Below are 55,402 nucleotides of genomic sequence, written 5' to 3' on the forward strand. Positions count from 1 at the left end.
ATAATCAATAAGCTTGAACTTCTCTTTCATCTAAAATGCACTCAAAACACAAAAAAAAGCTCAAGATTTGTTATAGGGGCTAGGGTTTCGAGTCGGAGGCTCAAGAGGGTGGAGGCTGCTGTTTGGAAGGACCCCCAAGGGGTTAGAATCCTTAAATAGGGCTCAAAAACACAAAAATAAGGATTTTACTCTGCAGCGGTACACCCAGCATACCTAAAGTTACGCCCAATGTAACGCCCTAAAAACGCGACTATCTCAGCCCAATATGCCCATCATACTGCTAGACTCCCTTAGCCTAACTTCAAACAACCATAACTTCCTCGTTTCAATTCCGTTTTTGGCGTTCGTTATATGCACGGAAAGGTGTCGACGAGCTCGATAATTCTATCATGATACTTGTGACTAAAAACATATCAAACTAAAATCGTTAATTTATTCAAGAAGTCTGAAACAAAAACCCTTCCCATTTTACCCATCATCTTCCACCGAACAATCCAATGTTTAAATCATGTATCCAACATCATACAACTCCAATAGAGTCTAAGATCCATTCAATAGAATCCCAAGGTCTCCATTTTATCCATTAATTGTTCATAATCCTAAAATAAGAACTTCTCAAGACAAGATGTTACATCTCCCCCCTCCCCCTTAAACTGGATTTTGTCCTCGAAATCACTCCTTACTACTCTCCAGACATACCCGACAACTTGGACAATTCTTCCACAACCCTGATTTGAACTAAGAAGTCGACTTATACAGGAGTCTACCTTCCCATACTACAATCAAAACCAAATCTTAGAGGAACTTACATACTCAGGCTAATAATGAATTCTTGACCCATTAGCTTTAATGATTGAAGAATAAGCATCAATACTCTCCCCGAAATCCGAAAATCCAATACCTTGTCTGACTTCCAAACAGACAAAACCAACCCATAACACATTCAATATGACTTCACTTCAGAACTCGACCCATAGATGACTATTCCGACCCCGAATTATCTTGCTGATACCACTAGAAATCAAAACCTCTAACATTTCACTGTTGTTAAACCCTCCACTCGAAAAGAAGGCGACTCCCAACATGATTCTAAGCTAAATAATCGTTGTAATGAAACACAAGAAAACGTCAACATATTCCACAAACTCCCTTTAACCACTTCGAAATCAAGGTATCTTATAAAGAAAACTCAAGAGACTAATCAGAAACCCATAACTGCCAGCAAACAACCCAATAACTTGAGAATACTCAAAACATACCGATACGAATCTCTCATAACCCCAAATCTGAAAATTGTGCCCAAAAATCTTAAATACGCACTTGACTTCTTGATAAGTAATCATCAACCCACTGCTCCTACGAGCATAATGATGGTCCATCCAAGAATGTCACATTGCATCCAAATCCCTTATCATCTCAGATGTACCTCCGCTTGATAAATCACTCGATACATTCACAACTAACTTCATGAACCGAGATTTCATAACCAATACCCAACATTGGTAACCAAACTCCTGGTAAACAGACCACAAGCAAATGAGGTTCATAATGAAAACACTTGACAAGAGACTTCTAATGCACATCTATTAATCCCAACAACCTTGAAGTTCCCACATGATCCAAACCAGCTAGTCATTGAGTCTCCAGACTCCCACAAACTTTCCTCAAGGATCATCCCGAGTCCTCTAAGACACCTACTCATAATAATATTCCCTGCTAAACAACATACCACCCACATTAAAGCACTTCCTAGGCTCTTCTAGGATCCCCGCCTCACCCTACCATCAGCTGCTGAAAGACCCCTACTAATGTCATCTAACTAATTAATGAATACAATAACATGCAACAAAGCTTAAAAAATCCTTCGACTAAAAGACTCAACCCTAAAACGGTTGGACTCAAACGAGTGTTGCGCAATAGGGCCTAACCAGTCACTCTAAGATTATTTAACGTTTGCAGCAAGTAACTTAACACATTCATTTAAAAGTAAACTCACATCAATATCAGTCCTACAAATCACAAAATAAGCAACATTCGAGCAGTGGAACTCTACAGTCAAGAAGGCATCAAAAGGCATCTTCCCTAATACACATAAAACAAGTATTGGTATCTTAGGGAATAACAAGTGTAGGTATCTTCGGGAATAACTTTCCTCGAGCTCCGGTTGATTGTACACATCACATCCTCTTCGTTCATCATTTAAAAATTAATTATGAAAAACATTTTGCATATCCATCGTTTGAGTCTGGAATCACACAAGTGTTCATCCAATTGTCTTAAATCAGGGCTTTTATATAAACTTGTAACATCCAGAAAACCATGATAAAATTTTTCATTTTTATAAAAACATTTCCACAAAAAACATAGATAAATAACCATTGTTTTCAAATCGTATCCTAGAAAATCATAGTATCAAGTTAATCTCTCAAAACATAAAACAATGAGAGGATGCATGCGATCATGATTTTGCCTTCCCCCGATCACCAGAAGTACCTGAAAACATGAAATCAACAATTATAAGCCAAAGCTTAGTGAGTACTCCCAAAATACCCCACACAACAATACATATACAAGCATGCACATTTGGCCCACAGTTATCGAATTGGATTACCCTTGGGTCCATAGTCATCAGACTGAATTACCCCTGGCCCATAATCATCAAACTCGATTTCCCTGGCCCATAGTCATCGTACTGGATTACCCCAGCTTTGTTGGCTTACATCACAAAGCAATAAAGCCTCAAACCAACCGCACTATGTTGACATATGCAACAGATAAAGAATAACCAACAATACATGTAATCATACAGATCTACCAATCTAACAGATCACTACATCATAGCAACATCCTATACATAAGGATACATATCATAATCTAGCGGGCTAACATTAGTGCCTTTAACCCACGGGAATAATGAGAAACTCACCTCGACAGCTATCAGATATCCACACAACTCACTAAAAGACAAACAATGGCACTACGAGTCACCTATTCATCAAGTAGAGACAAATCCTCAATCTAGGATCCTAATTTCTCTAAGTTGACCAAAAAGTCAACTTGGTCAAAAGTCAACGATCAAAGTCAAAGTCAACAATCAAAGGTCACTCATCCGGTCGCCACGACGTGACCAAGCTATTGCCACATCATGGGGACTAGAGGACAAAATGTCAAAATTCAGAGCATCACCACCCTGTGGGCCTTCCTTGGCCACGCCGTGCTCTTACACAGAAATACCACTTTCTTCATTAAGAAATTAATTCCTAAACACCAAGGCTCATAACATCATATGTGGTACACAATAGCTTCATAATGGATAAAGTTTCCAACTTTATCCATTAGGATGGTTCAAACAACCAAGATATACACTTTTAGTCTCAAAGGGACCAAATATGCGTCTTTCTCAACTTAATCCATTAAGTCCAAGCTTCTAACATTCGGATCTGTTTAATTATAATATATAAATGGATAAAGTTTCCAACTTTATCCATTAAGAAGCTCCAAACAAGCAAGATCTAAAACCCTAGTTCATAAGATGCCCAAACAAACATTTCTTCATGCATGAAGTAAAGAGAGCTCTTGCATGCCCTCTCTACTCCACCAAATGACCATATTTGAACCCCAAACATTAGTCAAAAGATAAAGAGTTCTACAAAATCTATGGAACAAAACTCAAATGGGACCAAAACTCAATAAAATGGACCAAAAAACTAAATACACCTAGATCCAAGGATAAAATGCAATAAATCTTAGAAATTTATGACTTACAAAGGTCCGGAAGGTAGATGAAAGTTGAGATCTTCAATTGCCAAGCTTCAAGTATCAATCTTTCATGAAATCCTCACTCCAAAACCACCAAAAACTCTCCAAAAATAAATAGGAAGAGATAGGAGAAGCTCAAAATTAGAAGAGGGAGGCTAGGGTTGCTCCCAAGGGTTGTAGCTGAGAAAATGATCAACAACATGAATCATTACTTTTAAATACGTTGAAAACCCTAAAAATCATGGGCTTGGGCTTTCCCAAATTCCACTCCATGGGAGACAGATTGCCACTCCGTGGCACTTTCCACGTTGTGGAAGGCAATTTGCCACTCAATGGCGACAAGTTTCCCCAATTCCACTCCAACTTCAAATAGTCATAACTTCTTCATTTCAACTTCGCTTTCAGCGTTCTTTATACACGCAGAAAATTATTGACGAGCCCCACAATCTTATCTAGTTACTTTTGACTAAAAATCTAACAAACTAAAATCCTTAATTCATGCAAGAAGCCCGAGATATCATCTTTCCAATTTTACCCTTTTGCTTCAAGGCATAAATTGAGGACTTTAATTACTTAATCCAACATTATCAACATCCGAAAGGGTTTAAACTCTATTAATTTGGGGCCTAAATCCTTCACTTGATCAAATTTCATCCCAATGTCCCGAAATTTGAACATTACTAAAACTAGGCGTTACATTTAAACAAAAAGGCAAAATGGTCATTTAAATAGAAAGTTTAGCACTACTTTTTAAATAGAAGGTTAAAATAGTCATTTAAACAATAATTTTAGCACTATGTTTTTATGCAGAAGAGTAAAATGGTCATGTATTCTCATTCAGACAATCCCTTTAAGTCCAAAAAAGTAGTCTTTGTTAATATATACTTACTGCAGAAAAATATTATTTATCCACTAAACACTTTATCTATACAGTACTTTCTTAAACAGAAGGGTAATCACATCAACATAATATTATTAGTAAATACTTATCATAGCTCATAAAAGTTGTTTACTTTTTGAAATTTTGATTCGTAGCCTACCAGATCTATGTTAGATGGGAGGATTTGCGAAGTGATTTATGATGGTTCATGCACGGTAATTGTCTTGTATGCTTAATTGTTTCCTTGTATATGTTCTACTCCTATAATGCTTTATAATAGTTCCTATTTTCATCATTTTATCGATTCAGCCGCTTAAATTCTTTCTTTAGTGATTGACTGTCATAGTTTTTGGAGCATTAGAAAAAAATAGATGTGAGAAGTGGTTATGTTTGATCTTATTAGGTTGTGACAAGATTATGAGAACGAAAAATTATCACCTAATCTAGTTATTAGGAATTATTCCTAAGTAAGTTCTCATAACTTATAACCCGTGATAACTCATCATGAATTCACACAGTTATTAACACATGATACCTTTTATCCTTATTTTACAATGTTTTTATGTTTTTTTATAATAGTAGATACCAACGATTCTTACTGTTGAATGACACCAATTTGTGCTATTTATTTATGCAATCGTGGTGCTCCAAATCCATCTTTGGGTGCAATCATTGATTCTATTAGAGATTGTAGTATAACTATAACAAGTTACTAAATGTATAACTTTAAATGTTCCTTTGGTATATGTATCTACTTGGTATGTATATCTAGCTTTAAGTAATTAAAAAAAAAATCTTTTGCTATGTGTATCTTCTGTTATTTATCATTCTTGATGTTTTTGTGTATGTATTGATTATATCAATGTCTCTAATTTAGAAAACAAATGCAAACTCGCGGCAACGCGCATGCTTTTTTACTACCTTTATTGTTTATAAGCAATGAGAAAAATTAATATATCTACTATAATAAATGAAGGTTTTTTTTGCCATTTGTCACACTCTCATTCATTTTGCCACATGTCATTTTGTGGTTATTTTGAAATAATTTTTATTCCATATCTAATTTTGTGGTTTTCCTATTTTATTAAATTCCATATTGTATTTAAATTTAATAATAAATGCATATCAATTTCATTAATGGACTTTCCTTATAATTTCAAAATTTTAAAATAAAATTTCATTAATTTGATTTGATTATTTTATCTAAATGATTTGTTTAGATTTAAAAGAGAAAAAAAAACACTTTAATTTTAGTAATTCAATATTTTTCTCATTTTTCTTATAAATTCAAATTGCTCAAATATCTATACATATTTAATTGTTTTAAATACACCCATGTATATGGGGTTCACACCTAGTGTGTGTGTGTATATATATATATATATATATATATATATATATATATATATATATATATATATATATATATATATATATATATATATATATATATATATATATATATATACACTACATGTTGCCCGCGCAAAGCGACGATGATAAATCGTTTTTTTTTTGGCGAATTGTTTCTTACGGGAAATAATTGTTAAATTTTATTATTAGTTATTATGTAATAAAAAAATTACCATTTTTAAATAAAATATTTATGTTAATACCTTATGTTTATATTGCATGGTGGTATTATTGATGTAAATTAATTAATATTTGTGTTTAGTTTAAAAATGTAAATTGATTTATATACATGAATTTAATATTTAAAAATTTTCATTTTGCTCCAAATTTAATTTCTTAATTACTTTCCTTAATTCAGTCTTCAAACTTTTGGAAAGTATTAATGAATTATTTATATATAATTGATTTGTACAAAAAACTTTATAACTTATACCTTTTAAAATTCAAGATATGACTAATATGTTTTATAATATAGTATAAGATACCTATTGTAAAAGATACCTATTTGTCAATGAAAACTTTTAGGAGTAAAAAAAAAGAGTTTTGAAATTGCTCTTAGGGAAAAAAAATGTTTCAAAATACCTTTTTATAATTTATGAATTAATTGTTTCACCATATATTATATAACAAATATAGCATATGATTAAGTACTATATCATATTTATAGGTCAACATAAAAATAAAACATTTTAAAAAATAAGAGTTTTGAAACTATTTATCTGTTATTTTTGTAAAATAACCAAGGTTCTAAAAAGTTTGAGATAAGTTGTATTTGCCGCAAATTTTTTACAAAATGACGCAACTCATACATGTATATAAAAATTAATAATATTAGAATATATATAGTTGTTAATTATATATAAAATTGTTGTTTTAATTCATATCTTATAAGTAGCTGACTCTCACCACGACTCAAAAAACTTGAGATTTAACATTGCCGTCAAGTCACCTTAACGTTATTTAGAACCTTAAAAATAACACTTCCAAAAAATGTTTTTTAACATCTATACACTACTTTATTCAATTATATATCAAATTTACCATGTTTTGTAGTAATTTAATAATGATAATTTTCAAAACTAACAGAAATATAGTTTTGAAACCCTGTATAAAGTTACAGAAATGCATATACAAGATTAGATAAGAAAAATTACTTGTTTTGAATCAAGTTTGTGTGAAAATTCCAAAACAGAGTTTGTATTCTCTTAATACGAATCATCTTTTTGTATTTCGAAACTTATAATGTATTTAAAACTCGCTAGTGATAAAATAGATTATGATTTTGATCGATTGGTTGGTTGAAAATACTCAAAACGTTAAGTCACATGTAGAAAAACGCTTTTTATTATAATATACAAAATATCTTATGATTTATGATTTTATCAACTATACGAGTCAATAAATAGCATGTTAATAATAACAACAAAAGATTCAAAAGTAATATAAAAAAAATAGTCAACCATGTGCTTTCTACACAGGGCTCAAGGCACTTCTTGATAAACCCCCCAAATCCTTTCACCAAAATTCTTTCCTTCCAATTTCATTCAAAAGTAGCAATTTGATTTTACTTTCAACCTATCCGTTTCGTACTTATCATTCTTTCAGAAAATAAATGAATAGTATTAAATTACAATAGTTTTTACTTTTTAAACTTATTGTAATAAATTCGCTTTAGAAATGATACAATACACGTTTTCTTTCTTACAAAACTATTTTTAAATTATTTAATTTATAATGTCTACGAAAATATATAATCAAATAAAAAGTTTGAATATGTAAACATTAAATCGTAAACAAGCACACGTTTCCGTTTTGTGCTTAAGGCATGTGCTAACCTCTTCACCATGTTTGAGGGCAAACAATTATGGCCATATATTCTCAACTTGGACTCGCATCATATATATATATATATATATATATATATATATATATATATATATATATATATATATATGACAAAACTGCACAAATGGTCCCTGTGGTTTGTCAAAAATTGCCACTTTGGTCCAAAAAGGTTTGGACTGGCACCAGAGGTCCAAACTTTTCAGTTTTTTGCGAGTTTGGTCCAATTTACTTTTAACTTTTATATAATGATGATTTTGCCCTTATTTTTTTCTTTTTCATTTTTTTTATTATTTAAAGATTTTTTCAGATTAAAAGAAAAAAGAAAATTTTCTTTTTCTATTTAATTTATATAATTTTTATAACAGAAAAAATAGAAAATAAAAATGGAATATCTCTCTCCCTCCTCTCCCTCTCCCTCTCCCTCTCCCTCTCTCTCTCTCTCTCTCTCTCTCTCTCTCTCTCTCTCTCTCTCTCTCTCGGGTGAAACCTACCATCGGAGATGGAGTCTCCGGTCATCAAAGAGGAGGCAATTTCCCTTCACTGTCGATTAGCAAACCCCAAACCCCTCTTTCGATTTATGTGATCCCTTTTGATCTCTACAACCCCGTAGATGACCAAAGCGGAGATGAAGGCCACCGAGAAAGGCACAACCATCATCCTCTTTATTTTTCCTTTCTTTCTACTCATCGATACCTGCCAAACACCCAATGATCGACTGCTAATACGAGTGGATCCTTTTGATTTGTTAGTCGTCATCGATGCGGAGTAAAACCACAAAGGAATTCATCGGAGACCGGTTGTCCCCCTCACTCTTTCTCACTATTTCTGACTCGGAAACCATCATCTCCACATGCCACCTGCTGTGTTTCCTCGAATTAGATTCACCCTCTCCATCTCTTCAACATAAACAACAAGGATGAAGATGAGTAGAAAGAAATGGGAATGGAGCAGTTTTTGTACCACCATTTCTCCAGTGAACGCCAACCTTAACGCCTCCACCACCGTTTGGAAACCCTAACCCTAGCGCCGTCAAACCCTAAACGACCGATTGGAGTAACGAATCTAGGGTTTCTGTAACTAGTAGATCGTTTTCGCCATTGAAGAAGGATAGAGACGAAGAGAGAAGAAGGCGAAGCTAGGTTTCTGAAAACGAAAAGTCTTGAGCTAGGGTTTCTTAATGCAACGGCAGCGGAGAAGTCGACAATCCTCGATTTGTGTTGAACACATATTCGTCCCAAGTCGTCGCTCTCTATCTCTTCCCATCTCTCTCTCTCTCTCTCTCTCTCTCTCTCTCTCTCTGTGATGCCTTTGTTTACATGTTACCTGAAAAAAGATGTCGGCGGTGGTGTTGAAGATGGGAAGAGAAAATGGGTTGAAGTTTTCTATTTCATTTTTATTTTAATATATTTAAATAAATAAATAAACATAAAAAAATTAAGTAAGGGCAAAATGGTCATTATAAGAAAGTTCAAAGCAAATTGGACCAAAGTGGCAACAAAATCAAACTTTTGGACCACTGGTGTTAGTCGAAACATTTTTGGACTAAAGTAGCAATTTTCGACATTCCACAGGGACCATTTGTGCAGTTTTGTCTATATATATATATATATATATATATATATATATATATATATATATATATATATATATATATATATATATATATATATATATATATATATATATATATATATATATATATATATATATATATATATAGTTTGATTTACTTTTACAGATTATGTGGAAGCTTAAAGGATATATGAGATGTCCAATGAAATACTTGAAAGAACGTAGTTTGATGGAACATCATGATTAACACCCTTGTTCAATATGCAATAACATGTTTCCAGAACATGCATGAAAGGAATCTAGTTCATCACTATGGAGTATGGTTGTAAAAATGTTTAGACGATACCATAGGCGGATTTAGAGTATCAAGAGTGGGGCACATGTCCCCAATGGATAATTTTTTTTACACATAAATACCCTTATATATTCCAAAGTTTACTTGAAGTTCCTTTATATATTTTTTAAGAAAAATTTCAATGGTTCCCCCAACAAAAAAAAATGTTAGGAATTGCCACCGGACGATACAAAATCGGTCGACTAGCGACTATGAATTAGTTGGCTTGGTCGGGGATTAGTTAACAACTAGTCGGAGACCCTAAATTATATATTCGTTAAATTTTAAAAAATTAGACTAATATCATAACAAAGTTTATAAATATCACTAATATCATTACAAAATAAGTTAATATTATTAATGCAACACTAATCATTCTTTAAATAGTTTCTATTGAATTAAAACTTTTTCAAACTGTTAAAAAATCATCGCTTCTATAGCTTCATTCATTATCTAAGCTATGAGGATTTCAATGAGAGAGAATCACAATAAGGATTTACCAGGTCGCCGATGATTTGTAGGGTAGTGCTGGATTTGGAATTTTCGACGAGAAAAGGGGAATGATATGGTCTTTCAACCATGAAATAATGACTCTTTGGGTTCGCTATTAGAGAGAGCGAGAGATGAAAGATGAGAGAGGTTTTGAGCGGGGTATTTTATTTTTATAGTTTATTCAAGTTCAAAGTTTTATACAATTATAATAGTATATTAGTCAATTCATATATAATTAACTTTTTCTTAATGGTGTTAACCATAAGGATATGTGGTGTAAGTTTTGATAAATATAAATACCATCCGTGTCACAAAATTGAAAATTCACATAAAAACTGGTAATTATATTTTTGACAATCACATGGAACTTTATTAATATAATTTTGTCTAATTTTAAAGTATTATTTTTTCTATGATCAGGTGAAGAAGTTGGTGCATGCATGAGCGAAGGCCAAAAGAAAGTTGCGGTACGAGCGAGCGGCCTATATAAAATAAGATCCCCACCCCTTGGGCCCTTAAAACTATTAATATATATACCTTTTAACTTATTTCATTTTTAGTGAATATATTTAATTCTACTATCACAAAATACATTACAAAGCAAAAATAGTTTGTGACATATCCAGGATTACTAATTGTAACTCATAACCATTAAGATATACAAAGTAAGATTTGTTACATCTAAAAATGTTGCAACATTTTAAATAACCCAAAATAAATTATCGTATGTTTTTTATTTTGTAAATAATCTTGCACTTGTTATAAACACTTGTAAAACGAATAGCTAACAAAGTTCTCGAAGTAGTTTTCAAAAAATTCAAATCTTAATTTAATTACTAGAAAAGTAATACATGTAACTTTTAATTTTTTATATGATCGAACAAATTTATATCAGTTGGAATCTGCTTCAAGTATATATTATGACCTCTTAAATTATTCTACTGAACAAAAATAAAAATATAATTTTAAACGTAAGAGTTCTACAATTATATATTTTTTATTAATTACGTTTAGAAGAAAAAAATTGTTTTGTGAGGGAACCTGGCCCAAAATAATCTGCGTTCATACCGTATTCATTTTGCAGCCTCTCGCAATTACTTAAAAAGCTAATACACTTTGTATTTGTCTAATGGTAGGTTATTTCAGACAAGCAGAAAGAAAATAACTTAATATAGTAATGCATTTTTATTTTGTATAGATATAGTCATATCTTTTTTTGTATATTTAGTCCCATTTTTTTTCAAAATAAGTTATTGTTGTATTTTTACATATTCAATACTTACACCTAATATGTAAAGTTTATTACCCTTTTAAATCATTATCCCTAATAATAATATGAACTGAAATTATTCAATTATGCAACACAAAAATTCCTGATAATATCATTGGATTTATATTAGCTGGGGTAACTTTATGTTTCACCGACATAATTTCACAAAAATAAAATAAAATAGATATTTTGTTATTTTGATCTTTGTAGGACCATGTTATAAAAATGAGGTGATTTTCCCGTTTAAAAAGTCGATTACTTCACGTAAAATACAATACCTGTGTAGCTATCATACAAATCAATGAAACATATATGTTATGTAGATAGATCAATTTTTAAATTGAAAAAACAACTCCTTCGCATAAATCTCACGTTTTTTTATTTTAATGTACCAGCTGTCACTGTTATTCTGTCATTTTGTTCCTTTAATCGAAAAAAAAAAAGATATCTGAATAATTTTTAATAATGGAGGGGCACGTAAAGAAAGTTAATGGTTTGAGGTATATGAGTGACATTAGAATTGAGGAATCTATTTTTGGATTTGTCAATAAGGCAAGGAAGGTATAACTATTTCACAGATGGAAAATTTTGGTTATGTGAAAGTTAAGTTTAGTAGATCGTTAGAAGGTAATTATAAATATCGGTTTCTTATTTTGCATATTATTTAAATCTAGTTGTCATCTTTTTTTTTCTTTTTTTTTTTTTGCTAAGAAACTATTATATTTATGTAACATCTCAAAACTCTTGAACAAAAATTTTATTTTTAATAATTAAATAAAAACCATAGTTATCAAAACATCAGTCAAAAAACATAAGTCAAAGTATCCAAAACATCACCATCAGAGTAGCCATAACAAAAATATCAGAGTAAACATACTAGCTTAAAAGCATCATGGTATGTCCAATCTAGTCAACTCGAGCTCTTCCCTTTGCTACTAGAAGTATCTGAAATCAAAACTGAAAACTGTAAGCACGAAGCTTAGTGAGTCTCCCCAAACTACCATATATCATACACATAATCACATATAAACATATCGTGGGCCCCGCCCCTTCATCAGGCCCCACCCAACATCAAACAATGTCCGGCATCGGGCCCAGCCCGGCATCGAGCAAAGCTCGATATACATATAAACATATCAACAAATACACATAAAATAATCACATAACATAAACATATAAATATTCCTCAGGCCTCGCCCAACATTGGACCGAAATCCGGAAGCATACAAGCATTCCTCGGGCATTGTCCGACATCGGACCGTAATCCGGAAAGATACAAATACAGACACATGCAAGAATCACGAAGACATCAAGCATACAAACATTCCTCGGGCATCTCCCGACATCGGACCGAAATCCAGATATATATAAACCTACATCGGGCACTGCTTGGCATCGGACCTTAGTCTGGAATACATATAGTCATACATACGAGTCGTCATTGGTGCCTTCGACCCGTTCAAACAGGAGGAAAACTCACATGAATGTTGAATCTCACAGTAAGAAATCTCTAACGGCTGCTCCGATGAGTCCTCGAGCTATCAATACCAAAATAACTCTTAGTCAAAAGCTAATAATCCTTCTTAGGGTAAAATGACAATTTTACCCTTAATCTAATTTGGTCCATGCTTAAAGTCCAAAACCAAAACATGAAAGGCCCAATAGTAGGTAGACTTCCCAAGCCCACGAATAGCCCAACTTTCTAAATTGGGCCCAACTCCTCAAATGGGCCTTCCCTTAAGCCCAACATATTTAGCGCAAAAATCTGATTTCTGATGACCCAATAAGGCCCAAAGCTAGGAAGTCCAAGAATGGCCCAAACCGAGGCCTAAAACAAAACCTAGCTCACTGCCTGAGTACGTGGGGCGTACTCGGTTGTACGCTGTGCGTACATGCTTGTACGCCCAACTTACTGCTCTATTAAGCCACTTATTCCATTAATCACTTAATATTTTATTCTAGAAGTTGAAATCACAGATCCAAGTCCTCTTCAACGTCTTAATCCATAAAGTCACTTACTTGGTGACTTTACACGACCCAAATGAACCCAAACTCAAACTATAGCAATCTACTTCCATGAAAGTGACCTCAATTCATGCATGGGTGGATTTCAACCCCAAAAAATGGCAACTTTATGATTCTAGAACTCAAATAACATTGAGAGTGGCAACTCGAAGTTCCAAAAACGACATGGACACAAGGGACTTCATCCATGGGACCAAAAGAGTCCATAAACCCAAACTAAAAGAGATCTAAGAGAATAACCACCAAATTCAGAACTTTATACCTCAAATGAGAGCCAAAAGTTGGTGAGGTTCTGGATTCAAAAGCTCTATCTTCTCCACCATGTCCTTAAGAATGAACACCTTCTTCAAAAGTACCACAATATTCTTCTAATGACCTTCAAAGCTCCAAGAACACACTAGGAATGATTAGGGTTTATAGAGTTGGGTTTTAGGGACAAAGCGGCTGATAAAAGTAGGGTTTCACTCCATAATGTTGCTTAAATAGTGGCCAAATACCCGGAAATTAGGGTTTTCACAAACCCCACGTATGCCCAGCGTACATACGTGTACGCCCAACGTATGTGTCTGTGGTCCCGATATGATTCACTCGAGTACACTAAGCGTACACCTTGGAACGCATGGCGTACTCGTTGCACACTTGTATGCCCCGCGTACAAACCCAAGGACCAAAAGTGCAAACTTTGAAATATAAGGGTACAAATGGAACGTACCTCACTTCAGGTGTTATAATTTATATCCTTTTTGGTGATTAAATAAACGATTAAACTTTGAACTCTTCAAATCTTTATTGTATTATAGAAACTTTACAAGCTTGCAACGGTTGGGCTTAAGAATTGATATTTTTTCTCGCCAAGAATAAGATTGGGTTCATAAACGGAATGATCAAGAAACCAAAAGAAGACTCGGCCACCTACATGATGTGGATGCGAGTCGATGCAATGATAAAGACATCAGAACGAGTGTTAAGTACGCAAATACAATGAAAGAAATCCAGGATGATCTTCAGGAAATATAAAAAAGTGCTCAAAGAGCATATGAGCAGAATCAAATTCTCACGATCAAGCGACAAGACAAAACTTCTGTTTCAGCATACTATACCAAGTTACAAGGACTGTGGCACATGAACCATACCATGTCTCTTGTCCCTTGCTACACATGCTTGTATTGTGTGTGACATTGGCAAAAGACTTAGGTGGTGTTTGGTTCGCAAAATGTATTTGAAGGAATTTGAATATGTTAAGGAATTGGAATTTTCCAGGAATTATAATCAAATTCAATATTATGTTTGATTGGTTGAAAATGGAACTGAAATAATATAAAATGACAAAATTGCCCTTTTTTTTGCATATTTTTACTTTGTTTTATAACTTATATGTAAAACTATATTATATAAATTATAAAAATAGTAAATGATGGTGATGGTGGCAGTGATGTTAACGGTGGCAATAGTGGTGATGATGGCGACAAAGGTGATGGTGGTTAGTAGCGGAGGTGATGAAGATATTAATTGTGACTGTGATGGTGATGTTGGTGGTCATGAGTAGTGGCGGAGATGGTGGGTGGTGTAATGGTGGAGGTGGAAATGTTGGTAGTAACAGTGGTGGTGATGAAGGTGGTGGCAAAGGTGTTGTCGGTGGTGGCGACAAAGGTGTTGGTGGTGGCAACGAAGGTAATGGCGGTGATGGTGGCAGTGATGGTATGGATACGGTGGTGAGTGGTAGTGGAGGTGGAAGGTAGTGTGGTGATATAGGTGGTGATGGTGGTGGTGGTAGGTAGTTGTGGTAGTGGTAGGTGGTGGTGGAGGTGATGTGCAGTGGGAAATGATGACAATGATGTATGGTGGTGGAGGTGGTGGTGGTTATGGTGGAGGTGGTGATAACGGTGGTGGGTAGCAGTGGCAGTGGTCGATGGTGGTGGAGGTGATGGTTCTAGTGGGTGGAGGGTGGTGGTAGCAGAGGTACCGGTGGTGGTGATGGTGGGTGGCGATGGAGGTGGTGGTGGTGGTGGTGGTGGTGTGTAGCGGTGGTGGGTGGTGGTGGTGGCGACAAAGGAGTTTTATATGTAGTGCTAGAAGTAAAATGGGTAATATGGTAACATTCAAAATTCTCAGTTGAAAGGATTTTTAATTCCTTAAGTTTTTGAATAAAATTTATTTTCCCTCATTGGAAGGAAAATTTGACTCATATAGGAATCAAATTCATTTTAAAAACTTGAACCAAACAAAGAAAAGTGATGGAATTAGATTCCAATTCCTTCTAATTCCAGTGGATTCCAGCGAACCAAATGACACGTTAAGGAATTCAAAGAAAGGGAAAAGACTCTACAAATTTTGCATGGGTCTTGACAACGAATAGTCGACCATAAAGACATAAATTCTCTCCATGAAACCCACACCCATGTTGGGAACGATGTACTATCTTGTGTTAGAAGATGAACAACAAAGGGCAGTTTCGACATTAAAGAAGTTGACAACAGCAGCAGCCGCCTTCCAAAATTATGCCCCCGGATGAAGGGAAGACTCTACTCAGCAAAAGAAAAAGTTTACACCAAAGGATTCTAAATGAGTGACATGGGAAGAAACAGTGCATTGCAATAATTATGGCAAGAATGGTCAAACATAGACATGTGTTTCAATAGGATCGAGTATCCTGATTGGCGGCCAAGCAAAACAAAATAGGAACATAACAAAACGAATGCAACTTATGTGGATTCAGGACCAGTCCAATACCAGGGCTATCCAATGAACATTATCAAAAGCAGATCGAACATTTTACAAAAAGATGGATCAAACGACAACACCACCCTGATAGTAAACATGGTTGGTAAGGTCGAAATTGATGATGCATGGGTTGTAGACTTTTGTGTCACTGAGCACATAACATATAAACTTGAAATCCTAGAAATGGAATAAGTAACCCATTGGAACCACCTGTCATGACACCTAATGGTGATATTGGTCATGTTGAAGTAAGAGGAAATTGCACATTAAAAAACACAGTGAAAAGTGAAAGTGTCTTGCATTTTCCTAAATTCAGATTCAATTTATTATCAGTTAGTTGACTTACTAGAGATTTGCAATGTGTTGTTTCTTCCTGATTTGTATTACATGCAGGACTTACGCTCGAGGAACTTGATTGGCGTAGGTGAGTGCAAATTTATCCTCTATCGAATAGACTTGGTGGCAACTGAAGGGAGAACGATAAATGTTGAGCTATGGCATAAGAGGTTGGGTCACGCTACAAAATCAAAGCTAAACCAGGTCGATTTTTAGAGAATTTTCTAGAAAATTAAAAGACACAGTCTTTTATTATTGTGTAAAGGCAAAGCATACTAGGCTTCCTTTTTCGTCTTAGTTCAATAAAATATAGTTGCTTTGATTTGTTACATGTTGATGTTTGGGGCAAGTATCATACACGGTACACCTTCAATTTCTCGTCCTAGCTATTTCCTTACTATTGTGGACAATTTTAGTAGGGTTGCCTGGGCTTATCTCCTCAAACACAAAAATGAAGCAAGAAATTATTTGGTTGATTTTCACAATATAATGAAGACTCAATTAGAAAAACAAATCAAAAGAATAACAACAGACAATGGTGGGGAGTTCATATCAGGCTCAATGAAGGAGTTTTATGTAAAAGAAGGAATTATATTAGAAACCAATTGCCCCCACACCCCACAACAAAATGGGGTTGTGGAGCGAAAATATAGACACATTCTCGAGATTCCAATGGCATTGAAATTTAAAGCTAACCTACCGATCAAGTTCCGGGGAGAAAGTGTTCTCACAAAAACTTATATCATAAACAGATTGCCCTCGAAAGTCATTAAAGAAAAAACACCATACGAAGTTCTTTTTGGGTAGAAACCTATTTATAACCATATTAAGGTATTTAGGTGGTTGGTTTATGCAAGAAATACATAAACCAAAGGAGACAAGACCTGTGACATCCTCAAATTCAAGGTCATTTAAAAAATTTATTTATGCTTATTTAAAAATCAGAGTATTTGTTTTAAAGAATATCAATGCGGAATTTGTTCCCATAAAAACATGATAATAATATTATCAAAGCATTTCCGAAGAAATGTATTTTATTTATATTAAAATATTAGGATATCATCGTCAATACAAAAACATAGGCATAGACAGACCTTACATTCATTTACACTAATGATTTAGATTTCCTTAAATCTCTCGGTGTAATGTGTCTTCGTATCAATACATGTGATACAAATAAACTGAATGGGTCAGGTTGGGAAACCTCGTCAGTACATAGGGTTTTCAACCCACATTAATATAGTTCTTATGTTTCATCATCAAACAATTAACCCAATTACCCATCCCTATTATCTTCTTTATTCTTAAGTATCTTCCCTAAGAATCTTCTATTCCTCAATATTTATTCCTAAGGATTGTCCTAAGGAATAAGCAAGAAGTCCATCGCTACCACGGTTTATATAACATGCACTAATCCCATAGCTTCTAATGTTATTTGTTAGGCACTAAGTCCATAGCTGCCAATGTTTATTTGTAAGGCACTAAGTCCATATCTGCCAAATGTTCATCTATAGGGTACTAAATCCATAGCTGCCAGGTTTTTAGAGTACATCTGGTGAACATATCGTTCACAACACCTACAGGTTGCGTGCCTGCTAGCGTTACACTGGACTGTCTAGAATTGACTGTGGTTGTCATCTATACTCTGCTACATGATTGGGCCATCGTTGGGGTCAAGGCTTCTCATCATCTTTCACCTCTCATCATCTATATCATCTTTCATCTATCATCATTCATCTCATATTTCATCTACCAATCTTTACCCATCATAATTATAAGTATAAAATACGTATACTATTTAAATCGAATAAAACGTGTATAATTTGTTCATCCATCATAGATATCAAGAACACAGATAATATGCACACATAACACGTAATTTATATTACATACTTCGTATCTATGTGTAAGATGAAAGCAACTATGCACTCACTTGTTAAAGTGATGATTCCAAACTCGAGCAGCGCTTCGCTTCTAACAATTTTATTTTCTTTCGACGAAACCTAGTACCATTACCACCAGATTTTAGTCTAATATTTATCGCGACTAATTATTAGTCTAGATTTACGAGCGATATTGTTTTATAAGTGTTAAACAATACTTTTCAACTACTATGTACTGATACGTGTGGAATGTACTAGTTTTAATCCTACTAACTTAAACACAAACACAAACACATGAAAGGCAGTGTACCTATCGATGAGCAGTTTAGTTCCAGTAAGTAGGGTATCGAACACAGGGAATGGTAAACAATTAAAATAAGTGCTAATATTATCTAAATAAAACAAGTAATAGAAAGGGGGTTTTCTCTAGTTTTTCAAGACTAGAAACTTAATAATCAAATAACACTCAAACAAAAGACAATTAACAACTAAGGGAACAAAAGACAAATAGATTCAATAAGATAAAGATAATTTTGTTCAGATTTGATTCACTTATTCCTATGGTTGATTTAGTGGCAAGTGCAATGGATTAATATATCAATGGTTACCGATTTCTAATGTGATTAGGTTCATGTTCACTATTACTAATCCTTTAGCAAACAAGTTAATTCAAATAGTGATCAAGTGATTAAACTAACAAGTTTCCTAGTGTTCAGTTCGAATCAAGTAAGACTTGTAATATTAGTTAACTAAATTTGTCAATTCAATCAACTCATATGTGGTTGTTCATCACACATGCTCAAACATCAACTTACTTATTTTCTAGTTAACCCTAGGTTCATTTTCACTAATACTAGGCATACAATCTTGTTTTCACAAAATTATATGATTCTAGCAATTAAGAAGATGTTCATACAACTCAATCAACTTGATTATTAACAGAAAATAATTATCATTAACACATAAGGGTCTTTAACAAGCTTAACAAGATAAATAACCAAATCAAATCAATCCAAGCCACTCAATCAAACCATATTCATAAGATCATCTAGTCTAAATAGAAGTATAAAGCTTCTAGTTCATAACTACAACATATAGCATCCTAAAATCAAAATCTAATGATTCAAACATGGTTCACATAAACGATTAAGAAAAAGTAATGTTTGTTTGCCTTTGATCTCTTCAGAATTGACTCTTAGGTTGAATTCTCGAAAACTAGAGCTCGAAGAACCCTTCTGGCCTCCAAAAATCGTCCAAAGCCTCCAGCATTAGTTAGGGTTTCGAATGAAAGCGTTGCTATATAAAAATTCTGAAAACAGATCCAAATCGATGAGTTTTTGGGAAAAAAATCATTGAGTTTTTCATTTAAATCGCTTGTACGACAAGTCAGCGTCAAGAATCATGAAACTTCTGACCAACTCGTTGAGTTGAAGGCTAACTCGTCAAGTTCGATTGGAATCAACATTTTCTCAAAACACGAAAGTCGTCCAAAATTGTGTCTAGTTTTCAGAAGATTTTGAATCTAGCAAATTGGAGTTATGGTTGATGAGATATGGCTAAAACACTGATGAGGGGTCAAGCTGTCCAACAACATCCTTTTTTCTTCAAAATCCAAGATCCAAGCTTCCAATTGCTAAACCCGCTTCCTTTTCCATCCGAGCATATCATTGTTGCTGAAAAATGAAATTCTAAACTAATTAAGCACATTTTTTCATTAAAAGAGATAAAATTAACATAAAGTATTAAGATTATATATAAATTATATGACTACATATGCCCATATCATGTATAGACAGGTGCCAGCCATGAAACACTGGAGGGCAGGATCATTTTGACATTTAAGCTGTTCTGAAAACCAACAACTTTTCTGCGGCCTTGCAAACCAGATTCCCCGTACCGCAAGCAGTTAAAAGTTATTATAATAACACTTTGTATATTTTGTAATATTCATATATATTGTTTATAGGTTCATAATAACGATAATGAACTTAAACATAAACTATACTTATAATAGGGTAAGCATAACTCACTTACAGTGAAGTTTAGCGAAGAATCAGATTCTGTGTGTGCAGAACTTCTGAGCTGAAAGCTCTTCTTCTTGGGGCCTTTTAGCACTCTGGGACTCGCTACTAACTCCTAAGAAGGATAGAGAAAAGCCTTGAGGCTTTGGGAGTGTTTGGGAGAAGAGAAGTGGAAAGGTGTAAAGAAATAGGATGATTTGCGACTCTATTTATGGGCTGGAAATGGCTCAACAAGGCGTGTTTATGAGCCCTACATGACGTGTTGGTGTGCCAAGTGTCACCATCTGGTGGCAAGGCGTGGGGAAGAAGTAGTTGCTCAGATCACGCCACGTGTCACTCGCTGATCACTCCAAAAACTAACTATCTTCTAAAATCCATAACTTTCGCACATGAGCTCTATTTTTTACGTTCTTTATATCCATTCATAGGTATTGATGGGATCTACAACTTTCGTTTAGAATCCATCGGCTAATTTTGACTTTATTTTTAAAGTTATATTTTAACAGGCTTAGACAAATAAAGCTCGTTGAAAATTCATAATTTTGTCATCCGATGTCCGTTTTCTTATGTATTTATATCATTGAGATCCTATTAATGAGATATTCAATTATCATTTAGGTTGTGTCGGCTAAAAATCGATTGATCTAAAATTCGATTTCCGAGTTGTGTACTTCTATGTTAAATCTTAGAAAAATCATAACTTCCTCATAGGAAGTCATATTTGGACGTTCTTTATATGTATAATTTCGGTTTAATTTCTACACCAAATTTTGTTTATATTGCTAAGGCTAAAAATTTGTTTTTCAAAAATTCACTTTTTACGTTACGCGGTGTCGTGCCGATATAGCCGTAAAACTTCAACAAGTCATAGCTTCTTCGTTATAACTCGGATTTCAGCATTCTTTATATATAGAGAACCATTGTGACATATACTATAACTTGGTTAAGATTGTTTTTTCTAAATAATCTACTATTAAAAACTTGTTTTTGACTCTTATTGTTTTTAAAATGACTAGCCCGAATTTGTGGGCGTTACAATTATCTCCCCCTCAGGATGATTACGTCCCAGAATCATCAACGAGACAGGGCTTGTATAATGACTCCATACGTTATATTTTCATCCTAGGTAATAATCGTAACTCCTATGTTCCTTCAAATGAGTATCAAACTCTTGGACTTCATGACTGCAGGCAGTGCTCGATCTTGCAACCACTATTCGTACTATGTTGGACTTTCAATCGTAACCTTCGAGTTACAAACTAAATCCTTTTTGGAGACTCCTGCTCCTTCTTAAACAAACTTAGATTAAGATAATTTCTTTACTTCGATTATCGTAACAGACCTATGGGTCATGTTCTAATGACCTTTCATCGTATGATGCAATGCTTAGACTAAGGTCTTTTTGAGTCAGATTCTAGAATGGATGATACCTTCCTTCATGTTCTAATGTGGTATAATCACATTCTAGCATGTAGCACTTCTAGCTACAAGCTTCTTATTTTAACAACGATCGCAATACTTTTATTGATTTCTTTGATTATCTTTCACTTAAATCTTCTGTCTTAAGTCATGTGTTACTTCTATCTTGGTTCTCTAAACCACGTAACATACTCATCGTATTCGAACTCGATTTGATACGACCACTATGGTCGGAATAACAATCATATTCTTAGTAATTACTGAAATGATGGTAACGACATACATGAATAATACAGAATCAATTACTTACGCCTTGGTAACCTTGTGACCTTCCCTGATCCAAGTGCAAGTCTTGTGCTTCTGGTAATATAGGCCTCTACTACCTTTCACAAACACTCATACTCATCCGAAGTATTGTATCGCAGTTCTCCGAGTCACCATACAAGTATTTCACATAGTCATTTAACACATCACATAACTAAGGCTTATATTATTTCTTGAAACGATTACATAGATATTCAAGTTCACCTTACACCAGGCCTCTTATAATAGGCTATATCAGATGATATTATCTATATGGCTACTTCACATCCCGATCTTTGGATATATATAGATCATCACTTCTAATCCCTTGCATTGTCGCCTGCTTCGACTAGGATCATCTGGGATGTTCTTGCCTTTGGATTTGGAGGCGCATTTGCTCTTCCTGCTTCATTTTTCTTTGGACGGTTCCTAGAAACATGTCCATCTTCCTTACTTCTGTAACACACCCTCTTGTTAAATGTACACTCGTTGGCGTAATGCCCAGTTTTCCCACACTTGAAACAAGTCACCTCCCTGCCATATTTTCCATGGTGTTTATTTTTACACTTCTCACACCATTCTTCTTTACTTCCTCCTCCTCTAGGATTTGAGAACATATGGATCTTGTTAGACCTTGAAGATCCCTAAAATTTCCTTTTCTTTCCAACTTCAACCTTGTTGGTGGTTCTGCCTTTGATCATTTCTTCAACAGACTTAGGAACCCAAATGGCTGCCTTAAGAGTAGGTGTCTGGCGTACTGGCATAGTAGGTTCGTCCTTATTTTGTTGAAGTAGATGTATTGTCTCTTCCATCTGACGATCCAACATCATCTGCATCATTGCTTGTACTCTTGCCATCGTGATTGGCTCGGGTGCAGCTGCAACTTCTGGTGCACGCTTAATCGCTTGTGGCTCAGGCTGCGGGTTACCGCTTCCCAATCCGCTTCGAGTTCTCACCATGTCGGTCTATACACCAAATTAGACGTTTAGTGTGCAATGAAGAGAATTAAGTTAGGCAAAGCTTTATATATGATAGAAGTATAAATCTCCTTATAACTTCGAAAAGTTACATGCCGGTTCTAATACCGTAATTAAACGTTTAGAAATCTGAACACATAAAATTTCTAGATCCGGTCGGCAACAGACCATAGATCCGATAAAACGATAACATCATAAAACATATAAGTCATCTTATAGCATAAATCATTTAGCACATAAAATCTATTTAGGCATCTTCCTTAAATAAGTTAGTGCTTGTGTCTATTCAGGTGTACTACCTAAAATATATTAGACACACTTCTCACGATCATCGCTTAGCATTTTAAGTTTAAGTCTATAAATTTCCTACAAATTCCTAGTTCGCTTAAACTAATTCTCTAATACCAATTATGACATCCCCAAATTCACGGACATTTAAAAAATTTATTTATGCTTGTTTAAAAATCAGAGTATTCATTTTAAAGAATATCATTGCAGAATTTGTACCTAGAAAAAACATGATAATAATATTATCAAATCATTTTCGAAGAAAGTTATTTTATTTATATTAAAACATTAGGATGTCATCATCAATATGTAAACATAAGCATAAACATACCATACATTCATTTACACTAGTGATTTATATCTCCTTTAATCTCTCAGTGTAATGTGTCTTTGTATCAATACATGTGATACAAATAAACTTAGTGGGTCAGGTTGGGAAACCTCGTGAGTACATAGGGTTTTCAACCCACAATAATATAGTTATTTTGTTTCATCATCAAACAATTAACCCAATTACCCATCTCTATCATCTTCTTTATTCTTAATTATCTTCCCCAAGAATCATCTTTTCCTCAATATTTATTCCTAAGGATTGTCCTAAGAAATAGGCACGAAGTCCATTGCTGCCAGGGTTTATATAACATGCACTAAGCCCATAGTTGCTGATGTTATTTGTAAGGCACTAAGTCCTTCAACGAAACCTAGTATCATTACCACTAGATTTTAGTCTAATATTTAATACGACTAACTATTAGTCTAGATTTACAAGTGATATTGTTTTATAAGTGTTAAACAATAGTTTTCAACTACTATGTATAGACATGGGTAAGACATGAAACACCGGAGGGCGGGACCAATTTGACATTTAAGCTGTTCTGAAATCCAACAACCCTATGCGGCCCTTCAAACCAGATTCCCCGTACCGCAAGCAGTTAAAAGGTATTATAGTAACACTATGTATATTTTATAATACTTACATATATTGTTTATAGGTTCATAATAACTATAATGAACTTAAACATAAGCTATACTTATAGTAGGGTAAGCATAACTCACTTACAATAGAGTTTAGCGAAGAATCGAAATTTGTGCGGGAAGAACTTCTGAGCTGAAAGCTCTTCTTCTCGGGACCTTCTGGCGCTCCGGGACTCGCCACTAACTGCAAATAAGGGCTAGAGAAAAGCCTTAAGGCTTTGGGAGTGTTTGGGAGAAGAGATGTGGAAAGGTGTGAAGAAATGGGATGATTTGTGCCTCTATTTATAGGTTAAAAATGGCTCAACACGGTGTGATTATGAGCCCAACATGACGTGTTAGTGTGACAAGTGTCAACATCTGGTGGCAAGGCGTGGGAAGAAGCAGTGGCTTAGATTGGGCCATGTGTCACTCGTTGATCACTCTAAAAACTAATTCTCTTCTAAAATCTGTAAATTTCACATACAAGCTCCATTTCTAACGTTATTTATATCCACGTGTAAGTATAGACGGGATCTATAACTTCCATTTAGATTGCGTTGGTTAATTTTGAATTTATTTTTGAAATTATATTTTAACAGGCTTAGATAGATAAAGTCCGTTAAAAATTCATAACTTTGTTATCCGACGTCAGTTTTCGTCTGTCTTTATATCGTTGAGCTCCTATTGATGAGATCTTCAATTCTTATTTAGCTTGTGTCGGCTAAAAATTGATCGATCTAAAATTCGATTTTCAGGTTATGCACTGCTATGCTAAGTCTTAGAAATATTACAACCTCCTCAAACGAATTCAGATTTGGACGTTCTTTATATGTACGAATTCGGTTTAATGTCTACTACAACTTTCGTTTAGATTGCTAAGGCTAAAAATTTGTTTATCAAAATTCAATTTTTACCTTAAGTCCCCTCACCGGCCTCCCTTACCACCTTATGGTCCAGAGAGAAACCCTAGTTGTGCTTTATTACTTTCTTGAGTGTGTGTGAGCTTTGGAGAGTAAATCTTGTGTCCTTTCGGAGGAAACTAAAAGCCTGAAGAGGTTGGATTGTGTAGAAGGCCTTAGATCCGGGAGTTTCACTGTTTTTGTAACCATTTGGAGTTAAAAATTAGCCATCTTGATCACTCCTTTGTTAGATCTCTTCGTTAGAGAGTTTATGGTCATTTCTAGCTTATTCTTGAGTCATCCTTGGTCTTGAGCATGCTTTGAAGCTAGGAATTCAGATCTGAGCATCTTAGGGCCTTCTTGGACTTAAAGTTGCCAACTTTATTAAGTCTTGGACCTCCTTCATGTTCTAAATGTTGGGTTTTCTACGCATCACATACACTCTAAAACTAGGCAGCGGAAAAATCGAAACAACGATATGCCTAAGTATACATGCATCCTATGGATCTATGGCTTCATGCTAATTACATCAACCCTAGAAAACTAAGACATAAGTAAGAAAACATACCTCTTATGTAGCCCTTGATCTCCATGCTTGAGATCTTTAACCTCCATGAAGTTGCTTGGATGAAAGGACCCAAACCAGAATCCCTCTAAGGGTATCACACCCAATGACACCAAAGAGTGGAATAAAAATAAATAGGAGAAGGGTCAATTTCATAAACCTTAAATGGGTTAGAAATCGTCTCTAAGAAGGGGAAGAAGAAGGGTTGGAAAATACTTCAAGCCAAGGTGCAAGGAGGAATGAAATCCTTAAGGCCCTATTTATAGCCTTGGATGCCTCCTAGGGTTTAGTACTCCTTCCCATGTGGGATGGAGGCATAACCACGAAATTTCACTCCTTTCCCATGTGGGATGGAGTGATTTTCATCCAACCCTAATTCCATAAGGTTCTGAAACATTCCTGATTAACCAACTATCGATTAATGAACATTCAACCCTTTAATTAATTAAACTGTTAATTTATTCCCAAAATATATTTCCAATTAGTTTCTAATTAATTATTAACCATAATAATTAATAAAATAATTTCTCCTTTATTTAATCTACTCAATTTGGGTCTTGAGGGCAACCCGAAAGGACCCTGCTATTATTAGAAATATTACCAATAGTTAATGACCATGGACACTATTCCAACAATCTCCCACTTGGACAAGTCATCGACTATACGAGGACTAATATTTATCCAATAATCAATAGAGAGTTATCCATCCAATGCAACTACCGAACTCTTGATCTAATCAAGATTCAGCCTTTAGATAAGTGATCAACTATCCCTTCGTTCTATGATATCTGTATGAATTCGAGACATGGATAATGGTCAATCTCAAGAATTCAATATTATGTTTCCCGATATAGATTTGTGACAACTGCATCTACCTACTAAATTGAACACATCAATTCCAATCAGGGCTCGGCCAAGCACTTTAGATGTCAGCACCAAATCATCGAGAGGCCCATAGATATCGCTTCTCCTATTAAGGCAGAAGGAACGAATAAACTTTGACTACGTAGTTTCTGTCTATTTCATCATGTCACACATGGACATACCCTTTATAACTACCAGTTACGGTTAGCGTTGGAGTAGTCCAATGCATAACAGAATCATAGAGCAAAATCCCACATGTATCTAGGTTTGAAGAATAGAATATATTATCGTCTTAGAATTACTCGTGACTAAATCCATGAAGTAATCTCTAAGCGCGGGTTGGTCCAATACTTAAATCTCTATTAACCACTCATGAGTGTTAGCGCAATCTCTTTGCAATGTCCAATCAATATGGACAATCCACTAATACTCATGATAGTCTTGAATCACTACTTACTTCCAAGAGTATGACCGACTGTAGATGTTTGAGTAAATTAATACTCGGGAACTGGGATCCAAACATGCAAAAGTGAGAACGCAGTGATAGGCTAATTCAAATGACCGAAATCCATCATATATTAAGATCACCACTTAATAATCTCCAAATCAAATTAAAACTTATACTAATTAAAGTTATCGGATTTTAAAACAAACCAAACTAATAGTGTTTAAGCCAGTTCATTTGCAAATCTAATGTCTCTCGACTATGTCTGACTGTCAGATTTGGTCAATGACATCGACTTATGGAATGGATCGACAAGATTATCTTTCGATATGACATATTGACTATAACGTCTTCACATTTGAATCACTATCAAACGTGATGGTACATACTGAGTATATGTCATGTGAGCTTGTGTGACTTAGGAACCATACTCGAGGTAAGTTCACCTTTAAAGTCATAAAGAGACTTCATAAGGACCATCAATGATTGAATTTCAACAAAGATGTCACTTATGAATCTCTTTCAGCTACATTGTCTTCTTTGCAATTTAACCAACCGCAACATACTCTAAGTTTGCAAAATCCACTATGGTGTAATACTTGGTACTCTTCCTAGCTCAAACTTCAACATTCAGAGAACCACGAAATCCGACTGCAAATGTAATCGTCTTTATCAGTATGGAATTTAACATCAATGTAACTCTTACACTGATGTCTCGCATACCATCAAGATCATATCCTCTATCCTCCAAGGACACTTTAGAATGTTCTTCATCTTGATTCATTGATTCTTGCCAAAATTGAACTAATCCAACTTATGTTGCATGAGGCATACAAGTCATTAGATGTGGTACATGTCATGGCATGTATGATCGATCCCATAGTAGAAGCATGTGAGACACGAATCATTTGCTTTAGCTCAATAGTAGAACCAGGACATTAGCATTGCTCAATGTCATACCATATTGTAATAAGCCTAAACTCATTTTTTAGTTTCCTCAACATTCCATGTACTTTGGCTTAATCCAATTAATCACTTTGATCTATCTCCATAGATCCTTATTATGCACGTGTCTTGTATCTCCCATGTATATCATAGCGAATCAATTCCCATATATAGCCAATCTTTTACACTTGCTAAGTTAGAATATAGTTTCCTGTAAATCGTACATTGTCTATGTACAATACAAGGGTGACTACAGTGCTCCCACTAGCACTGACATATATATGGCTTATCTATGTTTCTCGAAATTCAAACTCCTTGAACTTTTCTCATTGAAACAAAGATTCCAATTACTCCCACTAGCTTTGACATACATATGACTTATCTTTATTTCTTGAAATTCAAACTCCTTGAACTTTCTCATTGAAATAATGATCCCACTTGCGAGATGCTTATTTCGGTCCATAAATGAACTTATTAAGCTTACACATCATTCAAAACATATCTTGGTTTAATTATGTGTTTGTTCCTATCCATGATTGCCTCTACTTGAAGATCCACTTGCACCTAAGGGTTAACGTCAAGTGCTAGGTCTACCAAATAACAACATACATGGATTGAATCTCGTTTTCCAAATCCTTTTTCTATGTTGTTCCCTTTAGGTCCTACCATAGCTTCCGATAGCTGGTACACTCTGATTGCTATCTACCAGCGACTCAAATACCTTAGCAATATAAACTCTTATATAACTAGGTCCATAACGTCATCTATCAGATCTATAAGGAAAAATGGAAATATGTCAGTTTCCATAATAGCTCTTTCAATTTCAAATTGAATGCTATGTCCAACTTTAAGCTTTTCGTTGGTTGACTCTTGAATCTTATCAAGATCAATGTGGCTCCCACTATCCCTTTTGGAAATCAGCTCCTTCTCTTGGAAGACTGCCCTTTGAGCAACATACACTTTGTTCTTAGAAGGTTGTTAAACAATTATCCAAAATGCTTGATGGGCTCTTCAACGATATAACAAATCTTTAATCAAAGTCCTAGATTGTCGAGCGCTTCACGACAATCGTAAGCCTCATAATCGTTGACTTCCATATATGGTAGTGAGAATAGAATCCCACTTCACATATCATAGAGTGTTTCAAGAACCTACTTAGTTGGCACAAGACCAAAGGACTTCTTGTAACATTATTCATGGTACAATCCACAAATTGTTAACAAGCACAATGTGACTCATCTAGTACAAAATCAATGAACGATTTATTTCTCTATCCAACTAGCACTCCCTGGTGGTAGTGTTTTGGGCCGAGATAGATCATGAAACTCTTTCCCGATCACTTAGATGATCGATAAAGTTTGGACTGAGATTCTTACTATGGGTGTCTCATCCTATTGCCCAATTGATTCTTAGCTTCGCTATAGGAGAGCTCTAAACACCTGAGAGGTTCCAGACTCACATTCATACGAAGTTGGTCTCACTATGTATCGTGGTTAATATGAACGGTCCATTAGTGTGAACTAATTCCAACAGATACTCACATCACCTAGTGACGTATTCATCATCTATCTTGATAAACAAGATTTGCATTTATCACAAGACTCGAGGCCAAATGATATCCAAAATCCGATCCAACTGGATACTTGGTAATGCATTTCTTAGTTATGTATCCAAGACTATAATGCTACAAATATATTTCACCCAAACCTTTGGATTTATTTGAATAAGTACTTATTATGGTCAATCTGAACAATCCATTAGTTGAACTAACATCAACATATATTCACAATAATACACCGTATTCAAATGTTCGAATCAATTTTGAACTATTGCTACTATACTAGCTTCATAGATTTCATGACTTTCTTTTAACATGTTAGAATGCTCCACATTTAAATAAGTTAGAACTATCTCATGAATCATAGTATAAACAATTTCAATTATAATACCATAGACTAAACATTTTGAAAAAAGTTGTCTTTTGATCATATGAATGTAGCAAGGGCTTGGAATTCATGATTAAATTATCTTCTCCATGTTTTAGTCTTCTTACTTCATTTTAGTGACTACACATTTTTGCAAATGTCAGCACTATTCCTTAGCAAAACACTCAAGTTTTAGAAGTAATGTTTTGATGGCATTATAAATCCATATATTTGATTGAACAATAAACATGGAAGAACTAGTTATCTTTTGATCCAATGGAAAGTAGCACGGGCTCATGATCCATGATCAAATTTAACTTCTTCATGTTCCAGTCCTTTCACCTCAAATATACATTTGGGAAAGTTTGATTTCTTAGTCCTTTTCTTGTTATGGAAACCAGCAGCAATCAGAACATGTCTTAGAATAAGCCTTCCTTTGTCCTATGTATTAGGGCCTAGATTAGGTATACCCACACTAATCGCCTTTTAAACTGTGGGCAATTGGATTTCTTCTTCTTGACACTTCTATTCATGATAGTAAAATATGGGAGTGTTTTGAAGTATGAGTTTCTATGATTAGCCAAGCTAGTTCCAAAAGGAAACCTCAACATGCTAGAAAACTCCTTAATGGACATTCCAAGTTGTTCATATCAAAATCAGAATGAACTGATCATATGTACATGTTAGCTAGTCGACTAACCATAGTCAACTCCTAACTCAAGGAAATTCCATTTTAGTTCAATATGTTAATGTACATTTGATAATTGCTTTTTCTAACAATTTAGAAAACAATGTTTGAAGTAACCTAGGGAGAGATTTAACAAAGGCATGATCTTTCCTTTCATTTATGAGAACTATTCCCAAACTACGAATTTGACAAGATTGATCATCCTCATAGCTAATCCTCTCAAAGGTTTATAGTAGTAGATTTTAGTAGATAAGGTTATAGACATCATTCAATGACAAATTCCATTATAGTTTGTTTTACTTATCCTTAGAAAATAATCACCCTGAATTATTTTAGAACGATAGGATCCATATTTGGCTCCATGATGTGTAAAGGGATTTCGTAAACACACCATAAAGTTATTTAGGTAGGCAAATCCCTTTGCCAATTTCGATCACCATGAAATTCCTAGATCTTTGAGATTCATTGACTATCAATGGCATATTAATCTCGGATTATGTTCTTCTCAAATTCAATGACGGGGTCGCTGCGAATCATTGAACCGATGGTGAATCGACCATACAAAATCGCATGGTCCCCGACTCAAGTTATGCTTAAGATTCGCGAGTTCCACATCATTCTCTACCTATACTCTCAAATTGACATGCCGGTATCATGCATCATATAATCAGACAATTCTATCATGCAATTCCTGAAGATCCCTAGCCTATCACTAGCATGCTGCTCTAACATATCACAATATCTAATATTTGTATGGTATTTTGGGGTCTACTTACTGGCTTCAGCTGATCATACACTATGCATCCTCCTTTAGTATTTTGAAAACCATTTGAAAATCATTTTGAAAACCTTTTTCTTAGTTTGCGATTGGATTCACACGAGTGTTCCTCCAATTCACACAAACTAAGGCTTTGATACCAACTTGTAACATCCATAAAATTCATGAAAATTTAAAACTTTTTCCAAGCATTCAAAACCATATTTATTACAAAATGTTTTCAAAATAGTTTCATATCAGAGTATCCCATAAATCAAGATCATAAAATGTGAGGATGTGCACGATCAAGCCTTTGCCTTCCTGCGATCATCCGAAGTACCTGACACAAAATCCAAAATTGTAAGCCCGAAGCTTCATGAGTTCCCCCAAAATACCAACGCCATACAAACATAATCATATTATAACAAACAACATGCATATAGAGTCTACAGTATGACTGGACCGCCCTTACCGGGCCTTCAGTCTATCTGGCCCACTCTCGGAACCTTCAACATCTATGGTCCGCCCTATTAAGCCTTTAACCTGTCTGGACCATTCTCCGGGCCTTCTTCCTGACTGATATGCCCTGTTGGACCTAAAGTCTATCCGGGCCGCCCTGGGTATGTTGGCCTACAGCACAAAGCAGGTCCGCCTCAACCCAACCCTAAACATACAATCAACAAATAGATACCAAATGTTAGCATATACAAACAGTCAGACCGAGCTAACAAATCACTAATCATAGCATCATCTTATAAACCAAGATACCGACCTAACAAGTTACTAAACATAGCATCAACCTATATACCAGGTTACCGACCTAACAGGTCGCTAAACATATCATCATGCGATAACCAGGATAACAATCCAAAAAGAAGAGCTGACATTGGTGCCTTCAACCCTGTTGATATAGTGAGAAGAACTCACCTCTCAACATCAAACTGAACTGAAAGGACCAAAATCCCGAAAGACTGCTCCAAACTCAAACACCTACAACCACTATTGATCCAATCCCATAAATTCCAAATTACCAAAATACCCCCAGAAGTCAAACTAGTCAACCCTTGGTCAAAGTTAAAGTCAACGGTTAAGGTCAACAGTCCATGTTGACCCAACTCGTCGAGTGCAACTTACAGACTCGTTGAGTTCCTTTAGAACCAAGAAAACCGCGAAAACCCAAGTCAACTCGCCGAGTTACCAAGTACTCGTTGAGTCCATGCAACATCCAGAATATCGGGAAAACCCTAACCAACTCGTCGAATTATCTCACTAACTCGCCGAGCTCACTCAGAATATAGAAAGCGTGTTAACCCTAACCAACTCGTCGAGTTGGCTAAGCAATTCGTCGAGTTTTTCCTATCTTAACGTGTTCATCCCTTTCCAATCGATTCCAAGGCCACAAACTACAAATCTAGCTTCATGGAACTGAGATACCACGTAAAGTTAGCAAATTTACGTGCAAGCTTGGCCTCAAAGGGAGTAAAACACTAAAACTAGCCTTAGGTTGAGGTTTATGGCATGGAGAAGGGCCAAAGCTTCATAAAGTGTGATTCTATATGTCCATGAGAGCCTAGAGGAGTCCAGATCTGAAGTTACAACTTCAAATCGTGCTCAAAACCAGAAATGCTTCAAGAATAAGCTAGAAATGACCGTAAATTCTTGAATGACGAGATCTAACAAAAGAATGATAAAGGTAATGACTTTTTACCTTCAAATGAATGCCAAAACAAAGTAGACGTTGGATCTACAAGCTCCTTCTCATTCCAAGCTTATCAATCTTCTAGTCTCTTCAAGAAATGCACCAAACACACACCTTTAGCCTCACACACACACACACACTCAAATAGTAGGTTAGCTCGATTAGGGTTTGTTTATGGACGTGAAAGGTGGTAATGAGGATGGAAGGGAGGACTTAAGGTCCTTTAAATAGGGTGCAAACCCTAAAATTTAGGGCTTTCATGTCCAGCTTCAACTCGTCGATTTGGGTCCTCCAACTCGTCGAGTAGGTTCTAGAATCCACGCGACTTTATCAGTTTCTACACGACGAGTTGGTGCAGCCAAATCGTCGAGTAGGTCTATTATTATGAATACAAAAGCTTTAAAATTTATACTTGGGATTCAGGATGTTACAACATCCATACGACATCAATCCACCTGCGTACTCCCATTCTGACATATTGTCGCCAAACACCGCGACCAATAGACCTCATGTTGGGTTTACATCCCAACTTAGAAAGTCACAAGCCTGCTCACTCATTTTTCGAACTTATAAAACTGGAAGGCAAAATCCTCGCTATAGATAGCGACATTCCAATCCATCAATCAACCACTCGCTTCCAGCTGCAATCCCCAAGCCGATTAGAACAATCGTTTCCTTCTTGAGTCCCACGACTCGAATGCACGACCTCAAGAAAAAGCCTCGAGACCTCAAAAGAAACAAACTCATATAGGTCTGCACCATTCAACCCAAACTTATATAGCCACTGGGGCCCAAAACAATTACCAGACCGATCCTCATGCATGAGCAACCAAAACCAAACGACCGACAAACAAAAAACCATTGCCACGAATTATGATATCAAACGATGCTATGTTTCACGAACATCCCTTAGTATCCCCGAAACTCTCCTCGATTCGAGTATGGAGCTTATGCTTCAAGTAGTACGGGCATAATACTACCTTCCACACCTATCCATACTTTCCTCAAGAATCATCTCGGGTCCTTTAAGACCTATTCATATTACTACTCCCAATACCTACTTAACAACAAAACAACTGCACTATAAAACTTCCTAGGCTCTCTTAAGATTCCCTACCTCCCCTGTCATCAGCTGCTGAAGGACTCCAATAAATGTCAGCTAACCACTTCATGAATACAATTACATGCAACAAAAACTCAAATAATCTTCTGACTAAAGGACCCAACCCTACAACGTTTAGACTCAAAAGAGAGTTGAACAATAGGTTCAAATCCTTCACTCTAACGTTATTTAACCTCCGTAGAATGTAACTCAATGTATTCATTTGATAGTTAGTTCACACCAATGTGAGTACCACAAAGCACAAAGCAAGCAACATTCGAGCAGCGGAGTCGATTGGCACTATGACACACTAAAATCAGGCAGAGCCTCATACGACATTCTCGATCTCTATCTCCCAGCATCTCGGATACACATTCACCCTGACCTCACTCTCTTAAGAGTGGCTAATAATTCTCACGTTGACCCGCCATGCTGCACCCACTCATGAAACTTCCACCAAACCTACAGCACTTGTGTATGCTAATCATACATGACACTGGATCCAATAGATAGTCGAATACTCGGTTCTACCTTAAGCCCTTCATCAAACCAGAACCAGAAATAAGGCTAAACCAAACATTCTCACGCTATATAATCTTAGTTATATACAACTATGATGCATATGCTAAGCAACTACAACAATGATGTCAATTTCATAGAAAGAAGACCCTAGGCTATCATGCATCATATAATCAGACAATTCTATCATGTGATTCCTGAAGATCCCTAGCCTATCACTAGCATGCCGTTCTAACAAATCACAATATCAAATAACAATGTGGTAATTTGGGGTCTACTTACTGGCTACGGCTGATCGTACACATCACATCCTTTCTTGATTATTTTGAAAACAATTTTGAAAATCATTTTTAAAACCTTTTCATTTCCTTAGTTTGAGACAAGATTCACACGAGTGTTCCTTTAATTCACTCAAACCAAGGCTCTGATACCAACTTGTAACATCCCAAAATTTTCAACAAATTTAAACCTTAAAAAAAACCCATTTTCTAATATAAGTGTTTACAAAAGCATTGTTTCCAAAACATTATTTAGAATCAGAGTCTCCTAAGATTCAATTAGTTGTAAAACCAAGGATGTGTACGGCCACGACTTTTTCTTGCCACACTCCTCTGAAGTACCTGAAACCACTAACCGAAACTATAATCATGATGCTTAGTGAGTTCCCCCCAAAGTACCAACAGACAAACAAATAACATATACAAATAGCAGTATGCACTAGGTCCAAAGCTAAAACACTCGATTACCCTTAAGCCCATAGTATGAGTCTGGCTTGCCTATCGGCCCCACAACTCATATATGGCTTGCTCCTGAGCCTATAACAAAAGTCTGGCTTGCCGTCGGGACCTACAGTTTATGTATGGCTTGTTCCTTGACCCAATCAGTGATCAGATTGGAATACCAATGTTCAGCCCTCAGTACGAGTCTAGCGTATCAACTGATCCACAACTTGTATCTGGAATGCTACCTAGCCCTCAGTATGAGTCTACCGTGCCCTACCCGACCCTCAACTCATATCTGGAATGCTCCAGGGTTTTTTTTTGGCTAAAGCACAAAGTAGTACAACCTCAACCCAACACAATATGTCGATATGTAATAGATAACGAACATATACAAATAATCATGTAGACAGAATCACATGTAGTCCTACAGATCTACCAGAATAGCAAATCGACAACTAGCATATAATAATGCAGATCTATTCCATACTCAAGATATAAGTATATAGTAGGATATCAATCCAATGGGCCGGCCTTAGTGCCTTTGACCCATAAGTATGGGGAGGAGAAGTCACATCTCGATCAGATCAATAGTTGATGAGGTACCGACTCCAAATCTCAGCTTTAACCTACACCTATCCAAACAAAAGGCCAATTCCAAGTCACCATCCAAAAGACCAATTCTCAAACGCCAACCAAAATACCCAAAATACCCCTTGGTCAAAATTGGTCAAAGTCAAAGTCAGACTGATCAAAATCCATAAGTCAACCGAGTCAGCCCAATCCTAGTCAACCCATCCGATTCGACTCAGCCGAGTCGACTCATAAGACGTATGCTAGGCGTAATCCCAGGGTACGCGGGGCATACTCCCACCTTGACCGACATCACGAGGGTTGATCACGTATGCGCTGTGTACTCAAGTTACGTAGGGTGTACACCCATATTTTCCTAAACTTCATTAAGTGCTTAATGCCTTAAGCCCTTACGTCCCACTTTCATATCCAAGGCTAAAATACCCTCAAGAGTCATAAAGTTTCCAACTTTATGACTTTGAATGCCCATTAAGTGCTTAACTCAACTTCTTAATCCATTAAGACCCTTTAAAGAATGCATAGAATACTACCAACCATTTAGACCCCATTTTTATGCCTTAAGACCCTTCCTAGGGTCTGAAAGGATAGCTTAATGGGTCAAGAACATGTTATGTTCATGAGTCACCACATTTGGGACAAAAGGAACCAAAAATCAAACCCAACTTAAGATCTAAATGAAACTTCAGCAAGTCTAGAAATTTATACCTCCAAATGATACCAAAAGATGGTGAGATTCTGGATCTAAAGAGCTCCATTCCTCCAAGATGGTCTCTACTTCCTTCCTTCTTCTTCAAAGGCACAAAAACAAACTCACCCAAGCTTATAATTGCTTCACAATATGGATTAGGGTTGCAAAAAAGTTTAAAGAGAATGAAGGCTGATGAAGTGAGGGGAAATAAGGCTATAATGGGGTTTAAATATGAGTCAAACCATAAAAATTAGGGTTTGCATGTCTGGCACGTATGCCTCATGTACATGAAATATCTCAAAAATACGGTCCAAAAATTCCGTTTTTAATTTATAAATATAACGATAGTAATCCAAATCTTCTCATAAAACATAAATGATAATATCTCAGAACATCATATCCAAACACTTTATCAAAATCACATGTCCAAATAGCATAGTAAATCACCCCAGGCTAAACGTTGTGGTGTGTGCAATGCAGTCATCCCGAGCTCTTCCCATTACTAGCGGAAGTACCTGAAACCAAAACTGAAAACTATAAGCACGAAGCTTAGTGAGTCTCCCCAAACTACCATATATCATACAAATAATCATGCTATTAAGAGATACAGGCCCCGTCCAAACTCAAGGAGATACGGGCCCCGCCCACACTCTACTAAGTAGGAGATATAAGCCCCACCCATGTTCCGCTGACTACAAGATAGCTAACTACGAGATACGGGCCCCGCCCACACTCGGCTGACTGTGAGATACGGTCCCCGCCCACACTCAACTGCTAAACATACATACGAGTATTACACAGACAACAAGTATAATCAAATCTATCAATTAGTCTTATATGCATACTCAAGTAATGCTATGAGACACGGGCCCCGCCCACACTCAACTATCTATGAGATACGAGCCTCGCCCACACTCAGCTACTAATCAAAACATATATGGGCCGGCCTTGGTACCTTTGACCCATTCAACCAGGAGGAAAACTCACCTTGCAAAGCTAATTGTGAAATCTCACATGAGGAATCTCTGACGGCTGCTCCAACGACTCTCCGACTATCATTATCACAATAACACTTAGTTAAAATCTAATAATATTTCTTAGGATAAAATGACCATTTTAACCCTGGTCAAAGTCAACATTATGGGTTGACTTAACTCGTCGAGTCGACCCATCAACTCGCTGAGTTCTATAAATCTAAAACCCTGAAATCGCGATCCAACTCGTCGAGTCATCCCCCTGACTCGCCGAGTTCCCATGCTACTCATAGTCGCGATTAAGAGAGTCAACTCATCGAGTCATTCTCATACTTGTCGAGTTCTACCATGTTCAAAATCGGGACAAATCGACGTAATTCGTCGAGCTCCTCTATGGACTCGATGAGTTCTTCAGTCTGTTTGGGCCATCTTAACGGATTAAGCCCCTACTCTTCAGATCTAAGCTTCTTACTTCTCATATAGACTGAAAATGCCCTTTTAAGGGTAAAGTTTCCAACTTTACCCATTAATACCTTCATTTGACGAGTTTAACTTAAACCCTAACTCTTTAGGACTTAGATCTTGGTCCACAAGTCATCCTTACACCAAAATAAAAGCATACAAACAGAGATCTAGGCCTTAAACACCTCATGAACACGTAAAGTTTCCACCTTTCACTCCATGCTTGGCCTTTGGGAGCTTAAAAGGCCAAAAATAGCATCATATGGCTTGCATGGGGCTTCAATGGACATAAAGTTTGCACCTTTATGCCATAAAAGCCCTTAATCATTCAAGATTTGATGGTTCACTCACTTGGGACGTCCATATCCCAAAGATCAAGCTTCTTAGACCAAAAATCCAATAAAAAGATGATAAAGAGATCTAAGAAGCTACTAAGCAAGTTTGAGGCTTGTTTACCAGAAAATAATGAGGAAGAAACGAAGTTGGTGGATCTAGTATCTCCTTCTTGAGTCCTTAAGCTTCTCCTTCCTTCACAAGCTTCAAAACACACAAGGTTTCACTAAAAAAATGGCTCACAAGCTCACAATGGCTTTAGGGTTTCTAAATCTAGGGTTTGGGACTTGGAGGCTGGAAATTATGCCAACAAGTGGGTATTAGGATGCTTAAATAGGGTGCAAAACCCCGCAATTAAGGTTTCATTCTAGCAGCCCTACTCATCGAGTTGAGGCTCTCAACTCGTTGAGTAGGTGACTTAAAATGCCACGTCAATTCTGGTTTCTACTCGACGAGTTTGGGGCTCCCAACTCGTCGAGTTGCTATACAAAAGTGAATAAATTATAATTAAATGCGTACCAGGAACCAGACGTTACAGTACAGATGTATGCCCAACGTACTAGGGTGCGCCCTAGTACGCTCAGCGTACACACGTACACATGGCGTACTCCCTCAAAGCCCAAATTACCAAAATGCCACTAGGGCCCTCATTGCACTGTTTCTTATACTCAGGGTCCAAAATGCAATAAATCTCAATATAAGGGTCAACAATGAAAGTGCCTCAAAATAAGATGTTACAGAAGTGAGGGTGAGGCTAGGCGTATTCATTTGATATCCGCAAAGGTGAAAAGGGATATCAAATATTTGATTTAAGAGATAGGAAAATCATTGTTTACAGGGACGTTACATTTGAAGAGAATGCCTTACCTTTCTTCGTTAACTTAGAAAACGATTAGCAATAAAACAAGACAATATGAGTTTTTAGATAGACCAATCCAAGAAAACGATTAGGAAACACAAGAAAATGATAATCAAAAAATATGCAAGAATCACATCATGAAGACAATATGGATCAACATACAACTAATGACCAAGACAAAGTCACCACCGATTCAAACACAAGGATTGAGTGCACACCTCAAGGTTCAACAGAAAATAGTGTTGAAGACATGACCGTTGAAACACAACGAACTGAATGACAAAGAGAGAAGAGGAACATGTCAAGACCCAAACATTATGATGCTTTCGCTGTAAAGTTGCCCCCTTCTGTAGACCATGCATCACCTACTGCCAATCAACAGTGTTCGTCGGTACATTGTTTTATTAATTTTATCTCTTATAAGCATTTTACTGATTCAGACAAAGCTTTTTTGACAGCCGTTAGCTCAAACTAATGAGTCGATATTCTGATAAGGATTCTTGAATATTCTTGAATTCCTTTAAATTTTACCAAACTACTTAAAAAATCAATGACGAATCTAGAAATAAATTTTAATCGGCGCACGCTACATATAAAAATTCAACTGTCATTTAACCAAACCAAATTGTAATTCTATTGTTTAACATAAAATATCGTTTAGATTTCAACTTTCTAACACATCCCGACTAAGGGCTACTACCTAGTAACAATTAATGATCATATTGATTTTGAATAAACCCATAAGACAACTTTGAACATTAACAATAGACAATAAACGGAATAATTTTTGATAAGTTAAAAGATAACAATTAATAATAGGCAAATCATTCAACAAATACTTCGGTTACCATGCCCCAACTTAACATCATTAACTAAAATTTAATATTAGTATTAATAAATCTTAATAAAAATCAATATTTCAAAATCTAAATAGTTAATTATTATTAATGAAGTCAACTGCCTTTTCTTTCTTGAGGACCTAGTGCAAGGAACTATAATATCAATAACTATATATATAGCTCACACCAATGTTTTAAAAATCGGTTTTTTAGTTGAACCAGTATGATGGTTGGTTTTCGGTTTAACCGTTTCGAACGCCAAATAAATCGGTTTCTATAATTTTCATATTTTTTCGTATTTTCCTACACATACATGTATACATAAATCAAGACTTTGATGTCCACAAGTTCAAACATTAAAATTACACATGAAAACAAGTTGTAGATAAATCTAAATACATTAAAATAACACATAACTATAAGTTTTATATCAATTCATATGCATTAAAAAAATAAAGTCCTAGATGAATATAAACGCATAAAAAATTCATAACAATTATCATGTGCTTTTATTTAGAAAAATTTTAATAGATGTGAAAAAACTATCAAAGTTTATTATGCTAAATGTTTCAATTGCATGTGTTTTTATTCAATTTAATCGGCTCAATCTGATTTTTGTAAAAAGTAGCCGGTTCGTTCCAGTTCAAAAATGAACATAAAACCGGTGATAGTTGAACCGCTCCCTTCCCCGGTTTTCGGTCCAACCAGTTCGACCGGCCGGTTCAAACCGGGTTTTAAAACATTGGCTAGCATTGTATGATACGATAATGTGTTCGATTTTGTTCATATGATGACATTGTATGATATCTAATATGGTGAAAAGCATTTATATAAATTCTAGCCGATTACACGTATAAGGCAACCATCTTATTAACGTCGTCCAGTTCAACATCCAATTAGTTTGATACAGTATTCTGAAGCCCTCGATCATCAACTAAAATTAAAATAATTTTAATATTGACTGTTTAGATTTATCTGTGTAGGTTCGTTCATCCTCCACCATCATGCTTCACACACACACACACACGCAAGGACAACAGACCGGCCGAGTGATCAACGACCAGTTAGACAGTCACCATCATGCCAACCATCGCCTCTTACACTGTTGGCAGCCTTCGGGCTCCTCCACCAGTCCGTCTCACCCCTCGAAGACTAAGTAGCATCTAATATAGTTGAGAGCGTATTGCAAGATATAAGACATCGTAGGGTATAATTGTAAAAACTTTGGATCTTTATTTGCTTATGCAAAATTGTGACCGCTACTAGTATTTAGTTTGTACTCTTTCTAATTTCTATCGCTTTTACTTAAATAGTAAACCACGTGAATTTCTATCACTTATCCCATTAACACTAAAATCACAAACATAAATAAGATGTTTTAATTGTATTTTGGTGCTGTGGAGACGAGACTCTTTTGGCTTCTTATAAGCGTATAAGATATATACTGTATTATTTTTCATACTATTTTTTGATGTATGCCTTTGTTTTTTTTTTTTTTTTTTAAATATCTAGCTGAATGTAAAAAAAAATCATTTAGATTGTCTTGTTTGACTTACTAATCCTCCTTTGGCTTTCAAGAGTAATTAAGTGTATATTTTTGAACTAGCTTCAGATGGTCTTTTTTTAATAAATCATTTGGTGCGGCGAAAAAAATGTTATAATTCTTTTTGTCCAAAAGGTTACCAGTATGGTCACTAGTAAGAGTTCTGTCATCAAAAAGATGAGTTACTTTTTAAATTTTTGTGTCCGACAAAATTGGTTATATTTAAACAGTATGGTCACAAGACACAACCAATGAAATTTACAAATATTTTTAATAATAATAATAATAATAATAATAATAATAATAATAATAATAATAATAATAATAATAATAATAACTTTTTTTAACGGCTTATAATAACATAAGTAATCACATTTTGAAAACTTATCATAATATTATAATACTAATTGAAAATCAATCGTCTGTAAAATTGTTATTAGCAGCGATTAGTAACACTTTAAATAAAAGTGATTAGTAGAATAAGTAGCAGTCACTTTAAGAATGAGTTGCTCTTAAAGTTCACATTTTCAATAAGGAAAAAAATAGTGGATAAAGTAATCATTTAAATAGAAAAAGAAACTTTCGAGACAAATTCGTTGTAACAGTAAAATCAAAATAATTTTTTACATATAAAAAAATAAATAAATAAACATTTATGTGTATACATATTATCACGTATTGTTTTTGTGTATTCTTACTATAAGATGCTTTATAAATTATCAAATACTATCATTTAATGTTTTGAATCGTAATTTTCTGATAATAAGCTGTATATGTTCAATTACGTATCTACGCAATAAACTTATACTATTTTTTGTATCAAAATATATAATTATTAGAGTATAGACAAGGGTATTACTGTAATTACATTACATAAAGGGCAAAGTTGTAATTTATTCTTTGATAGTTAGTTATTAACATTTGAAACTATTATATACTCTCTAATTCAGTAAATAAATAAATAAATAACCCAAAGTAGTCTAAATTTAAAAAAAAAAAAAAAAAAAGATAGATAACTTTTATAATATCTATATGTTGTAGCAAATGTCATGATTTTCAAAATTATAAATATGGTTAAGATTTTTAATATAATAGTAATTTTTTAAAGCTTAAATAGACAACATACAACATATTATCTTATTTAAAGCGGTGTACATACTATCATCACGATAGAAGCATTTATGTAAAACAATTAGAACTTGATTATAGTAACAATTACAAAAAATATATATTATATATATATAAATATTTTAGTTTTTATGTAAACCGAACCTTGATAATGAACGTCCGTGTTTTCAGATAATGCTTATCACGCGTTGGTCCGTTACTCACATTGAACTCTAACTGCTTTAGAAGTTACAATCATAAGTTACTATTAGAGAAAAATGTTTCAACCAAAGAAAAAGTATAAAGTAAAACTGCATTAATACACAATAATTAAGCCTCTCTAGAGCTAATAAGTTAGGATGGTCCTTCCACTAAGTATTATTATGTAGTCTATATTCCAATTCTTTCCCTTTCACTCTTTTTGTTGTTTTTGGGATGTAAATAAAGTTCAACACCATCCAAAATTCCAAACGCATATTTTACCTCTTAAAATTATAATTACTATACATTACATTAGTAAATATAGCATCACTAATGATTATGTTATATCTTTTGGAGAATTGAATGTCATGGTCTAGTATCTTCTATGATTATAGTAATTATTAAATATTTTTAGCAATTGATATATAATTGCCGATAGAAATAGATCCTCCACATGAACCTATATGGATGTGGCAATAACATATTTTGGAATTTTTGGATCTACATATTTCTTATTCAAACTCCCCAAAGGACCCAACGACCCAACAGATTAACTGATACATCCTTCCTCGTCCATGGGTGCTCGTCTTCTATAAAAAAGAAATGATAATGTGAAATAATCCTTATATTTATCTGATGTATCACATGCAGTATGATCAAAGTCTCAAACCTAGAATTTGACGAAGAGCTTAAGTGACAACTTATAGATGCTTTATATCTAGTAATCTTTCTTATAGTTATTGCATCCGTCATGTTTTGTTTTTTGTTTTTTGTTTTTTAATCCGGTCAAACCACTAGAGTTACCAAAATAGTATGATACCTCATACAAGGTGGATCATCAGGACTAAGGGCCCGTTTGTTTGGGTCTTAATACCACTTAATAATCCTTTTGTGTTCGGCTCCTTCAATCGCTTGGTTTCCATCGACATCTCCAGCCATCGATAGATCTTCCTCCCTATCGCCATCTTCTGCCGCCGTCTCAGCCCACCCTACCGCCTCGTCGCAGCCCTCTCAACCTCGCCATTAACGACTCCAGCAGCAGCAATATCATCAGGTTCGTTTTCTTCTCTTTTCTCCTCCTTTTTTCTCGTTTTTTTTTTCTGATGTTGCTTCAAATCAGATGCGTTTTCTTCTCCTTTTCTCGTTTTCTTCTTGCTTTTCTTCTATTCCTCCCTATCGCCATCGTTTATTCTGATGTTTTTTTTTCTCGTTTTTTCCCCTGTTGTTCTTCAAAATCTGCTATTGTCTTTTGTATGTGAAATTTATAATTGGAAATACCTTCATTGAATTCTAAAATTATGTTGATTGCTGAAATATGAGACTTGATTTCTAGTTGTTGAATTGTGATTTATTTGTGCTGTTATGTGAAATTTGTAATGCTGAGATATGTTGTTCATTTGTTGAAAACTTGAAATATGTTGCTGATTTGTGATTGGTTTGTGCTGTTATGTGCTAATTATGTGTTGATTTTGGCTGTTTATGGGTAGATTTTTGTTGTTAGATGCTAATTATGTGCTGATTTTTGCTGATTATGCATTAATAGTTGTTGTTAAGTGCTGAATTATATTGTTATATGCTGATTTGTACAATTATGTGCTGATTTGTATTGTTATATGTTGATTTGTTATTGAAATGATACTAGACATGTCACAAAAGAAGTCTAGGATTAGTTGGAAGGTAGAAGCTATTGAAAAAGCTTTTTTGGAAGCATGTTTGGAAGAAATTACAGTTAATGGCAGGGAAGGGGGTAGTTTGAAAGCACTTTCTTGGAGGATTATAGCAGAAAAATTAGCAAAAGAACATAATTTCTTTGTGGACCAAAAGCAAATGAAGAATCGCTACGATTACTTAAAGTCAAAGTTTTCAGCTTGGTTGAAGTTAAAAAACAAAACCGGGAATGTTTATAATCTCGTAACCAACACCTTTAATCTTTCAGAAGAAGAATGGCAACTAGAAATGAAGGTATTTTGCATTTTTATAATAAAAAATTATTATTAGGCTTTAATAATCTAATATAATAATTTTCAAGCAGTCGAACACACATGTTGAAAGTTTGAGAAGAGCGCCACTACCCTTCCCCGACCTTTGTACACAATTGTTTGAAGGCGCGACTGCAACAGGCATTCATAGTTGGGGACCAACTTCTACCCTTCCCCTTCCTACTCAAGAGTCAAGCCACTATAGTTTGCATGACTTTTGTGACATCCCCAAAATCACGGCCATAAAAGACCGGTTTATTTATGCTTTGTTTAAAAATCAGAGTAACATTTTAAATAAAAGTGTTGCGGAATTTGTCCCAAAACAAAATATGATAAAGATTTATCAAAAGCATTTCCATAGAAATGTATTTCATTAAAAGACTTGGGATGTCATGTTCGTACAGATCAAAAGCATAAACAATACAATGTAAGTCTTACTACATTATTTCATATCTACAGGCCTATATCCGTAATCCCTCGTCCAAACATCATAACTATGCTCAAGCGCCACTACCTATAATACATAAAACTGAGTGGGTCGGGCTTGGGAGCCTGGTGAGCACATAGGATTTTCAACCCACAATAAATAAGTTTATTAACTTCATTAAATTAAACAAACCCGATTACCCGTTCCCGTTATCCTCACATTACGTCCCTAAGCATCTATCATAAGGGACCTATCCTAAGGATTATCATCGGGACGGACACTACTGCTAAGGGGATTCCTCAGCAACAAATGTCCTTAAGGCAACCATGTGGGGGATGGAGTACATCTGGTGAGCACACAGTTCAAATAAATACACAGTTTGAATAAACACCTACATGTTGCGAGCCTGCTAGTGTTCCACGGGACTGTCTAGAATAGTCTGTGGTCGTCATCTATACTCTGTTAGATGATTGGATCATCAATAACATCTATAACGAGGCCTCTCATCGTTTTATCTTGTCACACAGAAACTATTACATCTACCCATGTTTTACCCAACACATTTTGTAGATATAAAATACATATACAGTTTAAATCATTGAAAACATGTATAAAACGTTCATCCAGCATAGATAGCAAGTATTCAGATAATATGCACACATAGCACGTAATTTATATAAAATACTTCATATTTATGTGTAAGCTGAAAGTAACTATGCACTTGTTAAAGTGATGATTCAAAAATCGGGCAGCGCTTGCTTCTAACGATTCTATTTTCCTTCGACGAAACCTAGCATTATTATCGCTAAATTTTAGTCTAATATTTACCGTGACCAACTATTAGTCTTAGTATTATTAGTATTGTTATATAAGCGTTAAACAATATTTTCCAACCACTATGTACAGACGGGGGCCAGACATAAAACACCGGAGGGCAAGACCATTTTGACATATAGCACTTCTGAAATCCAACAACCCTATGCGGCCCTTTAAACCAGATTCCCCGTACCGCGAGTAGTTAAAAAAAATATTATAACGACACTTATATAAGTTATAATAATAGCTCAAATATTTATTATAAGTTCATAATAACAATACTAATTTTAAATATAAGTTATATTAAAATAAGGTAAGCATAACTTACTTACAAGGGGGTTTTAGCTAGGAGTCGGGCTCTGCAGGGGCAGAACTTCGTCGCTGAATCTTTCTAAGAAAGATTCGTGCAGCGCTTTAAGTGCTCACCTTACTATACTAAACTACAGAAAGAGAAGTCGAATAACGAGGGACCGAAATGCTCGGGGGATAAGGAGAGAAAGAATCTTGAATAAAGAGAATGGTGCAAGAAATATGAGAGCCCAAGGCTCTTATTTATACTAATTGAATTTTCAAAAACTACCCTCCATAATTACTTAATGACCTTTTAGTTATATAAACAACTAAATACCCCTCTATAATACTATTTTAAATGGATTTAATGATATTTGTACTAAACTAATGTCGAAAGAACTCAACATTAGTCTTATAATGACCGCATCGTCGATACCTTTCTAATGATATATACATATGTATATATATGTATACGTATATATGATTTATATTTTATTTTAATACGTAAATATGCTATTATATTTTATAACTCGTTCATACGAACTCTGTTTTTGACGTTCTTTATATCCACGCGTAGGCGGGAACGTACCCTACAACTTTCGTTTAGACTCCATCGGCTAATTTTGAATTAATTTTTAAAGTTATATTTTTAACAGGCCGGGACAGGATTGGTCCGTTAAAATCTCATAACTTCTTCATCCGATGTCCATTTTTGTCTGTCTTTTTATCGTTACGCTACTAATAACGAGATCTTCGATTCTCGTTTAGGTTGTGTCGGCTAAAAATCAATCGATCTAAAATTCGAATTTCGGGTTGTACACCGCTAATCCGAAACTTCGAAAAATCATAACTTCTTCGTTATAACTCGGATTTCGGCGTTCTTTATATGTACGGAAACTTTGTGACATATTCTACAACTTGGTTAAGATTATTTACTCTAAATAATCTTTTTGCCGAAAAGTCGTTTTCGACCCCTATTGCCTCTAAATTGACTAGCCCGGATCTGCGGGCGTTACAATATTGTGCTTCATTTCAAATCTAAAGGCTTAGATTGTGGAATGTTAATAAATTTAGTCAAGGATACATAGTGTGTTCTCAAATTTTGATTATGATTAAGGTATTCCTCTTCATAGTTCGAATTGTAAGAACGTGACACATAAAATATTATGGCAGAAGATTGATAAAGTATCATATCTTTATGTAAGACATTGTGCATCATGTCCCATACACTTCGGGTATAGGAATAATTGCATATGCTATATTATTTGACCATTCTAAAATTTTCCAAATGTCTAGCGCATTAAGAAGGAAAAAGGATAAGAATTGGTATTGACTAAGATAATTAAACAACTATCAAAGGACGATCTAAAGTTCGTTGAGGATTGGTCGCTTGTGAGTAGTTGGAAGTATGGTATTGAATGGACCATATCAACATTATTATGAATAGATAAGATTCTATTAAGAATGAGTTGTCATATGGTAAATATGGAAATGTTTCCATAATTGGGAGTTGGAAATTAAGAATTTATGTCTAGATTAGAAAATTTTATGCAAAAGGATGTTGAAAGGAATGCACTTTGAGTAAGAGACATCACATCTATAGAATTGTTCTGTAACAATTTTTGATAGAGTACCTTGTGATTTTGTTGGCCAAGTCTTTGTGATTTTTGTGTCGTGACTTCACAAGAGGATCATTGCATAAAATATTAGAATTTGACATATTCTAAAAGGTGGCAAGAATTTGGTATTCTTACACTAATTATAAGGATTGGGGATTGTTAAATGAGTTTCATTTGAAAAGTTTTTCATTTGATCTATTTCACAAAGTACGGACCATAGGAAACCAAAGTGTGCATGCTTGGAGCATGGGACAATTGTGGTTATGATTCGAGTTGTAAAGTTGATTATCTGAAACATTAAACAATGGATAATGAGTAATCAATATGGTGATTAAATAAAAGTGTTTTATTTATACTCACAAGTTTGGGGTCATATAAGATTAAGTATTATCATTGTGTTTCTCTTTGCATGTTTTGACTTCCAGAATAATTGAGTTTATTAAGAATAATCGAATTATTCAAACGGTCCGCAGTCGTTTATATGTTGGAGGTAGGTATGAATGAAGACTGTCATGAATTGGTTTGAAGATTGTCTAAAGTGTATTAGACATAGCAAAGGTTTGCTACAACGTTCATGAGTGCTTATGAATATGATTTTGAGCATTGGATTAAACCCACGCTCACTTGGATCGCTTCATGGATTTTATCACGAGCGATTGGTGAGACGATAATATCTTATATTCTTGAAACCGAGATGTGTGAGTTGTATCTTGCGAATCGGTCACACATTGATAATATGTAAACGCACCAGTAACTTGGTGTTATAAAACATATTATTGTGTGTGATTTGGTGAGTGAGTGCAAGCAAACATTGAGTCGAAGTTTATCCGTTCCTTTTACCCAAAGTGGGATAAAAGCGATATATGTGGGCCCCTCGATGATTTAGTGATGACAAACGTAAATGCTCGGCCGGGCTAGGGCTAATTTGATTTATTCAACTAGTCAGTCCTCGTAAATCGGAAATCGGGAAACAACACATAGAATGAGAAAATGATTTCAATCCATGTCTCACGTCTATACAATATCTAGAATGAAGGAATATATGATCCCTTATCTAAAGGACAGGTTACTGATAAGATCAGAGTTCGACAGCGTCTTTGAGAGCTACGATTGCTAATCGAGTTGTACTTGCATTTGTGGTTACTGGACTTATTCAAGTGGGAGACTTTTGGATTAGTGTCTAAGCCTGTAACCATATTTGTCAAGTACTTGACATGATTGTGCATGGTCCTTTTGGGTTGCCTTCACCAAAGCAACTTGACTGTAGAAATAATAGAAAAAAAGGTTATTATGATTTATTAATATGTTATAAGAATAATATATTAAAGGAGAAATCATATTTGTTTAATTAATATTGGTCAATAATTAATTAAGAATTAATTTAGTGATCAAGTGTAATTAATTAAACTAGAGGGGTTGAATTGTAATTATGTGATAGTTACAAAATATGGTAATGGTCATCCTAGATATAGGTTGGACGAATTCAAGGGATAAGATATCCTTGAAATCGTCCAAAGGATAAGGATAAGGGTTTTCAAGGCTTATCTTATGGTTACTTGGTGGGCAAGCAACTATATAAGGATAAGGACTGAAACTCTAATCTCTACACCTATATAAATACCCTTAAGGCCATAAGAATTCGTCCATGCCTTGTCTAGGGTTCCTAGGGACGAATATCATACCTCTTCTCTCTCTCTCTCTCTCTCTCTCTCTCTCTCTCTCTCTTGTCTCTCCATTTGCTCTTGGTGTTTGTGAGCCATTAGAGGTACTACACTTGTGGTACTTGCTTTCAAGACTTAGGGTTTGAAGATTTGAGTTGTTATTGCAATATAACAACAAGAGGTATGTATTTCGTCTACTATATGAATTTCGAAAATACTAGGGCATATTAGGGTTTCTTTATGTGTTCATAATGTTGTGTAACTAATAGTGATAACATAGATCCAACTCTAGGGCTGCATGCACACATAGGATTGTTTGTATAAAACCCATCAATTCGGGCAATTACGACATTCCGAGTGGAGCCAATCTAGGCTTCCTAACATTCCAAAGAAGTCATGCACATTCGAATGATGATCATGTAATTTTTAGATGTCATTACAAGTTGGTTTGCGCAAATACAATGGACCATACAATCTCAAAACATACTTACAAAATTTGTGAAAACTTTGTCATGCAATATGTCCGGACACCATACGATTCTCATATAGTGCATCGGGAGAAGTGACCTATACTAGTTGACAAAGTACGACTGTGCATTTTTGTAAGAGAGTAAAACCAACTATATCTCTAGCATCTGCATGGTGTTAAAAATATAGACACACCGTCGTGACGTCGTTGACTATACGTCGAAACAAATATTTGTGCATATGGAACTCACGACAAAAATAATATCCTTGAAAAGTCGTGTGTTCTTCAAATAATCTTCCATGAGGCGTTGGTGAACAACTTCACGATTTATTTATATGAACCTTCTTTTTCTCCGATGATCATTTTTGACATTTTGTTGACGTAGGTCTTCTATCTTTTGTTTAACCTCTTGAATGACCTCAATGTCGATTTGAGCAACACATCAAAAAAACCACAACAATGAAGAGGGTGAAAGCGGCAATTTTAGAGAGAGTGGAGACTAAAGAAGAAGATTTTGATGTGGTGTGTGAATGAATGTAAGGTTGTATTTATGGTTATTTAAAAAAAAAGATTATTTTTAAATAAAGAGTCATTGCTCATTGGTTGAAGTGTGCTTGCCAAACTCAATAGAAACTCACCGAGTACTATCGCCGAGTAGAGGTTACCAAAGTGGAGGCGTGGTGTTTGCCGGGTCCCTTAGGATTCATGAGCATCACCGAACCAAGGACGGTTCTAAGGGGTTTCCGGTGTGGCACCGGCAACCCCTAACTTTTCTGGCCGTAATGAAATTTTTTCGATTTTTCAGTTTCTTCTACCTATTTTTTATGTATAGGCAACACCTATTCATCCCGGTAACACCTACTATGTATTCCTGCGTCCGTCCCTACACCGAACACCATTCCGTGCAATCTAACACCACTGATATAATTTTTTTATAGATAAAACAAATTAATAAAATAACCTAAACAATTATGAGAAAATTGAATAAAAACTTGAACGTGATTTTGTTGTTTACAGGGGTAAACTAAAATATGTGTTTTCATCGAATACACTAAAAATATATATACTTTAAAATGCAATATTTACATATCATTAAAAAGTAATCAAATCGTCATAAACTTTTCTAAAATTTCAGTTTTTATTTACTTGATAAACTATACATAAAAATACAAAATTTTCGTTACGAACCGCTATTACCTTCAAAAATATGTTGGAAAGTAGTGGGTTTTAAAAACGTCAAATAAATAAAAGGGAAACATGCATATTAACTGTGGGTTTTAAGAACTTATTACGTCAGTTTTCTTGTTATTACAAGGGTGTTGACTTAAAAACAGTAACTCATTCATGTGGGCATTATTTCTTTTCTTTTAGTTTTTTTTTATTATATGTACATTGGAATTATCTAAAATGGGAAAAATAAACAAAAATTCTAATTTCCATTTGAAAAAAGATACAAGGTCAATCATAAAAATGATTACACCAAGAATTAAGAATGGAATACGAGGCGTTGTCTCTTTTTGCCCAGAAACATTTATATATTAATTAATTAAAAACAATACGATATACACTATATGAAAGAAAAAAGTAGATCTATAATATACGTCTAGGGTCTGCTAAATTCACAGCCCGTTGAGGGAGTGACGGTGAAAAGCAGAGCAGGACCGTCTGGTTGAATCAGATGAGTGATTGATTGGACGGTGATTAGGTATAGTTTTGAGACAGGCCTCACTGTGTAAAATGTATTTCCACTTTTAGTAGATAGATTTGCTTGCATGGGGTCTGACGGACGAATTACTTGATGTGATTACATATTCTCTAATAAAAAATAAAAAAATAACCAACAAAAATCTAGAGAATTGATTTGTCTATATTTTATAAATTTGTAAAACACTAAAACGAAATGATCTATAAAATATGTACTATTATGTATAAACATAAACATGGTATATAATTAATTGGTGTGACACGTAATGCGATATGAACATAAATGTTTTTAAGGCCAAACGATCTGCTACAATATAATCTCGGTGTGTGGTAGGTGAAAGATATAATCGATAGGTTTGTTTCGTATTGGCTCCAATAGAGAGGTCTAAGACCATTAGGTATGGGTCCGTTATGACGGTGTTATAACAAGAAGCAATAAGAAGAGAGGGTGGTATTCATGGTGTTATAACACCATGTTAAGAGGAGAGAGATATAGGGGGTGTTTGGATAGGAAAAAAAAAGAGGTGCTTATTGCTCATTCCCACAATAAGCTAATTTAAGTGTTTGGATAAAATCCAGCTTATTAGGCTAAATAAGCTAATTTTAATAAGCATCCCTCCCCATGCTTATTGCTTATTGCTTATTCCCACCACTAATAAGCTATAAACAATAAGCTAAAAATCTAATCCAAACACCCCCATAGAGAGATAATTTGGCAGCCAATAGAAAAGTTTGTTTCTTCTTGTCATGGAGACAACAAGAAGCACAACAACAAGATGCAACAAGAAGGGGGGGGGGGGGGGGGGGGTGTTCTCCCCTCGTTACAACGTCGTTGAGGGTGCCACCTCAGCACAACGAGCACGCCACAATGCCCATACCATCTGCTCTAAATGAATGAAGGAACTTCGTGCACTCACATTGTAAAATAGAAGGAAGCCTATCAATTTCACAATTATCTACCCCAATACCAAATGATTTTAAAATACACACACACACACACACACACACACATATATATATATATATATATATATATATATATATATATATTAAATCCTTTGGTATTCGGGTAGATAATGGTGAGATTGATAGACTTTCTTCTGTTTTACATTATGAGCAAACTAAGTTCCCCTTCATTCATTTAGGCCTCTCTATTGGAGCTAATACGAAGCATGCTAAAATTAGGAATTCCATTGTAATTAAATTTAAATCTAAGTTATCCTTATGGAAAGGAAAAAATCTCTCATTTTGTGGTAGACTCACTATTGGTAAATATGTGTTGGGTAGCCTTACTGTCTCCTATTTCTCGATATTCAAATATCCCAAGAACATTATTGATTTGCTAGAAAGCATTAGAAGAAAGCTTCTTTGGGGAGATTTAAAGAACAAAAATAAAATTTATTGGATGGCTTCGGATACGGTTACTAAACCTAAAAACAAAGGTGGCTTGGGGTTGGGTGTCTTAGATCATTAAATATTGCGCTTCTTATTAGGTGGTCGTGGAGACTTAAAGTTGAAAAGGGTGCTCTTTGGTCCTCTTGCATTAAAGCGATACATAACACGAGTTGCTTTGATGATTTACCATTTGCTAGATGTGGTATTTTGGGGACGTAGCTTTCCACTTACCAAATAAAATGGGACCTTAAAGAACGATGTATATCTCTTGTTGATTGTTTTTGCAGGAAATTAGGAGATGGTAAGAACACGTATTACTGGAAAGACAAATGGTGTGGTGACATGATTCTCAAAACTCTTATCTAGAGCTTTTTAAGACTGGGTCCTCCAAAACCTGCATGATTGCAGATCGGCTGGAAACAAAAAAATTTAGAGACTTTAATTGGTTAAGGAAGAGATAACCTAAAAGTAGAAAGGAGTGTGAGGAGTTAGATAACATCAGCATTGATGTTGCGGATGTTTCGCCAAACTCTTCCATTGATTCTTGGGGTTGGATGGCGGACTACTCGATGTCTTTTACTACTAATTCAATGAGGAGATTGATGGTTGGTAATCTGGAGGTTGGCAACAATAATAAGAACTTTAAATGGGTTAGTTGGGTTCCCAATAAAAATAACTTTTTGGTTTAGAGGATTTTATGCAATAGAATTTTGGTAGCTGTCAATCACGTGGCTAAGGGCATTGTTGTTTCTACCATTTTTTATCTTTTCTGTAATAGTGAGGATGAGGTTGTGGATCATATTTTTTCAAATGCCCTTTTACCTATCAGATTTGGTCATTGTTTATCCCCTGGTGTGGTATAAATGTTGAGGTGTGGAGCTACTCAAAATTTCGGAAGTCTAGACTCATGGAAGGAAGAAGAACAAACTCATATTAGCTCTTATTTATTCGGTGATTTGGTCGCTTTGGAAAGCCCGAAACTCACTGGTGTTCGACTCGAAAAGAAGCTCTCCTTTTAAAATAGCGGATAACATCAACTGGTCACTTGTAATTGGATCAAGCATAAATCGGTTTTTCATTGTATTAGTTGGTTGGATTGGTCTATCTCTCCTTTTAATAATTGTACTTTGTAACTCTTGCTAGTTTTCTTATTTCCATAAATAATTTGTTAAAAAAAACATTTCCCAACGATTAGAGAAAAAAAATTCTAACTGTCATACACACACACACATATATATATATATATATATATATATATATACATACCATTTTATAACCCTATAAATACTCATTTCTTTCACTTTCAAAATGAATCCTTTTTCTATCATGTCCTTTCTATTTCACAACAAAAAAATAAATCCCAACAATCCAACCCAAAAATCTGATAGAAGAAAAACCAATGTTTCAAGTTCATCTACCCCGACTCGAAACATTTTCTCCTGCGTTTCATCCCTACCGGTTTATCTTCCCAAACTCGATGCTCCAATTCAATCCCATCCATAATTTCAATACTAAAATGTTAGACAGTACTACCACATGAAAGTACCAAATTTTAGTTCCAACATGTTCTACAACTTTGTCATTTTTCCCAATCAACTTTCACCAAATCAACCCCAAATCCGAACCCCACTCTATCAATCTCAATCACAAAACCAAACCACACCCTATTCTCAATCACAAAACCAATGCCTCAATGAATCGGACAAACGAAATTGTGCAGGAAACACCCGCTTCCCCCACCATACAGCAAAGGAAAACAACTGATAGAAGACAAGAAAAAGTGTCGGCCTCAAGCATGGACTCCGCAAGAAGAGCTAGTGTT

General features: G+C 35.1%; 2 protein-coding genes across 2 annotated transcripts; both read left to right on the forward strand.

The window, feature by feature from the left end:
* Positions 1-15,110: 15,110 nt before the first annotated feature.
* Positions 15,111-15,484, forward strand: LOC111915676 (putative glycine-rich cell wall structural protein 1). Its single transcript, XM_023911309.1, has 2 exons — positions 15,111-15,288; positions 15,378-15,484. The coding sequence occupies exons 1-2, from the start codon at positions 15,111-15,113 to the stop codon at positions 15,482-15,484; spliced, it is 285 nt and encodes a 94-aa protein (XP_023767077.1).
* Positions 15,485-44,863: 29,379 nt separating this feature from the next.
* On the forward strand, positions 44,864-54,443 carry LOC128127023 (uncharacterized). The gene is made up of 3 exons (XM_052765211.1): positions 44,864-45,181; positions 53,868-53,881; positions 54,359-54,443. Exons 1-3 carry the CDS (start codon positions 44,864-44,866, stop codon positions 54,441-54,443), a joined length of 417 nt encoding a protein of 138 aa, XP_052621171.1.
* The last annotated feature ends 959 nt before the right edge of the window (positions 54,444-55,402 follow it).

The sequence above is a fragment of the Lactuca sativa genome, chromosome 1 (genome assembly GCF_002870075.4).
Source record: "Lactuca sativa cultivar Salinas chromosome 1, Lsat_Salinas_v11, whole genome shotgun sequence".
NCBI lineage: Eukaryota > Viridiplantae > Streptophyta > Magnoliopsida > Asterales > Asteraceae > Lactuca > Lactuca sativa.

What these genes read in the sequence shown, in the direction of transcription:
- LOC111915676 (XM_023911309.1), top strand. Translation starts at nt 15,111, where the DNA reads ATGGTGATGTTGGTGGTCATGAGTAGTGGCGGAGATGGTGGGTGGTGT. An exon ending in CGGTGATGGTGGCAGTGATG is followed by an intron (nt 15,289 to 15,377) that starts GTATGGATACGG and finishes TAGTTGTGGTAG; the next exon opens with TGGTAGGTGGTGGTGGAGGT.
- LOC128127023 (XM_052765211.1), top strand. Translation starts at nt 44,864, where the DNA reads ATGTCACAAAAGAAGTCTAGGATTAGTTGGAAGGTAGAAGCTATTGAA.